Below are 72,089 nucleotides of genomic sequence, written 5' to 3' on the forward strand. Positions count from 1 at the left end.
AAAGTATAGTTTATTTAAAAGAGATCTATAAGTCTTATTACTTAAGAAGTCTCTATATTATTCTTATAGAGAACTATTATAGTTATATTTCTTTATACTAAGTAGTTAGAGATATAAGGAAGTCTTAGAAGTACTATAAACCTCTAAAAAGTAGATTTATAAGCTTAAATAGTGCTCTTAGAGAACTTTTTAGGGTTTATAATATATTATAACTAATAAGAGTAATAAAAAACTTAGACTTAGTTAATTTAAAGGATTTAATCTTTTATACTTTTTAGAAGGATCTTTTTACTATTTAGAGGTATTATTATATATTTATAAGCTATTCTTTTATACTATAAATAGCTTATTAGTATATTAGTTAATATAAATTAGATTATTAATTAATAAATTAACTTAGATATATATTAACTATATATCCCTAAGTATAAGTAAAAACTCTATATATAGTTTTCATAGGGCTTATCGCTCTTATTAAGCGGATTATCTATTTATCTAGGCCGCCCCCTGGCGGCTAAGAAGCGCTATTTTAACCCCTGCAATCTAACACGTACTTTCGTACAACAGCCCAGTTTACTGACCAGACTTCACAGTGTTGCCAGAGTACTTCTTGATTGCGGTGCATCCTCACCTCCTGTTAAGTATCTCGTGTACTGAGATTTTTCCCAGCGGTCAAGTGGGTGGCGCATTCGCCCACAGAAACACGAGTGCTGATGCACCGCAGGAAAACCAGTACCGGACCTGAGGTTCGTCATCCTACGCGGTTGGTGCCATGTTGGTGCCAGCCAGCAGAATGCACAAGTCCGCAAGGCGACCGATGCCATTATTGGCCTTTCTCCAGGATGCTGGCGTGTTCACCACTCCAAACTCACTACTGGTGCAATCAGCCGGCCTGCCGTGGGAGTTTTCGGACTCAGACACTACATTCCCTCCAAATGTTCCCTCCCTCCCACCTCTGAGCGCGTCTCCGTCGACTTGCGACTTGCCTCATCCAACGCCCTCGCTCATTATGATTTGCCCCAGAAGTGCGCATAACGATACAGCTAGCTTGATGGGGGCTGGTGCTAGATTGTCGAGAGAAGGCGGTCGGGAGGAAAGCCCATGGCAGGGGCCAGATGTCTGCGCCGGGCGAGGCGTATCGCTGATGGTGCTAGGGACATCTGACGTAATCAAAAAGTACCCACTGGACTCTTGAGGCAATCAGCCACCGACCTGCTGTGGCCTTAGGTACCTCATAACCACATCTAACCCAAAAGAGGCTGCCCCGCCTCCAGGAAATCGACCTTCGGGAAATCGAGGAAATCGACCTTTGGAAAATCGACCTTCGGGAATTCGTCCTCTTAGAAAACCTAACTCCCAGAGATTCGTCCCCTTTCTAGTGGGTACAGTGTATGTGTCTGCACTTCCCACCCCAAGAGCTCCCAGCCTAGCTCCCACTCAACTCAGCCATCCCATCCCCTGCGAGGTACGTACTTCGCTGAGAACACGGAAAGTCCAGGGGATTTGATCTGAATGTGAAGCCAGGCCCACAGAAAGTTTCCCACAAGCTCCCACTCCTTCCCAAAGATCACTCCTTCCCAAATGTGAAGCTCCCACGCCTGCCCAAAAGGTCCCACTTCAAGGCTGCCACTGGTGCGGGATCTTTTAAGCGCGGCAAAAGAACGCCCTTTCCCACACGCTCCCACAAGCAACTCCACGTCCATGCCTTCCAAAACCTCCCGCTCCGATAGCTCACACCGGCAGAAGCTCCGTCAGCCGCATCGTCCTCCAACGACCTACAGTTTGCCCCTCTGTTACCTTTGAATCCACACACAAGGAATCGAGCGCGGCACGGCTTGCTTCTCGCAAACGCAGGCCGCATTGGACAAACCGTCTTCGATGATTCGGCAGCTTCCTGACTTCTGCGCCCGTACTCAAATGCCGATAGACCCCGGTCTAGCGTTCCAGACGATCACCTACACGAACAAGACGAAGGGTTGGGCTCCAACAGCCAGGACGACAAATACCAACATGCATCAGGTCCAATGATGCCCTCCGTGGAATGCCAACATCAACCAGGCAGGTTGCGCATTGCTGCATGATCCTTGTGTCTGGAGTCCGACAGCGGCAAGGGATACAAGCAAGCCACGAACGAGTTGACCTTGAGCTTGATTTCCGACATCGCCTGGAACCCTGCCATGTGTTGCCATCGCACCGACCCACGGTGACAACAGGACCAACTCTTGAGTGCATGGCTGATAACGGGACGGTGACACATCTGTGACTTCAATCGACTAACACCAGTCTGCCTCCCCAAAGGTGCCCCTGGAAAGAACATCGTCAAACTTGCTGCCAGATTTCGTTCCGACACCTGAAAAGTGTCCAGGTCATACGCACGCGCAGAAACGTGCGTGGCATCCAATAACATGAGCTGTGGCCTCCCCACCGCAATCGCGCATGACTAGCTCCAGCATGTTGGGCTCTTGAGCGAAATGCTCGTCTAGCTGACTGCTACTGACATCATGAGGCTTTGCAATCCCACATAACCCAACCGAAATCGGCCGCAGCAACAATGCCTCGGACTTCTATCTAGCGTCCTCGCCTCCGCCTTTTCACAGCAGAACCTCTTGCTCGACTTTTGCTTCTCCAGCTTTCGGTCCCTGAAAGATGAAGCTACTTTCTCGCATAGCTGTCGGCGCCTGGCTTCTGCCTCCTCGCGAGCTTGCCGCCTCCCCCGCAAGCAGACAAACCGGTATCGCAACTCCCCTGCTGCACTACCCAGCAACACGTCACCTGCCTGCCCCATGTTGCAACCCTTTTTTGCGTCGCTGGTCTCGTGTCACTCACGATGCATCTTGCATGGGACCAACGGCGTGCTTCCCAATATTGGAGAGTTTGGGGCAGGCGTACAACACATTGCGTACGTCGCTGCCATCTTGGCGAATCTCTGCGAGCAACCGCACGAATTGGCCGAGGACTCCGACGTTCAACCACGCTTGCGCGTCAGTGGAGTCTTCAAGTGCGGACCAGAGTAGTATACACTTAAGCCTTTCGCGGTCATCGGAGGTACCACGTTGACAAGATGACGACGAAATCCTCCTGACCTTTTACCACCTCGATTCCATTTCGTGCCTTGATCCATTGATTCACACACCCTTCTTCGAGGTCCATAAGCAGCGACCGACGACCTGACACTGTAGTACCCTAGCCCGCCAAGTCGATCGATTACTTTTGCCCGAGCCCGAACGTCGTCGTCGCCCAATTGCGTAGCCCGAGCCAAGGCGGATGCGCTGCTGTTCTACGAACTATGAATGTGTTCCCTCGAGAAGAACAGAAAGAATGGAACTATTTGCAGGTGTTTCGACGATGGAAATGGAAATGCAGTTCTTCGCTTGGCAGATTATGCCAGGACAATAGGCGGAATGATGAGGAGGCCAGACTGGTATCGTCGACTTGGCTCCCTCCGAAGCTTCGTTGCATTTGCAGCAGACCCATCGCCACTTTCTTCTCTTTGTCTGCGGCGCCTGTCAGGCCCAGGGTCACTAGACCGAGGGAGCCGAGCTTGTCACCCAGGTTCTTAACGTCCGCGGTCGTGACTAAAGACTGAGGCTTGCGACTGCCTCCGGGGATTGCAGATCGTCCGCTCCATCGCCTCGACGATCCGAGCCACCTTTACACCCAATCGGTCGCCAATCTCTTGGCTTCTGCCATTGTCGCGTAGCATTCAGCCTACCACATACTCTCGGATAGAGTCCAGAAGGTCAATCTCGGCTTGGCAGTGTGGGCAGTCTCGCGTCCCCAAAAAGCCTTGGAGTCACTCTCTCTTGTTGTCCCCAGCTCGAAGGTATCTCCCGCTATCTTGATATCAACTAAGCCTCCCCAGAGGCCTTCTCTTCCTTTGCCTCTTGCCTCCCCATCCCTCCTCCTCCCATACCAACGTATCATTGTTTCAAAGAAGAAAAAGAACACCACTCATGAGTCAAACTCCAGCTACACTGAAATGCAATAACCAAGCAAAGGGAATTGCGAACCTTACCGCCGCCGCCCTCCACAAAGCTGTATCTTCTGAGCTTCAAGGAGACCCATCTTACAATAGCTTCCATACACAACTAGCCCTAACACAGCCCGACTTTAGTTTCATTCATGGTGCATTTGCTGTGAATCACATCAAGCTACGCCCGGTTTTCACCATTCCTTCCGTTAAGTTTCCAAACCGGGACAAAACCTCACGTTGCCAGCCTCTGGTCCCAGTCTACCAGATGAGCTTTGAACAGGGACGCTTGAGACACAGCTGGTCAGAGACAGGGCTGTTGGGGGATTTCGGTGCACATCAGCCAATTTCCCTTTGAAGCCTAAGAAGAGCATCGGCCCTGCTGGTGGGTAATGTCTGGATCTCTGGCTGGTTTGTTCGTACCGCATGGGCTTGAATTCACTAGAGACGTCCTTCGGCGGAATCTAACGATCAGTTGAAACTGATCGTTCTGTCCTTGATACTTGCTTCACGTTTCAAGTCTTGACTCGCGTTCTCCCGCTGGATAATGCCAGTTGAGTTGAGGCTTAGGCCTTCCCTCTCTTATCATCCACGGGGAAAACATTAGGCTCTGCCATCACCTCCGTGTTCTCCCTCGGCCCGAAACTCAGATGAGGGCTAGCCGTCTCCAGAACTCACACAGAGATCATGCTTTAGAACATCGAAAGCGGGGTTGCCAGAAGCATATACTGCCGCAGCCGATGTGCTCAGCCGTGTGCTCGCGATCTCCTGTAGGCTACCACAAGTTGGAGGCCACATCCATCGCACCGGGGAGAAGAGCCCTAATATTCGCAAGAGATCCGACAGCCATTTCAAGTGTTAGAAAACTGCAAGCTCGAGTCATCTGTTCCTCTTGTCCATCATCATGATCCTTCGCTGTTGTGCTCTCGTCGACCCCACGGTTCATTCCATGTTTGATCACCCCACAGATACTCAGCGAATACCCTTCGTCTTCGATGCACTGTGGTCGTCATCGGGCGAGTTTTGTCTCCAGCCACTTGCGAGACGCTGCATGTGGCTGCTTCTATGATATGAGCTCGGGTCTGTCCCCCTCTCTCGGAGGTTTGTCGCACCAATCCATGTGCTGGAGCAGCATGCAGCGCAGGTAGACGTTAACCTCAGGGAGGGTCCCTGTCAACTTGGCGGCACAGATGCATGGTGGAGCGCTTGATCCGCCGCGATTGCAATCATCTGCCCACCCCGAGCAGGGCCATGGGCATCGGCCCGAGCTTTTCTACGGCTTGCAAGGTCCACGACACTACCTTTTAATGACATTTATCCAATTGATTCGGATGACAAGGACTTCTTCAAACCTGGTCACAAATACGCCAATGGAATAGGCCATCGCCTGCCAAGACAGCAACCGCAGAAGTCGCACGGGACTTCTCAGCCCTGAACCAGCTCTCTCGAGTCACGGGCTCTGCTCCTCTCTACATTTCGCCCTCTTCTTTGCGGCGTTTAGACGCTCCGAACAACAAAACCATATTAACGTGTGATTGCCAATTTCAGACGTCACGCCTTTGAGGCAAGATCATTGACCGTCAATGATTTACGCAAGGAGGAACTTCAAAGTTAGTAGTTCTGGATCTTCGACTTTGCCATAGGCACATATCCACACGCTCATCTTGCGCCGAGACATCGCCGTGATCTTCCCATGTCTGCCGTTCGGAACAGAAATGAACCCAAGGCGAAAGAAATAAATGCAGAATTGGAAGAAGGAAGACAGCCCAAAGGGGAATCGCCGCCCACGCCCGCAGTATCATGCGACGTTCATGACTCCAATGAAGGACATGCCCACTGGAAGAATCAGCATCAAGCCGCCGAGGTAGACGCTCTGCTGCGGTCATTGGTCGATCGACATCTGCCGAACAAGAACATGAACCCAAACGTATTCGATTTGCGTGCCATCTCTTTACTTGGCGGTATATCACATGCATCTCTTTCCACTCCGCAGTTCCTCAGCAACCTAGCGATCTCACAGAAGTGGATCGCTGTGAAGAACGCTACTGATGGCAGACAGCACCCGTCGGTCGTGTTCGCAACTCCAAGAAGACACACAAGATCTCCTGCACTATGCCGCTGCATCAAGAAACCGCCAAAAGAAACAGTCTGCTTGTGGATGAACAACGATGAAGTATATACTAGTCTGCTCTGTCCCCTCTTGCACAGGCATCCAGAACCTTCGGGCTATTGGGGTCCTCGGAATCTCGAAACAATTGTCCGCGTGCGCCCTTTCCGGTTCCGTGGAACGACTGGGGAACCAGTCAATGAGTCGGTCCCTGAGCGGACCAACTGCTGTCAGAAGCAGCAATGATCTCAAGGACGGCCTGCAGAGCCACGCCTGGAAAAAGGGTCTTTGACCATTGTCGTGACTACCGCAGCCTCCATTAAAGCTTCATGTCCTCCGCCCCAAACAGACGGGACTCCAAAGATGGCCCAGCTGTTCATTATTCGAAGAGGAAGAGCTCACGCTCAAAGAATTGTCGCTCTCTGTATCAAGGGAGCCACAGATCCATCTGCTCCTTTCGCAAATTCAACAAAGACTGCCTCATCCACAGTCACGACATACTTCTGCTTTGTCGCTGCTTGTGTCAGATCACTCACCACGGCTTTTTGCTGACCCCTGAGATATGAAAACCGTTGCCAGCCTTGTCACGGCTCCGCAACCTTTCACCACGCGACATATGTTTGTATCCTCAGCCTGTTCCATCTTTTGCCATTGGACAGCAGGTTTTATGATCCCTATGATACGCCCGAGAATCAAGGTCCACCCAGACGACTGCGCCTTGAGATATCCTTACCCAGGATGCCGTAACCTATAGTTTAATGCATAGCCCTGGATTTATTTTGTGAAGAATTCTTTTGTGAACTTTTATATAACTAGGGATATATAAGAGTGTTATAGTTAGCTATATAATAATAGGGTCTACTAACAGAAGCTAGGGATTAATACGTTCTAATAGTACACTAGGTTATAGTTTAGGTTAAAGGTTATAGGCTATAGTAGATTAGGTTTTTAGAGACTAAGGTGATTAGTCTTAAGCTTAATAAGTAATTTATAGTAAAAGTAAGCTAAGAGTATCTTAAAAATAAATACTAAGTTAATTATTAAAGAGCTATAGGAGTTTAACTTTAAGCTAAGCTTAGGTTATACTATATATAAGTTTTAAATAGTTCTTTTATCTAACTACTAATTTCTAGTTAAATATTAATAAATACTTAGTAATTACTAATAAGTACTTAGTAATCTTTACTAAGTACTTAGTAATTTATACTATTTACTTAGTTTTATCTTATTATTATATAACTTATACTATAGTTCTTCTATACTAAGTAAGTCCCTACTATTCCTATAATCTTATAGTATAAATATCCTATCCTAGCTGCTTAACACTTAAGGTAGGTTGACTAACTATTATCCTTACTTATAGGTTATAATAAAGAGGTCCCCCTTACTCTAACTACTCCCTATATATTTAACTGCTCCTATTAACTACTACTATACTATAATAATTATATATATATCCTTAAATTCTTTTAATAAAACGCTATACTTTAATAATATAAAACGTTTAATTTAATTAATATTATATAGTTTATTTATTTTAAAATTTATTTTAATATATTTAAAATATTTTTATACTTTAACTTAATAATATATTATTTTATTAAAATATATTAATAAAAAGTAGTAATATATTTAATATACTATTAAACTTTATATTAAAAAACTAAGTTATATATATAAAAATCTATATATTTTATTTTAGTTCTTTTAAATAATTATAAAGAAACTATTATTACTTTTAAAATAATAATAAATAGTATTAATATAATATAATAATAATATTTTAATATTAAAAAAGTAATAGATTATAATAGTATAAAAAAAGAGATATTTACTCTTTATAATTAAAGTAATTTATACTCTCTTTATATACTCCTATAAATAACTATAGAAGTTTCTCTATAAACTATCCTAATTTTTAATTATTTCCCTATAAAAGTTATATAGTAGTTAATAAAGTGCGCCTCTAGGTAGCAAACTGCAGAAGAAAAATTAGAAAGGAAGAAAGATAGCCCTAGATTATCTCCTAAGTACGCCAGAGCTCCTCAACCAGGGTTAGAAGGGTTTAGACGGAGCCGTCACATCGCCTCCAGCCACCATCTTCTGGAATCAGTATGTACCCCTTCGTCAGAGCCTTAGAGATCATTGTCGGTCATCGATTCAATGCTCAGCGTTCTGTGTTCCGGGCGAATGAAATCCTCATTACGCCAGACCATCCCGGTCGCAATCTTATCATTCTCCACGAAGCCTTTTGCAGCCGCGGGTCTGCTAACAACGACAGCCACAGTGTCTTTCGGCTATTTGTTGCCTTTCTTCGCTGGGCGGAGGAGGTTTGGCTACATGTCAATGTGGCTTTTTTCCCGCCAACTCGCCTTCTTATCCAAAAGGGCTCCGATAAATCGCTTTTTTATGACATCTACCATAGCATAAGCCCAACGGCACCTAGTAAAATCTTACTAGAATCATCTGAATGAGTTCTCATGTTGGAATACTTTCTAATAAAGTGAAAGTCTCGGCTGTGGATGATAGGTTGCGAAATGGATCCACACGTTGGGCAAGATGAGTTCCAAAACCCAGAGTCTTGTATAAAGGCTACTCAGGATCACCCTCGAGAGGAGGTGGCGAACCGAAGCTAATGTGGTGTCTGAATAATATCGTAAAAGAGTGTTCAGCCGACAAGACAGACCTAGCTGAGCGGAGCGGCAATATCAGAGATATTGGAGGAGGGCGCTGCGACCCACAGAGATTGCGCGCCTTGGTCTGCAAGTTGGCTGTCGCTGGCACAAATTCGACCTCAGTTTCTCTGATACACGGAAAAGTGCTGTGACAAATGATCAAACCTGGCTGGGAAGAATGCGTGAGACTTCGCGAGCGCATAGATCCTGCGTTCTATTACCATCCAGGCGCATTCGACCGTGTCATCGTCGCCATCGCTGAGGCGGGCAGTTCTTTGGCCAAACGTCAGGGGACAAGAATACGGCTGTTCTGCCGAGGCTGCGTCCAATATCTTCGGCCATGGATTTCGAAAGCCTCTCTTGTAAAGCTTCACTGTCCCGCTTGTTTGTAAGCCTCCGTTTTTCATCTATATCGCGAATCCCCGTCCGCCGCAGCGAATATGCCATCACTCAGTCCATCATTACTGCTTACTCCCATCCTCGACGCTCGGTTTTCTCACCTCACAGGCTGACAGGGGTGCCACAGATAGCAGGAATCATTGACCACATGTGACGATGTTGGGCCGCGGCCAATGGCGAAGGGTTTGACTTCTCCCACTGCAGACAAGACCGAGTCGGGGCCAGAATTTCACCTCGCCCCATCAGCTATAACAGATATCCAACGACCTTCTCACATCATCCACATATTCTCTTTTCAACCTGCTGAGAACTCCCACTATCAGCCACATCCTCGCACCCTTCCCGAAAGGGTTTTCTTTTCCCTAACTTCGCACCCCGCCAACATCTCTTCTATCCAAAACCACTGGCCACATCGAGCTTTTCGAGAGGAATGATTTCCGGGGCGTCAGAGATCCAGCCTACGCCACAGCAAAGTGTCAGAAGTTCTCATGTTTCAGCTATGTTAGTCAAGACCGTGGTCGCAATCGAGGAACAACACCGTGCCTTTTCAACACCAGGCCCCTGGTGTATGTCTCCAGTAATTATGGTATTTTCGCCATCTCAGTCATAGTGCGCAATCTATGACAGTCACAGCCAGGACAGAGCAGACTCGGATCCCCTTTTGTTCGCAGCACGCGCCGACACTTCCGCTCCGCATCCTCTCGCAGCACGTGCTTTTCGTCTTTAACGATATGAACCCTGAGCGTTTGATTTTCGATCTATCATCTGTCGCTTTAATCTTCCGAATCTCGCTCGAAATACTCCGAGGAGATTAGCACCGTCATAAAGTCTATCAGCTATTCTAGGACACCTCTGCTGGGCCGTTTGACAAACTGATCCATCGTCACGCTGTCCTTGAAGAGGTCTCCGCCCCGGATGAGATGCATGTTCCCAACAACGCTGCGGAGCTCATCGTCTGGGCCTCCAGCGGTTCCTTTTAGGTTCAGAGCGTCATCAAGGTGTTGTCCTCGCACAGTAATCCAGTCGCCGTATCGTGATGCATCTTGATAGAAACCTTTAGGTCATGTTATACAGAGGTCAGGACCTCAAATCAGGTCGTCTCTTCATATCCAGTCCTTGCTTGTTGTCGACATTGCACTACCTGCACCAGCAATCCACAACCAGGAAAGATGGAGCACGACCAGATGGGTACATTAGCCAGCAACCCTCCCTTGAACGCTCCAGCACACACATATCGGTTGACGCATTCTAGCTGCCCCTCGCCAACTCTGCATCAACAGCCGATTGCAGCCCATCGATACAACATCTCTGTTGATAACTTCAATTCCAAATGCCACGCTTCTACGTCAACTCGGTTTATAAGTCTAGCCAGGGAATACGCGCAATCCGGTCCGCAGCGATGCAGGGTGGGACGTCATTGAAAGAGCACCTCGCTCCGCGTCTGACAGTTGGTCGCCCACGAGTCTCATGCGAGTCAGACTACGATCATGCTTCCGGCTATTGGCGTTGACATCCAGATTTCTTCGAGTACGGAGTCCGAAGGCTACCCTTAAGAAGAACATTTTGCTTGTCTTCCTTGCTGAAGCCTACTGGTAGCAGAGCAAACTTTGGTCGTGGGGCACGGTTCATTGTGAATAACACTGCTACCGTGGTCTGCGTAAACTGAACACATCACGGAAGCTGTGGACCACTTCTTGATGACCGTCGTCTGCCCCTGGTGAGCATCTGGACACAACATCTACCATCCGAGTCAATACGGAGTGCCTCATGGGGCCTTTATCAGGAACCGAATCAATTTGGACATGGGAAAGAACTGCAAAGTCATCGTTTCCCTTCCAGGGCCCGGGCTCCGCTGGGCTACAGACAACCCAAGGCCCCTTGAATTGCTTGACTGTAACCGTGCTGTGCATTCTGCCCTTTGTCGCAGTCATTTTGCGAAAAGCCTCCTCATACGCCAGATCTTACAGTATGTTGACTGAACATGCCTTTTAGTTCACTACTGTGCACACTCGTACTTCAATTGTGTTGTTGTCTACTGTGTGAGTACGTGGCACCTTGCCTCATAGCCGCCACGAAGTCCTCGCGCTGCCTGGTTATCTTTTGGACAGACTGGCCCAGAAGGGTTCCTTCTATCTACGTGTTTGATCGTTCCAGCCGTCTTTCCCCGCCATGATTCTTTCAGACGGAGCCTTTCCGGGCCCGAACATCTCAAACTCGGCTAACTTATTTCTCTCATTGCCTTCTCCAAATCACTCATCCCTCCGGGACTTTCCAGTGAATGACGTCTCTACCGCACATATTAAAGCACTCTCTTCCGTCACAACAGACTCAGAGGAAGAGTCCGATGCACATAAGACAAGGCAGTGCTGCTTGTAAATAAACTTCTGAAGGCTCGGAAGCCATCCAAAAGCCATGTTTGATGCCGCATAACAGAGTGGTCTATTCTAAAACGCAGTCAAGAGCGGGCTGGGATACATTGAAACACATTCCATGAGACCAAAATACCAAAAACGTTTCAACACAAGGCGTGAGCCATAAATTCACCTCTATTCTTTGAGACCTCGCACCTCCTGCGACAAGTCCTGGGAGCGGTCAACAGTGTTAACGCTCGAAGCACTCCGGTTGGTGACAGTTGATGTAGTCTGTCGCACACATGGAGAGGTTCCTTCATGTTTAGAGGAAGTGGACAGTAGCTCCATAAAAACTGCTGGACGCCCCGGCTACTATACTACCTGACAACCTGGTAGTCCGATGGCGTAAAATCACCTTGAAAGATCAGCCTGTCCTCTCGCTACCACAACACTATGCAGGGGGTTTGGCCCAGCAGCCTTGCAGCCTTGCCATGTCCGCTCAAGTTTGTGATCCTGTGGTCATACCTCATCGTCTTTGGCACTTTATCAAGACAGGCGAGACCCTGTGAGCATTGACGCGTTTGTCAGAACCAGGCAAATCGGCAAAATGGTGTCCATGTCACTGAGGTGATTGAGCTCCATCGTACGGCTCCCAGGCAGCCAGGCTTCTCCTGATAAACGTTCAGCTACGATCTGCATGGGATAACTGCCTTTCTCTGCCGTCGGCTCTGACATGAGTACTACGGAGATCTAAAAAAAAAAGAAAAAACGCAGAAGGCTGCTGCGGCATGATAGAGAGCGAGAGTGTGAAGTCTAGGGGTCCTTCAGGCTTTAAGGTGTCAAGGGGGGATTGTGGCAAGCATTAGGCTCAGCCAGACTGAGGTAGAAGCATGTTACAAGCGGAAGTTGAAGTCCCCCCCGGGGGGGGAGGAGCCGGTGTTCAACCCAGATTATTGAGGCAGCGATATCAAAGAACGCCGGAGTCACAAGATTATTATCTGCCATCTAACGATCTGGTGATGAGTGGCTTCGGACTTGATGTAGGCGTTTCATATTGGTTTGCTGAATGAAGGCCCTCCGGCTGTTTAGAAAGAGTGTTGTGGGTTGGTAGGTAGCCTGATATTTGAGTCACATGTTGTCTTCTTACTTCGAGAAAATGGGATTCGACGAACCAAGATTGTGCGTTCGCTTGGTCGTTCCTTCCCCGAACACTTCATTCCTCCTTCCTTCCCCGAACGCTCGATTACCCACGCGTCGCGTCCGCGCGTCTTCGCAAGTCGCCTCCGCGATCTTTTCCACAGACCCGCACAAACTCACGTAGGGTTTCTTCCATCATCAACATTCTCATCACACTTACTTCACATTATTTTACCCGAAACTTCCCTTGCGCCTTCTTCGCGCCACCAAGTCTAACGTCCGCCTTTTGTTTGAAGTTCTGTCTTTCTATCCAAGTATCTCCAACATGGTAAGTAATCACGATCGCCACGCCTGTGCAGAGCATCCCATACTAACAACGTTCAGTCTTCCTCCCAGGCGACGAAGAAGTCAAGCCCAATCAAGACCGTCCCTGTCAGCCTCCTCGAGAGCTTCACATCCCGCGACGAGTCCCCCGATCCGCTCTCCCTGCCCGGCATCACCGAATTCCACCCGTCCAGAAAGTCTTCCATCACAGACGAGCCCCGAGCCGGCCACTGCGACCCTTCCGAACCCTCCGACCCCTACGACCATGATGACAGTGCTAGCGACATGAGCGTGAACTACGACAGAATCTACGCCATATCCGTGTCATCCGATGAAGTAGATCCATCCTGGGTCCCTCGTACGACCCATAAACGCTCACCGGACCCCCCCAAGCGACCGATCCGACCGATCAGCAGAAGACCCTTTGATCCCTTCATCCCCACCAAAACCAGGAAGACTGCATCAAACCGAAGACGAAGAAACAACAAGCCCACTCCGCCAGGCATCCTCCGCACGTCTTCGGCCATCCCTTCTTCGACAGTTCCCTCGGCTCCTGTCCAGCAGAGTGCGTCAGCTCCGAACATCCTCATCACACACGAGTGGCGCCCCGCCGGCCCAGTCATCAGTCGATGCGTCAGCGTCGACTTCGAAAAGCTCGATGATGGCACTCGAGACAGTCTGAGGCAGGTGCATCTGGAAAATATGGAGAGGGTCGCGAAGTGGATTGACGTCACCGAGCATGTGAGAATCAAAGATCTGCGGGAGAAGCGAGCTCAAGAGGAGTTCCAGGGGGAAAAGCTACTTTGGTTTGATTGAGCAGTCACGGGTTTTCTGTATTGTTTCAGGTGTGACCCACTGGTTGTCTTGGGTCTTGTTGGCTTGTGTTCTGGGAGGATGCTTGTGGCTGTTTGAATTGTAGCTTCTGAGAGAGTTGGCATGTCTTGTTTGTTGGCAGTTGTGATCCGATTTCAGACGAATCAGATGATGGATTGTGTTCGAGTTTACTTGCGCCTTGACTCGTCTCGTCTTCAATTTCCATGATGTGAATGATCAAACCATACCACAGAATGTTTACCGCGGCAATGGACTCCCGCGGCAACGGACACATTCATCTCCGCAATCGTACTCCGTTAGGACTTCGATCGTCGCATAACTCGATGAGCCGAAATTGGCGCATCTTGGAGCAATTTCGTCCACATTGACGCACAGGTCCAACCCCGTCGAGAATATGTGATCTTGAAATTCCCCTGAAGACCCGAATAGGTCCGGCGTCCAACTAATATGGGTAGGATGGTTGCGAAGGCTTTATGCGGACTCTGATGCATGTCCTAACTATGATGCAGGTGGATGTCCTTCTTCCCTTCTAACTTTTCCTGTACAGTTTGCTGCCTGTCAGCGCAAATTTTTGAATACCGTATGACTCAAAGGAAAATTGGTGTTCACATCTTCGTAATCACCAGAGGCAAATCAAGGTGAAGATGAGCCTACATTCACAAGGTGCCTGCTTGGAAGACATTTTCAATGACCTGTCAGGAATTGTCTGACACTTACGGGAAGCAGAAGAGGGACAACACGCGTGACTCCGGGGTTGTCTCCGGCAAGATTCGTCGGACATCATCCTGGACCCAAGAGGTACATGAACGTTAGCGCCTGAACCATGGGACCCATGCTCGAAGTGGTGACCTCAGCCAGGGTCCTGGCTCTCTCAACCAGGAGCTGCTCCGGAATAAGTCCATTGTCTGTTGAGAGACTGTCTGTGTGACAAATCTAGTGTTTGTTTCAGCCTAGTGTTAGTCATGTTGACGAGAATATTGTTATTCTTATTGTCAATAGTGATATCCAGCCTTACATTTGTCGCAATCTGCCACCTACTCTACGCACGAAGGCAAAACATTCGACTTGGACCCCGCCAGGTTTGCATCTCACCATGGCTTGCCGAGCGTCATTCAAGATTTCTCGCTTCTGCTCTTTTTCTGCTCTTGGCTCTTTTGCATCATCTTCACCATCAATAATCTCATTTTCATCAATACTATCACAGCATTCCTAAATCCGTCTACTCTATCAAATGAAGCAGATAAGCATATCGACGGCACTACGCACTCCTTTCTTTTGGGAAGGTTTTGTGTCTTCTCAAGTATCCGAATCACATCATTCCCGCGAAACTTCCTAGCCTCCTGTTCCCGGTTAGATTGTTCTCGCTGAAGCATCCAAATTGCCTCGTCTTTGCATTCCCTTTGCGACGCAGCCGCGCAGCCTGTATATTCTTTATTGTCGGCGGGGGGTCTGTTATGGTACTCCAGTAAGACCTTTTTCTTGCCTACTTCAATTCCATCTACTAGCATAAGTATTTCAGAATCCCATGCTAATCTGTCAATGGTGCACCCAGTCGTTTAGCCCAAGCTGATTTCTCCTCACACTCAGGCTTCTCAACTCCACTAGGACAAGATACCAATGCCCCAGTTCTTTTGCGCCCTCCATCATCGAAGTTCCGATGTTCTAACCTCAGAATAACCTCCGACCATGACGAGCAACGCAACGACTCACATCCGTGTTATAACCACGAAGACCGGGCTCAACGTGTCAGTCCGCATCACCGACACAGCACCTATCTCCAGCACTGGAAGACCACCATCCAGCAGGCATCTGAGGGAGGGGAGGTCACGGTGATGGATGTTCAGCGACAACGATACATCTCACTGTCCACGCGAGACATAGACCCACGGTTCTCATTCCGACATGGTTTATACACATGAGTAAGAAGCGTTGTAAACCATGATTTCCTAAGGGAGTATGTTGCCCTTTTCGAAGACACGATGGACACCTATCAGCAGATAGAAAGGCAGAAGGGTAAACGTCACTTGCTTCGCGAGTCACGTTGTCATATCAGGTTCACGATCCCACTAGTAGCAGAAGTATCGGTTGAGGAAGATGCATACCTGGCGGGCTCGTTCAGCATATGCTTTATTTTCAAGAAAACAATTGGCTTCTTGTGAATCGGTTTCGAGGGGATGGAATGGTTTCAGAGACGAGGAGGCCCCACTCTGAAGTGATAGTACAAGCAGAAAAAAAGGCAAATTCGGAGTGACTGCTGAACAGCCAATCCGTTGTGCTGTAAACGGACAGACAGGACCAGCGTCAAGGACGAGATCTTCCAGCATGACACTATCTGGCCGGCGATGCCGCTGATGACAGACCGTCTGCCTATCAGAAGGTCAGAGGAGTATGAGTGGAGAAAAGTAGTACAACTCAAGGATCAGGCATACGATAAGTGTCATCTGTTCCGCGTAGTAAATGGTAAGGAACGGCAGATATTCCTATGGAGGGTTGAGCGTCTATCCTTCAGAGCCAATTCGTTTCCCGCTTCAGGTTTTAAGTGCAGCGGTTCACGAAGATTGAAGATAGTGCTCTCAGTCCATCTTTTCCCCATTTCTGTGCTCCAATTCTTTCAATTCGCTCCCTTTTAATACCCAACCCAGCGCCAGCCTCTGGCAAAACCGGAGAGAGACCTCACCCGTCCTGCAAACTCATGGCAAGAAAGATCAATTCACGCCTCAATCCAAAAAATTCTCAAGTTGTTAACTCATATTTTGTGTACAATTTCCTCTTATTTGATGCCGTTGCTCTTCGTATGGTATGTTGAATACCCACGGCGCCTTTGGTTCTGCCTGGTAATATTTCACACGATGAGTCTGCTCTCACAATCTGTCGCTACGTTCCTCTTGTTGTGAGCGATGGCAAGTCTTTCGCAGACGCCCTCACAAAAGCGCACTTCCCAACAGCTCATAAAGAGTGTATTCCTTCCCCCGGAATCATCCAAAGTAGCGCGTATCTCCGTCAGTCCCTGTCACCCATCAGTCAAGATCAAGGACCATGTCCCCCAGAAGCGCAACCGGCTGGCCAAGTGAGTCTGGAACACCACAGCTGAAAGAGGCTGGCAGAATGGAGTGGTTCCTCGTTTCAGTTCTTACCGTCGCCGCAATTTGCTGCTCGGGACCATTTTCCATGCAGGCTCCCGCTGTCTCCCGCCCTCGAAGCAGGTCTTTTGCACCAGTAACCCCTTACAACATTGGACTGTGTCAGTTGTATTCAAAAGTGACCGACTCTGTGTACGTGGAGAGCCGCCGCTAGGCGCAGAAGACACACAGGAACTCAATGTCGGAAGAAGGCTAGTTGAGGCATCGTGAGCTACAGCTTAGATTGGCATATAATCCTGTTTTTGAAATTTATATCAATCAAGAATGTTGTGTGTACAGCGTTCTATCATGCCACGTTGGTCAAGTTATCTTTCGCTATTTCCAGGTGAGCTCACAAGAACCTTGCCATCGCCAACTTTCTCGGGGTCAAAGATCGGCGTCCCTGATCGATTTGATCTGCCTTTGCTGCGTTTATCTCCGAGATTGCAACGTACGTCCTCGTCCCCTCGAAGACCCAACTTTTCTCCGCATTCTTAGTCCGCAAATATGTCTTCTTCTAAACTAATCCGGTGATCCTAGCTAAGTAGGTCTGTCTACATGACCAGCGCCTATGACGTTGCCTTCTGTTGCATCGCGGCATGCCATTTCAAGGTTGGAAGGCTGCTTTTTGCATTGGATTACCAAATCTGACATGTGAGGGAGGACCTATATGTTTGTTTCGATGTATCCAGACTACATCCAAGGGACTTGTGTCAAAGAAGATCAATCAAACACTCTGACAAATGTTTAGAATGGGTTGTAATCTCTAGGCTATTGATGACCACAAGTCTCTGTTGAATAGATTCTTTTGTCGCACAGAAGCCAAAAACGTCTTGGAATTCTCAATTACCACGCGGTATGTGAATCACACTGGGAGTCTTGCTTCGGCATTTTGGTGTAATGGGTTGTGGCAGCGTGAAGAGGGAGATGCCTGCCCCTGGCGATTCGCGCTCTCTTCATATACCCCCATAGGTGGCTATAGAGGTTTCTCTGTGAAGCCTAAGCTATCCTAGCCCTCGATTATTCCCCGTAAGAGTTATATAGTAGTTAATAAAGTACGCCTCTAAGCAGTAAACTACAGAAGAAAAGTTAGAAGGGAAGAAAGATATGAATCACACTAATCCGAAAAACTTCGTCTCCTTGGCCCTCTGTCTCATCAGAAGCGTTTCTTTACCGTGATCATCCAATCCTCGTAAAGGATTCTCGGAGGTGAACCATTGAGGATATTCCGCTCCCGGCTACTTCTCACGCGGTTACAACCTCTGGTGACTTGAACGTGGATAGTTCCAGTATTTTGTTCTCATATTGGGGTGATCCCTCGCTTTTCCAAGCCTCTGGTGAGCCCAGCTATTCATACCTCGACGACAATCTTTGGTTGGCCGATGACATCACAGACCAAAGGAAACAGGGCACGGAAACAATATTGTTGGTAGCCGGAGGAGGAAATATATGGGCCAAAAGAGTCAGCATACGGAACGCGTCGCAACACTGAGGGGAGCCAAGAGGGAAGATGATACAAAACGGGTGCAGTGAGCAAGATTATCGATGGTGAGGATAAAACGCGTTGAGGATCAGGTCGGGTCGGAACACAAGGAGGCGAAAGCCCCAAGGTGACGTCGTCCCGACCCGAGCCCCGTCATTTACCTTTGTTTTAATGGACTGGTCGACATTTAGCTTTTCACGGAGACCCTTGACAGATGCAACAGATGCAAGGAGCCAGTGAATGGCGGCTCAGGCTGGAGGCTTGATCAATTGGGTAGACAGATTGAACGCAGGGCAACGCCAACAGTCTGTCAATGCTCCCACACGTCGAGGTTGAAAAGCAGGGGCTGTAGGCAGAGAGACGAACCTTGAGCCCGATGAAACCAGAGATCTTACTTTCTTCCTTTGTATTGCAAACCCATCCATTCCGTGAGAGACTCTACATATCGACTCATGTGGTCTCGTTACCGCCCACCCGCTTCCATGTGAGCGCAAGGTTGGTGACTTAATCCAGCACGCCCCCGCCTCCGAAGTTGCTGGGGTCTTCTCTGGGATCTGACTGTCTATGATGTGAAAAGAAACTGTGGTGAGGAGAGTTATTTGCAATCTGCACCAGATGGTAATGGTCAGGGTGTATGTGTCCACCGCGCGGCCAATCAGAGAATGTGTGACCACGCGTCTTGGGGCTTCAATATTAGGGAGTGTGTGAGGAAAGACACCAAGGCGAAGACGTCCAGGTTTCGGCGATAGCTCAGGAGATTGTTCTCAAGATTGAAGACATCATGAGATGTGAGGAACGATGCTATCCTGTCTCTAAACAACACCGAGAAAAGCATCATCTCTGCAGCGTAAATGCCACATGCCATTGTTTGTGAGGGGTCCTGGGGCATAAGAAGTTAGAACATCGGGGCTTTCCTGGCATATCGGGCCATTCGGCAAACACACCATCCCCTCCGCTCAGATGTGTTGCATCCCGTCCAAGAGATTCAACTTCTGCTGCACAGCCTCCAAGATTAGCAAGTACGCGTAATTCAAGGTCTTCTAGATAACCCGGCTGTATTTGTCTATCATGAGGCACTTCTTCTTTTTTCCTTTCTAACTTTTTCTTCGCAGTTTACCGCCTAGAGGCGTACTTTGTTAACTACTATATAACTCTTATAGGGAAATATTCGAGGGCTAGGATAACCTAGGCTTCACAGAGAAACCTCTATAGCAAGCTATGGGGGTATATGAAGAGAGCGCGAATCGCCTCGATTACAGGGGGCAGGCATCTCCCTCTTCACACTGCCAATCGACACTGCAAGAGTCACTCGGGCCGAAGAGGGCGTGGGAAGCGATGAAACAGGAAAAAGTGACACTGACAACAGACACGTTTGTCCGAACTTACTGATCGTACCGTATTTGGTCGATACGGCATGTCTGGTGACCTGAGTCTTGGAGAAAACACGACAGATACGGCGAGTAGAGACCATCCTCCCAGAGACACCTGAGGTTTCCAGCATGACGCTCGATCTATATTGTGGGAGCCTGGGAATTTTATACCGCCATACGTAATGCGAAACATGCCTACAGGCATCTGCTGTTAACATGCTGCTCTGAGCCAAGCGTCGTCGTTCTCCACCAGCCACCACATTTCGCAACCTCGTCCACAGTTTTGTGAGTCAGCAACAACACCCCGGGGTAGGCCTCCTTAGATCTCACAGGCGTGCAGCTCTATGCATAGCGCCCTGAGATATTGCGTCGTCCTCCGCGACACCTGAGCCATTGTATGCGGGCCGATGGCAAGGCTCATGCTTTGATTTGTACAGGGCAACCTCTGTTGCTGTGACTAGCCCGGGTCACAATTCGATGTCTGCCTTTGTCGTGGCGCAGATTCTCAAGCGTCCGTACCTGTATCTATGAGGACGAAGCACTCGGATGCATTGCTCAGCACGCAAGTTGGTACTTTGCAAAGGTCAAGACGAGTCGGTAGACCCCCATGAGAGGACCTGAGTATTGCAACATGGCATCTCGACATCGGAACAAATTGACCTCTTGGTAGAGCATGACGGACGCTCTCATCGCTGCTGCCGCCCCCCAATGCCAGTACTGATGGTTGAATGGTTGCAGACATGGTCGATGGAAACGCTGGGGCGCAAGCCGCTGAAATGTCTTGCTGATGCGTCAGGCGAGACCAGAAGCTGACCGACGCGTGTTTTTGCCAGCCGCATCCGAGGTCAGCCCCAAACCAGCGGCAAGCATAGGCCAATTGTTTCAAATACCAGGCGTTGTCCGCAGCATGCTGAATGTATGGTGTGGTCGTCGATGTCGCGATTGAGGAGGAGGTCGCCCCGGAGACCGAAGTCGAGGCGGAGGGTAGACCCTCAGAGCTTCGGAGGAGAAGAAGGCTCCTCAGCACAATCCCGAGCGATATCGCGGGCGGAAGAACATCCGTTGCGCTTTTGATGGAGTGGACGTATGCTTGCGATCGAGGCATGCATCATGGAGAGAGATGGGTCATCGTGGCGACAAGGCAATTGATCTTTGAGGCTTCGCAAGGCATTATCCTTGTTGCAGACCACCGCACTGCTGGTCATTCCTCGACGGCGGTGGATGCAGGTTTCGCATATACTCCCCTCCTCGTCGCAGTCGATCATCGTTTTTGGCTGTGTTCTGCCTTCATTAGATATCTTGTCTTGGGATCGATGCCGAAAGCGCAGTCCCACATTTCAGGCAAATCCAGGCTACCATCAGATCATGGTGGAGTGGGACTTGTACGGGGAAGGAGAAAGGCAAAGAGATGTTGGCGTGGTGAGATCGCAAGGAAGGTTGCGTTGGTTGGCTTTGGTTGTGGCCAAAATGACCGTGAGTCCGTGACAACCGTTCGGTCGAGATTGGAGGTCTGAACACCAGAAGAAAAGAGGTAGGGAGATGGCATGGTGAACGAGAGGGAAGCCGACCGCGAGGATTGGAAGGCGACAAAGGTACAGGCACGATGTGGAAAGAGCCCGCGCTTTCGGGTGCCTTCCTGTTGATCTTTCTCCCAATTGAGAACCTTGATGGTAGGGAAGGCGACCGACTGGTGTCCTCTACCTTCCTGGCCCAAGGTAAGGAACCTTGGGGTGTGATCTTCTCCCCAGTACTAGCACCAGTACTAGAGATTTCTAGTACTAGCACATTCTCTGATATAACGGAAGCCTAGAAAAACCTCTTTTTAATATGTTTAACCTTTCTAAATACTAATAAATTACTACTAGTAAAAGGACCTTATTATAAAATCTTAGTAATATAGTTATATAAAAAATAACTATATACCCCCTCTCTCTAGTATTAATACTAAAGTTTTCTATTATTTAACTTCTTCTTACTATATAAAAAACTTAATATATAGAGAGGGTAGTTTCTAACTTTCTCTATATATTAGAGTTAATATTAGGAGTAGTTAGACCTTTTAAATAGTAGAATTAACCTCTCTATAATAGACTCTTCTAATAATAAAGCTATAAGTAAAGCTATAGAGTTAGTAATATAGAGTACTTATATTACTTTAACTTAATAAGAGTAATTATTAAGTAATTACTATATAGCTATTAATAAAGGTAGCTTTATAGTAGTATATATATATACTAGAGAGCTATTAGTAAAGTTATTTTATTACTTCTTTAAAATATTTTAGATAACTAAGAGGTAGTTTAATATACTTATTAGATAGCTTAGTAAATATATTAGCTTAATAGATTTTTAATATATAAATACTAAGTAGAAATTAATAATATTCCTATATATCTTAAACTAAAGCTACTCTTAGTATATTATTACTTATATTTTTAAAATTAGCTAAAATATAGTTTTATAATATATTAACTTCTTACTTACTACTTATATTAAACTATATAAAGTATATATTTAACTTATAATAGAGAGAGAGATCTCTTTAGAGATTAAAAAAAACTTTAAAAAAGAAGTCTTTTTAGGTTATATAGGTACTATTAATAGTATTTTAATCTATACTTTTATATTAGAAAAAAAGTAGAAGATATAGTAGTATTATAAGGGTTTTATTAGCTAGAACGTCTTTATAGTAGTAAGGTTTAATAGTAGCTTTTTATATATACTTATTAATATAGAGAGGTTAATCTATAACTTAAAACTAATAATATTTATATATAACTAAGGATTTACTATACTAAAAAGTAGATATTTCTTTACTAATACTAAGTTTAGAGGTAAGAGTAGCTTTAATATTTTATATTATAAAACTTATTACTATTTATAGGATTAGAGAGATATAAACTTACTATTAGTAACTACCTAAGAGCTATATAATCTAAAGTATAGCTATCTTTAAGTTATTATAAAGTAGGGTTTTAGTTATTTTAAGAAAAAGTTCTATATTATTTAAAATCTAGCGTTAGAGTATAGCTTAAAATAATAGACTACTATAATATATATAGTAATAGCGCTCTATAACTTTCTAATAATCTATTTATTAATAAAGATAAAATAGGTAAAAAAAGAGAGTTAAGATAATATTAATATTAATATACTATAGTAATAAGTAGATAATTGCTATATAGGTAAGTTAGTAAGTAAAATTTATCATATTATAGTAGTAGAGATATAGTTAAAGTAATATTAAAAAAGAGGTAATAAGTAAGGTAATAAGTAAGTTAATATTAATATTAATAGAGGTAAGTAAATATAGTTATATATAGTAAAAACACTCTTTTTTTTAATACTAACGCTATAAGGTATCTATATAAAAAAAACACTAAAAAAAAGCTTTCTTTTTATTTCTCTAATATCTAGTTAATATATAATCTCTTAAGCTTATTATTACCTTCTATTTTATTCTAAAAAACTACTAGTAATATTATAAAGTTCTAAAGCTTTAATAATAGCTCTCTTATAACTATAATATACTATACTACTATTAACTTACTTTAAAAATTAGCTTTAAGGTTAATAAGAGCTATATTAATTACTAACTTACTTTCTACTATCTCTTCTAACTTTAACTTCCTCCTTAAGTATACTAGTTAAATATTTTAGCCTATATATATCTAACTCTTAGTATTTATAATTATCTTACTATATTTTTATAGTTTTAATATATTAAAAGAGAGGAGTAATATTTATAATACTAAATGTTAAAATAAGAGTATATATAATAGTATACTTAATATAAAGTAGTTACTTTATAGGGTTAATAAAATAAGTAAACTAAGTATATTATTAATAATATTATCTTCTTTCTTAATAAAGTTATTAATTTCTTCTTTATAACTACTTTTACTACTCTTAATATTAGCTTCTATATTAGAGTCCTTTATTTATATAAAGTCTTCTATAATATATATATTATTACTAATACTTAGGCCTCTATTTTATATCTCTAAGTAAAGCTAAAGCTAACTTAACTTTTTATTCTAGATCTATAATACTTTTAGATTATTAATTAAAAAAGCTATTTTTTTATCTTTATTAATATATATTACGCTAGTAATCTTATTAAAGGTATTATTAAATTTTAGTACTATTTATACCTATAGAGAGAACTTCTTCTTCTTAATATAAAACTTATTATATATATAGTTTAGTATTATAATATAGTTAAAAACCTTTATATTATTAAAGCTTTTTATAATCTCTATTTATACTAACTTTAAAGCTTATAGTTTATTAATATTTAGCTTCTTTTCTTAAAAAATATATAGAAGATCCTATATAAATACTACTATTTAATAAGTTAATTAGTATATCTATAAACTTTTATTTTTAGTACTTCTAGCTTTAATTATAAGTAAGAAGGTGTTATTATTTAGTAGAGATATTCTCTTTTATTTCTTTAATTTTAGATTTACTAATTTAATAAGTAGTAGCTTAATCTATTTAATTTTATTATTATTAAAGTTAGAACTCTCTTCTATAATAAATATAATAATAATAATACTTTCTTAGATATCTAAGCTTTTATTAGCTTATTAGTTATATATAGAAGTACTTAAAGTTATTATAAGAAAGTATAACTTTAGTATTTTTATTATAGTATATAGGAAGCTATAATATAAATAAAGTTTATATAAACTAATAAAGTACGCTAGTTAGCTAGCTAAGGACCTTAGCTATAAAAGTAGTAAGTATATTCTTTACTAAATTTAGTTAAAATACTAACTTAGTAGTAAAATAAGTACTTCTATTATAAATCTGAAATTATATAAGGGATATAGAGCATCGTTAGAGGTCACTTTTGCCGTTAAATCTCTAGTACTGGTGCTAGTACTAGGGAGAAGATCACACCCTTGGAAGGTACTTTCATTCAGCAGGTAAGGCACGCGCCGACGACTCGGCCAATGACTGCAGACCACTCGATCTCAATTATAGGGCTTATGCGAAATTTCCCATGGGAATGCTGACTACAATTTCTGCCCCGGAAGCAACTTCTAGATCGTACCTTCTTCATGCCTGCCAACGCACCAACTCCATCCCCTCGTGCCTCAAGACCCGCCTCTCAAGGTAGTGTCGTCCATCCCTTAAGATCCTTCGAGGTCGCCTTTTGTTCTCCGCCACGCAACCATGCCTTGTCGCATTGCCCTGACGGCTTTTTCCAGCAAAGAAAACAGCCGCAGACTGGACCGACCCGTGGGATTGAGCCAGCAACTGCAGAGATACAGTGGTACTCTGCTGGAAAGCAGCCACCCCGCGCAGGCAGATCATCTGCCCGGGTGGGATATGTAAGGCACGTACGTGGGTCCCTTTTGGGCTTGTCGCCTGTCACCCCGGCCTGTCACCCCGGCTTTTGAGGATCTAAGGGTGCTGGGCTGCCCTTGACAGATTGGCCAGCAACACGGAGCGAGCCATGAAAATTCGACACCGCCATGCAGCAGCCTGTCCTCTGCAATGTGTGTGACATAAAGTAAGGCAGCAGCAATACCATTATCGGCATGTGCGTCCATCGATGCAGGAACCCGGGCCATAAGGGCTTGCCAATGGAGCCAGGCCAGTCTTGCTTGACCTTGCTTCTCCTGGCCCATACCTTTGATGATGCATGAATGTGCCTCCTTGACGGTGTGTTCCCATAGATCAGTGGCAGGCAGCGACGGCGAGCCTGCCTGTCCGACCTTGCTGTCCTGCCATTGCTGCCTTCCACATCACCTTCATCCGGGTGCATGAACCCGACCTGACTTGTCTGTCCCTCGCCATTCCTCGTCCCCCCGTTCCCCATTCGCATCCATGTCGTCGCCAACTTCCAACGTCAATTCTGCACCAAAGCCGCCAACTTCTTTTCGGTACAAGACTTCAACAACGCCATCTCGAATTGCCCTATGATTATTCCCAAATACAAACTATCCGACATTCTTAACGGCATCTCCAGATTCCATTCCTACCCGGTGTGCGTATGGGTACGTTGCTGAACTTGGGCCTCCTTCATTTCGAACGTGTCGACTAACACAACCACAGGCCACACGGCTACCTTGTACCAAGGCGACAAAACTGCTTGCGTCTGACGGCGAAGACAAGAACCAAGCCCGCCACGTGGACCCGATTATGTTCGACTTGAAGACGGCACATTGGACACAACCCAGCCTCGCGCGCCTCGGTCCGAAAGGACGAGCGTTGGTTCCCGCTGTCCGCCACCACGGATAGCCCCATCCTTATCATCAAACACCAATTACAGTGGTTCTCACCAACATCCAATATTCAACATCATTTCCCCAGTCTTATCCATCATCACCATGGACCACAGAAATAGCAGTGTGTGGCTCGTCTTGCCATTGACGCCGGCATGGCGGAGGGAAACCCCGCAGCTCGCTCAGTCCAGCCAGCCCAACCAAGACGGTCGTCCCTAGACCTACCAGATTGCCTCGGAAGTGCAGGGCGAAGGCTGACTCGGCGAGCCCACGCCCGCTCTCTGCCACACCGGAGCTGGAGTCAACAGGGTCATCAGCGAGGACAAGAACGCAGAGGCTGAGGTCGAGACCATCATCAAGACTGTCGAGGCAGAGCCCGCGGTCGTCCTCGACGTGAGAGAGGAGGAGCCCACGGGAAACGGTGGACAGGAGGTAGACACTAACGGCCATGCAGGTTCTGGGTCCGTACTTCTAAATAGGCCAACCTCTTGAAGCAATGCATCAACTTTCTGACGATCCAGAGCATCTTCGATCTGCTTTCTGTTGTGATTGTCATGGGCGTCTTCCTTGTCCGCAACCCTACTGCCATTCGCCGTCGCCACTGTCTTCTTTTTCACGTTTTTACTGTATGTATTTCTTATCATGCCCCGCCGCACAGCCAGTCAGAAATCTTCAAATCTCTGTCATTACCGATGGCAATTGTCGGCTGGCCGTCCAGGTACTCAAGCAGCAGTACTTACTTTCCCAAAGGTGTGCAACATGGTTATTTCTTCTGCCGTGCACCCACCTTGACGGAGGAGAAATGTATGTATGTCGACTTTCTGGGATTCTCGACTGTCTTTCTAACGCCCGAGACTTTTAGGAGCAGCCATTCTCGCGGGCGCGGACTTTCACTCACATTCACGTAGTGTTGTCATAATCAGCAAGTGTTACCAGCTTCCTGAGAGACTTGTTGAGCTAGGATTCCCCAACAGGGAAGTATATGCCAACCTGTTATCAGGAATGAGGAGCAAAACGCCGACCTCGAGCAATGCAGCCTTGAAAACACACGAGAAACCAAGCCAGGTGTTATTTTCCTGTCTTCTTGCTGGGTGGACGAAAGGCCCCCATACGGAGGGCAACACAACAGCAAGAACGCAAGCCAGCGGAGGAAATGCAATCATGGAAATGCAATTGCCCTGGGCTTCCGGTGCGTCGTTAAACTCTCCTCATATGCTGATAGTTGTATCCGTTCAGCTTCAACCTGAAGCGGAGAGGCTTCGACACGAGGCAATGTCTTGGTGGGTTCATGGCGCCCATCATCATCTCATTCTTGGAGAAACATCTCCCGCGCTAATTCAATTGATGGAAGCGCAGGTTTCGGCACGAGGATTGTGCTGTGCTTTCAGCTAAATATGATCATGACCGTTCTGTGGCTTTTGACACGTCAACCACACGACTCGGCGCCAAACGCAGCACGCTGGCGATTTGCGATGGGCCACAAAGAATTCAATTCTCTTCAACGGCTCGGTGTGAGATAGCTGTTTTCATTCACACGGACTCAGAACCCAAGCGCCAGCTCCAGCAAAACTGCATCACGATACGTCATTGATTTCCAATCCTCTACCGGCAGCCATGAGGACGGAGTGTTCCTGTTGCCAAGACATTAGGCGTATTTGTTGCAAGTCAACCTTTGCTACGTCGGGCAAGCGCCGTGAAAGAGTTATGACAGAAAGCTAAGGTAGGCCTTAAGGCTATTTATACTAGCTCGTAGCGGCAGCTAGATGCAGCAAATACTAGTGCAGGCATCCTTTAAAGGCGTAAACGAGCAGTCGGCCGTGGAATCAGCAGCGCCGGGCTGTTGTAAAGATGAGCTTTGCCGAAATTGTCTTGGACACAATGATTTGGAAGCAGCGATGTTTGGCCCGAAGATCCGTTGCAGGGGAGGCTGGTTGAGTCTCATTCATCTTGTAAATAACTTGGCCATCATCTGAGGATAATATCTTTCACGCAAGATTAACGCCATAGCAGGCATTTTCACAGTCGCCAAGCGTCGGGCAAATCCCCACACACATCAGACATGAGGGAATATTACTCCCATCAACCGAGGTTATTGTCGGACTCGTAACGGCCAAACGAAAACGAAGGCTCTGGAGCAGCCACTGTTATTCAACACGTGAATCGTGGCTCTCATTTACGCACCGTGTCTAGGTGAGCAATGAGTCCAGGCGCCTCATCCATCAGTGCGACTCTGGCAGCCAAACAACCCTGTCCCCCCCGCCCACAAGCAGAAGCAAAACGTTCTGCACCATCTTCAACCACCGACCGTAGCAGTGCTCGCAGCAGAATTGCCTCCGAACACAGTCTGAAGCGATCGTCCACTGACGCAATCTCTCAGAACGTTGGACCTCACAGCCAGCCAAAACAGGACATTCTTCCCGCTGGCGTGATCGAACAGGATCAGTTTCCGCCGATAAGACTGGTTGGCGAGAAAAGATGCGAGGAGAAAGAACCGGGAAAAGCTAATTGAGTCTGCAGGTTGGCTTGGTTGAAAGATAGTATGGGTCAAGCCGGATTGCCAGGTCAAGCACAGTCGGCTAGGCAGGCAAGACTGCCGCCGAATCAGCTGAGTGGGACACCGGAGGAGAGATAATGACGACTCGTACTATGCCGCATATTGCAACCTTCCCCAGTTTGCAGGACCTGTAGGCATCCATCTCGTTCTCCCTGTCTTTCATGGTCGATGTAAAATTGCCAACCGAGTCAACCATTTCTCGATGCAATGACACAGGCCTTCAGGGCACTAGACAACGCCATCAACGGCGACTTTGTAAAGCATTAAGCACTATTTGACCCTTTGAGCCTCGATGATTGATCTTCTTCAAAGCCATGGAAAGCATTATCTCCCTAAAAATTGTCATATGATTCCTGACGAGCAGATTGAATGGCCCATGAGGCTGGAAGGAGATGAGATGCTTCGCTTCAAGATTCGATGGATTTGACGGCGTGGAAGTGCTGCTGATGTACGATATGTAATGGCCAGTAAAGGTTGCGACCGTGATGTAGAATTCATCCCGGTTCAGCGAAAGCATAAACCGATGATGTGTTTTGTCGAGGGCTTCTTGCTCGTCAGACGGTGGACTTTTTCGCCGTTAGTGAAAACGCACACAGCCAGCCATCCACGGAAAACATCCCCGGGCACTCACTGTTGGTTGTCCATTACAAATTCCTCGTAGATGATGGCAGCCATCTCAGCCGTCTCCTCTCGGCATGTGGCGTCAAGCTTTTCAGCCCGACAATATGGCTTTAACTCAAAGGGCAGGAAGCCCCTTTTGTTCCGAGAACCGTCATCGCCGACTTCGTAGAAGGCCCCGTCGGTGCGGGCGATGAAGATGGGGGGAGGAGATGGAGCGGTGCCAGAGGTAACCGGATGTTTGCCGCCGAAGCGATAACTGGCTTCCTCGGTCACGACTTCCAGGTACCGGGTCCACACGAAGGTAAGATAGTGTGGAAAGAAGGCATAGAAGAAGCTGGAAAAGAAGTTGGACGTTTGTACTTCGTACTTTGTGCGGGGTTTCCGAAGAGATATTGTTGACGATGATTCCGGACGACCGGCCACCTGCGCAATGGGCTCAGACTCACTCTCCCCGCCAGAAGAAAAGGCCGGGGATTCAGGAGGCGAACGAGTCGGGGAGGCGCTCGCACCGTCTGCTTGTGAATCTTCAAGCGGCATTGCGGGACTCTCCTTGACGCGGACCTTCGAGGGCGTTTCGAGTTTCTGCGACATGACCAAGCTGGTGATGTCTACAACACCTAGGTCCAGCTCTCTCGAGAATGAAGGCGGGAGTGGAGGTTTATCATAGTCGAGCGGCAGGGCGCTTTTGTTTTTGATGGCGTTACGAGGCGGCGTGATTGCCACCACCCGTTGCGGCGCAGCAGGCTTAAGCAGCTTCCACTGGCCCAAGGGTACGACGAAGCTACTGAACTTCGGCTCGATTGCAGGGGCATTCACAAGGGATTCATCGGATTGCGGGGCTGGGGTTGTGTTGCTCGAGCCACAGATGTCGTCGAGAAAGTTATGAAACGTGTCCGCTTGACTGAACCCGTGTGTTACAACTGTATTGATCAATTCCGTGAAGTCTCCGATCAGGCCGGTCTCATAGAGGTTCTTGGTCGCTTCCGAGGCGAGCTTGTCGGGCAGCCAAACAGCACGCAGTTGGAGAAACGCGCTGTGGGGTATCTTGGAGCCTGATGTACGCTGAATTTCGCCGAGTGTCTTGTTGCCAATGCCCTGCTGAATTACCTGGGCTTTCCATGCTGTCAAGTCACGAGGAACCGGAGCCATGAAGCGTGATCAGCTTCGGAGAAGTTGAGGACTGAATAGGACTGAATTGATCCACCACCGTTTGAGGGGATCGCGACCTCACTTTGGACTCAATCGGGACGAGCGCACGGACTACGAACAGCAGAAACCTGGTTACATAAGGCAGGAGGAGCCTCTGACTCAGCTGCTGTGGCTGGAGTGCATTCCTCCTTCAGATGACTAAGGCGGGTCGGGAGGCACTCACAGTCACGTGACTAGGTGACATTGGTTACCTGGTGTGATGCTGCCAGGTCTGTGCTTTTGGTTCCAAGTAAACAAAGCGCGTCTGTGCCACTCTCAAAGCAAAGCCTACAAACCACTTGCTACCACCCTAATCAGTCAATCACCAAGCATCAATCTTGCGCCCTCCCTTTCACATCCATCTTCCTCAACTCCTGCCTGCAGTCAGGCACAGCCGTTCACCATGAGCATTGTTTCCGCCAGCGACAGCGACAGCAGCAGCACTTCAACTGATGTCTCTGCCAGCAACCGCTGTGCTAGCAAGGTCTGCGCAGCACTTGTCGCCATTCAACGCTACGACGACTCCATCTTCACCAATCCCATGCTAGAGAAACTCGGAGTCTACACGACAAAGAATCGGGACCATCCACGGTGGCTACCAGATGCATCCTCCGTTCCATCTCCCCATCTCGACCGCAGCACTGCCGACCGCAATCCAGCCCTGCGTCCCCCCCAGAAGCTGCCTTGGGACGCAAACCGCACCGCCCTCGAATGGGCCACGCATTTCTCCGAGATGGCAACCCTCCTGGCGCGACCAACTGCCGACGACCCCCAGCCGGCTGCAAAACCTCCCCCAGACTCGTCCGCCCGTCCAAGCCCCCTCAATTGGGATAACCCGATGGAGCGTTTGCTCGCCAAGGGAGAGGCGTATCCAGATTACCAGACTTGGCGTTGGAAGGCGACGGCCTTGCTTCAGGCGAAAGGTGAAGGCCCCAACGGCTGCAGATCCGTCGGCTGCATTGCCTTCGACGACTCCTGCGATCCGCTTCCCGCGCATCTTCCATACAGACGAAGCGAGCTTCTTTGCCTGGTCACCCTTGTCTGCCACGCAATGAGCGGCAAGCCTCTCAATACACCCATCGCGGTAAGTTCGTCTCCGCAGGACTCTCTCTACCCTCTACTCCCTGGATTCCTCAGTGTTTCTGTTTGAGCGCGTGCTGACTTGCTCTTTCCCCACGTCGTAGGCCACCCTCCTCATGTTCACAACCACCACGCTCCGAGTTCTCCAGATGCGAATCGATCCAAACGATCACGACGGTCCCAACAGTCCCAATTTGTACATCACGACGAGAGACACTCTTTCTCTGGACAAGATCACATCCGAAGCTGGCTACGGCGATTGGCTGCAAGTGATTTCGTGGCTTCGCTTCCGCTTCGCCTCCCACCAAGCTACGCCGTCGGAGGAGCTTTTCCCCAAGGATGAGGGTTCGGAGACAGCAAGCGACTGTGGAGATGACGGTGGGTCTCCGTCTTCTTCGCGGTCTGGGTAGGTCACGAAGAGTTCGTCCAGGTGCCAGGCTGGTTCAGGCCGTCGAGCGGACCTGACTCTCTGGCTGTGGTTCGGTGTTTCCGTTTGTATTTTGGTTTTTCTTTGGAGCAGCCAAGGTCTTCTGGCAGCAATGTGGCGTTGTTGGTTCATGGACATGTGGATGATACCCCTGTAGGCATTACTTGGCGTCATGGAATTCGAATCTGGTTTGAAACAGACATTGATCTCACTGTGATTCTCCACTCGATCTTGCTCTTGTCTCTGTGCGACGGCCCTGTTCAGTTGAGCAAAGGGTCCTTTCTCGGTTTGGAATCGCTTTGTCGCCATCCGCACCGCCGCTTCAAACCACCGCTGTCAAGATCGAAGGCGCCTCATTCAGCAATCCCCTGAGCGAAGCATGGCAGCGAGGCAGGCGACGATGTCGCTCTCCCCGAGCCAAAGCTCGTCCGTCAGCCAGATGGACAGCGCAGCGTCTTCCTGGTCCTTGACGTAGACGCTCTTGACTCGTCTCTTTCCAGCTGACATGGCCTTGGCTCCGGGCCAATTCTCATGGCAAGCGACTGTTGTATACACTTCAGAGCCGTAGTTTCAGCCCAGCCCAGCTGTCTGTCTCAGCTGGATTACTACTATTTGCCCTCAGCGTGGCGGAGACGCAAGCCGGAGTGTTGCGGTTTCCTGTCGCCATGCGGGACAACGATGACTTGTTGCTATTGGCAATACGATCTCCAGCCAAGCTGTGGCCAGCTGACAGCTACACCCACGAGGAGCTTCACGTTGCCGGTGCTGCTAGACGACGTGGTTCCCACCGTTTTGCTGATTTCACATCAACTTGAGGAATATATAAGATGCTTTCTATTTGCTTGATTTTCAGCATTCAGTCGCTCTGCGTTGAGCAATCTCATCCAAGACCTCAAATCCCAAACCACGTTGATCGAAGCCGGAGACGGGTGAGAAGGAATACCCGAGCATGTGGATGAAATGTGGCTGGATCTGTGTCACTGAAATTGCCTAGAGTTAGAAGCGGGATTCGCAGTTGGCGACAACGTATCCTGGGATGCACCCAGGTCATCGTCTGATGAAAGTAGATGGATAGGGCGGGGCCGATGTTGGCGGAGGATACGTCTTGGACCGCATGCGCTGCCAGATGAATATGTCGCCGCGCTGGATCTGTTCGCCTGCGATGCTGAAGATCTGGTGCTCAGCCGTTCTGGGTGGCATGCGGTGGTTCCTGAACGTATTTGTCGAAATGCCGCGGTGTGTTGCTCAGGCTGAGCAGCCGGCTTGTCCGCACACTTTAAGCGCATGAACTGCTCAGTTGGTGGCCTTTAAGTCCACGAGGTTTGGGTGTTGCGAATCTGTGGGATGCAGTCAACATGGACATCTGAGTCAGCACATGTCCATGAAGGTGTCAGGCACATTAGGTCTTGCTGTGAAGCCTCTGGGGAGGAAGAGGAGACGACCAGAGCATCACTGAATCCGGCGCCCAAATGCCGGCCCGAATCCCCAGTCTCCAGCCAGGTGCGCCCGGCCCTCGCAGCTACAGAAATCAAGCCACTTCACGCAGCTTCAATCCCTCCGCCTCCACCTCTAATTGCATCTGCATCTGGATACAGAAAACTGACCGAGGCATAAAAATCATTTCCTTTCACCAGTGATTTCAACCCCCATGGAAAGGTTCATGGAGACTGGGCTGGGCATTGGGATTACTTGAACACGAAGAAGATCCCGCCTCCAAGCGGAGCGTGCAATATCGACGCGTTTGGGAGGGGACCGACAACCGTGAAAAAAATTCAAGCGACGGCATTCCTCTCCACAACGCTCGTAGTGCGACCGGCCAGACGGTGAAGGCCCCAAACCCTGACAGAACATTTTGACCAGCGGGCTACGCCAACGCGTCAATTCGCTGTCGGGTCAGGAGTGGCTAAGAGTCCTCCAGAGAAGATTGAAGAGAGCAATGTGGACGACCAAGGGCTGATGACAAGAGATTTGCTGCCCGGGCAGTGCCTGCTACACGCATGTAATCCGTAAATCCTACCAAGATCCCCTTGATTTCCTGTATTCAGGCAACTGATCTTTTTGTCTGCCTGCTATCGTCGCCCTTGTCGTCGTCCTTGTCCCTGTCGCCGTCCTCGTCCCTGTCGTTTTCATCACTATCGTTGTCACTATTATTGTCATCGTTGTCTATCATCAGACCGAAATATGGAATGCGCTACAATTGAAGTTATGGGGGGCACTGCCCGGGTAGCAAAACTCGATGACAACGCGAAGAACAAATGAAATAAATCAGCAATCACAAGAAAGAGCACATTTGACAAATAAATGATTGTTCCACGCTATTTACTACTCCGTATGCTTGGCCAAAAGGATGCGCGAAACCTGTCATGCGAGCTAGTCTCTACCTCTATTCTCTCCCCTCCCTTGCCTCTTCCTGATAGGATCTGTGGCGGAATGCGCCGACGCATTCCGCGTGCTTGTTACACGGTGCGATCAGACGGGTGAACGCGGGGGATACCGAGCGGATTCCCAGAGGCAACCGGGCTACCATGGAAGGAGATTTCCTAACAGGATCCATGCCGAGCTGTACCGGTGTGTTGCGCGTGCCTGTTACACGGTGCGTCCAGAATGGTGAACCTGGGGGATGGTGAGGAAGTTCCGAGCCCACACACTAGAGGTTCTCACAGCAAGAGAAGAAGCAGCAAAAGCACCTCATTCAGTGCCCAGTCCAGTAGCTTCGCAGTGTATGGTGAACCTGGGGGATACCGAGCGGACTCCCAGAGGCTGCTATCCATCTGGGCGCCGTCAATGTTGCCGACCGGTGCTTAGTCACCAATTACCATATGGTAATCTGGTAATTTCACCCACCCAGCCATGCCCAGCCCACTTGTCCATCCTGTTGGGTCTTGCCAGCAAGATCTGAGGAATCCGCGAAGACAGGCAATCTAACCTTCTTCTCTACCAGGGCCTCCAACCGCTCGGCGGAGATTGACAGCTTCTGCTGAGCTGGCTGAGCCGATGAGGCAGGACGAGCCAGCTTGGAGACCTCAGGCGCCGCCTCCTTCTCCACAACGATAGCGGCTCGCAATTTGGGTAGTGTTTGCAGTAGGGCGGGCGGGGTATTCTTCTTCCCTTCTAAATTTTCCTTCGCAGTTTGCCGCCTGGAGGCGCACCTTGTTGACTGGGCGTGATGACATCTCCCACCACACCGACAATGCGACGCAGGAAGTTCAGGGTCAACGACTCAAGAGATGGTGTCGAGTGTCCGATACTTCGTGGAGAGCAGCGGTATGCCTTGCTCGTCCTTTCGGACCGGGACCCGTCACCTTCGGCTGTGCGCGTATGCGGTCCCAATTCGAAAATGATCAGGTCTGAAAGATACGCCCAATGCTCGTTCTCTCCGCCAAATGCAGCCCATCACCTGCGGCTGGGTCCAATGTGCCGTCTTCAAGTCGAACATTATCAGGCCTGAAAGATACATTCGATGGTCGTCCTGGAACAGGGCCCGTCACCTGCGGTTGTATTCGAAGTCGCTGCTGTCGAATCAAACAGAGCCAGGTCTGAAAGGCACGTCATATGCTCCTCAAGGCTCGCTCTCGCCGCTAAACGCGAGTGGTTTGTCGCCTTGGTACAAGGTAGCCGTGTGGCCTGTTTTTGGTTCTTAGACGACAAAGAGGCAGTGGAATCAACGCTGCAGCCACGTACCCATTGGAAGAATTTCATGGCACCTGTTGCATGGGAAATTGAAAAATAAAGCTGACATTCGCTGCCGAACAATGGTGGTGTGGGAGAGGGAGCTGCCCCCCGCAAGCGTACTGTCTTCGCTGAAGATGAAGTTCGACTTGGGGACCAGGTCAGCAGTAATCAGAGCGACGAAGCAGTCGTGTGAGGTGACGAGGTTGAGATTGGGAGCTCTGAGATTGCGGCTGCACGGATCCTGCGAGGAAAATGTCGTGTGCGCGGACTGTCTTCGCTGACGACGAAGATGGACTTGGGGACCAGGTCAGCGGCAATACCCCAAAGGTTGGCCATAGAGGTTTCTCTGCGAGCCATCCTGGGCCTCACATGTTTCCCCGTCAGGGTCATGCGGCAGTCAAAAGGGTGTGCCAGTAGGCGGCGACATGGAGTTGGATGGACAAGAATTGATGGAAACCTATTCGGATGGTTGGACAAGAATGGATGGAAATCAGGGTGGATGGATGGGAGATGGATGGGGGGATGGAAAGGCAGACGTGGTTCGCAGCACCGGCCGATACTCATGTTGAGGGGTCAGGTCCGCCGCGTTGCTGCCTTCCGCTGGCAGATGCAGACATGGTGTCGAGCAGTCACATGCAGAAATCGTAAGCGACATTGGGAAGGAGAGCAGTGGCCTGCGGGAATCATAAGCGACATTGGGCAGGAGAAGCAGGGCGCAGGGCAGGTCCCAATCCGCAGTTGAAGTTGGGACGGCAAGCATTCAGGGGTGCACATGCGTCCAGGAGCGGCCCACCTTTTCCGGCCTGTGAAGCTTCGAAGAGGCGATCCGAAGTGGACCTTAGGAAGACCGACTGGACTTGGACGATGCTTTGGCATGAAGGATCGGGCTTGGAATGATCCTCGGGCTTTCTCTGTGTAGCTGCGGCAAAGTCACGAAATGATGGGCGTTGGTGATGATGTTCGCCAGGACGAAAGGCGACGTGAAGTCTGTGCACTGTGTCCCTTGCTTAGTGCCCCTGACAGCAATCATCAAGTGCTGGCCTCCGTCAGACCACCAAGGTAATGGCGACTTTTCGCCAGAACACTACGTCACTGGAGCGTTCTGGCATTCTTTTTCGCCAGACCACCAAGGTGCTGGTATTCTGGCTTTTTTTCCGCCAGTGGGTACTTTCCGCTACGGTCCCTCTGATTGGCCTGCCCTTACGATACCAGCGGTATCCTAAGGATGGCCAGTCACATCACTGGTATCAGTGAACCAGACCACCAAGGTCCCACAAATACCGCCTGGGAATTTGTGCCCCGCCATCGGCATCCCACTAGTGTGATGCAGAGATTCTGCCCAGGTGGCATGCCCCCCGGAAGTCTACCCCACCCACCCACGTCGACAACCCAGTACCTCAGACACCACCCAGCCAAGTGCTAGAGATTGAAGACCGATAAGACGACTCCCTCTGTGGCAATGGAATTTTGGATGGTTAGATGCGGTGCAAAATTGGTAGTAACACCAATCCTGTTGGTGTCTGAGATTCCGAGGCCAGCCCGGACTGACACGAACGCTTGGAAAACCTCAAGGTTGGGAGAATACGAGTGGCAATCTTGGAATTCTGCGATTTGTATAGGGATAATCGAACGACAAACTACACGTCCAAGAGAAGGCTGCAAACTTCTAATGATTCATGCGCCAAGACAGAAAAACGTCCAACACCGAACGCGCTCGTCTCACTTCATGCTGCAAGCGCGCCTCGAAGTTTCTTGTAGTCTTGATAGTTCCTGAGCGACAACTCGGCGTTGCCAAGTAGCGTCTCCGCGTCGATAACACCTTGCTCCGCCCTGACGACCACCTGACGCTGCTCAGCGACAGCATCCTCAGCCTCTTGGACCTTTTTATTCGCTGCATCAACCTCCATCTTTGCGCGGCATATGGAATTTTCGACGAAGAGCTGGTGTGCTTCTTTGGTCTTTTGGAACGCGTCTTGGCATGAAGTGGTGTTGCTGTGCTCGGCACCTCGCTGCGTTATCTGAGAGGAGGCCTGTAGGACATTTTCCGCCCACTTCGCCATCTGTTCGTAGCTTGACTCGGACTCCGCCTGCGACGTGCGTTCATTGCTTAGTGCCTTGGTCAGGGCCCCGAGAGCCTCTGCAGCTCCCACCGACCGTGCCCTCGCTGCTTCCAAGTCAACTCTACACCTATGGATGTCCTTCTCGCTCTCTTGCTCCGACGGCGAGGGTTCTTCCAAAGCTGCTATTTCTTTCATGAGAGCGTCCAATTTTGCGCGTCGGTCAAGAGCGGGTGCAGTGCGGACGAAAGTAGCTAAGTTGGGCGGATACTCGTTTCCTTTGCTTCTGCAGCGTTTCCTGAGGGGACTGCTTTCCTCGTCTCCGCTGCCGCTGTGTTGGGATCGCCTGCGTCGAAGACTGATCTTCAGAGTCGGTGTCGTCGCCGCCCCAGATTCAGCATCTAATCTCCGGCCCAAATATTCAGTCGGCACCGACTTCAGGCATTGATTCGGATTTGCAAGCGTGTCGGAGTCACGTTGTGGAGGGCGAGGCACTGTGGCGGGCGATTGTGTCTGCGAAGGCGAGAGACCGGTGCTGACTTGTACACGCCAATGAGGGACTTTAGAGTGAATCGGCGGCTTTGCTAAAGCTGTCCGGAGAAGGATCTCGCGAGCGTGCTTTCCACTTTTGACATCGAGATCCGCCAAGGTGAGGTTGCCCGCAAGGAGGTGTTGCATCCCCAGCAGAGCAAAAGCGCCGCAGCTGGTATCGTCATCCTGTTGAGGGCATCTCTGTCGCATTGTTAGCTACGAAAACCGATAATAAGCGACAAGCACTCACTGGTGTTGAAAAGGAAAAGTCAGGTCCTGGGACGTGTAGCGACAGCCAGGGAACAACCGCCTCTTTGACATCCGGCGAGGCGCCCGACGATGAGATGGAATCGTAGCTGCGGACGTAACGGTCGGCGAAGCAAATGTCGAGGAGAGTCCAGTGCTGCAAGCGTCTTTGGTGAACCACAGTCACGATTCGGTCTTTGCGTCTGCTCTGGAGAGTCGACGGTAGACGTGCGGGAAGTCTACCTGCGGGTTGCAAGTAGAGAGGGTCAACGACGAGGATTCTCGGTTCCGGGACCATCGAGTTTAGTAGGACGAGTTGGAGCACTTGTATGCTGTCGTCAGTCAACCGATCCCTATGACTCAGTTGATTGACTGCTTTTGGGAGAGCCTTGAATGCGATGGGCAGATTTTCCAGTATCGGGATGTAAGCTTCCTCCGATGGATTTCCGACGGGGGAGTCGCCGACAACGTGGTTGGCTTCTGCCGCTGACTCGGCATCGTCGTCTTGGACAGCATCAGCGACTTCCATGACGGATTCTACGCCGTCCCCGTCGTTTCCGATGTTGGTGAAGAGGGGCTCATCGTCGTCGGTGTCAAAGTTGCTGAAATCGTCGTCGTAGTCGCGATCTTGCATGGGGCTGACGGTGGATGCGCGGATATACTCGTGATGAATCACGGAAACCTGGTTCGGCCCGTACAAAGGAGAACAGTAGACTTGGCGCAACGGAGTTGTCGCTAAATTCATGCTTGTGCTTCCAAGACTCTCGTCGTCGCTGCTGTGGTCTGCTGCTGCTGCTGCTGCATGCCGAGCGACCTCGTCGTTGGCCGTAGACTCGCGGTTTTGATCTTGAGAAGCGGAAGAGGTCGCCCCACCCCGCTCGCGGAGAAGTTGTACGGCGCGTTTTGGGACTGCTTTCGTCCACCGAATTGGCTGGCCATGACAGAGCACGGCGGCCTCGCGGAGGAGTCCGCCCTCGTCGTACCACGTGCGCACATCGATGTCGGCTTCGCGGCACAGACGGACCAGAGTGGCCATGTAACTGAGTGAATTGATTGACAGCTTGGTCTCAGCCCGGCCAACTTTTCCAGAGCGGATGCGGCTGAACAATGGCGGCGGCAGCCAGGCTCTGCCACCCCAGGCGGTATCTAGGGTCTCCTCGTAGCGGCGGGCCTTTCCCAAGTTCTGGGTCGGGACCGCACTCTCGGGCCTGCTGTCGGCAACAGCGCGAGTAGCCCTTTTTATCAAAGGAAGGTTTGCGATGGTCTTCTCGGCAACGAGAGTGCGGTCAGGTGTTGTTATGGCTGCCAGCTGTTCGTTGACAAGCTTGGACGTCTTACGACCGGGCCTGGGGTTTGTGTCGGTCACCTCAGCGAAAAATCTGTGGTATGGTAAATTCGGATTGGGCTCCTTTGCGGCGTCCAAACTCGCCCTGGCGTCATCATCTGTGGCGATCTCGGCGCTGTCTTTCGAGGATTCTGGCGATCCAGAGCCAATGGATGGGATTGTCTGTCGTAGTGGTGGTGGTGGTGGTCGAGGTCGCAGAGTTCGGAGCACCGTCCCTTCGGGAGCCATTCTGTAAGTAAGTCGCGATAGCGGTGATTCCGATAGTCGAACGGGCCTGTATGGATGGAAGATGAACGAGAGACGTTTGGAGTACAAAGAGTGATGCTATGGCACGTTGCACGCGAGGGCGGAAAGAGATGGTGATGGGTTGAAGGTTGAGATCACGAGCAGTAGTAGCGGGGAGACATTTTCCGTCAAATGTGATAACGAAATGTGACGGTACCTTAAGGAGTGGAGGAGGTCTACTTCCGATTGTCGTGTCTTCCTGCCATCCACGTCCATCCACGGGCCTGCACATGTCCCTTCCGTCCGGCGCCTGCCATGGGGGACGGCGAGTGAAAGAGGAAAGAAGGAGGAAAGGGCACACGGCCAGCCGCATAACGCGATTGGCCAGCCTTAGGATACCAGCGTTATCGTTAGGATACCAGCGTTATCGTTAGGATACCGTTGTTATCATAAGGCTTGGCCAATTAGAGAGCTCTAGTGGCTGGGCCACTTGCTGAGGGAGGCGACGTACTGAGTAGCCCTGGCAGCCACGGTCTTGATCGATCACCTGCGCAACTGAGATGCACGGTATCCGCGTTCAACAGTATCGACGGAAGTCATCGAATGGATTGTAATAGAACGCAAAATCCGATCGGGGAAATATCCTGCTTAACGTGTGTTGTGATGCCCTTAAGCATCTAAGGCAGCCTTGCGCCTAGAGGAAGGTACGAGGTAACCTACTTCTAACCTACTTATTTAGACTAATAATATTTTAGCGTATTAGGATCTGCTTTTTAAAAGACTTTTTATATTAAACTCTAAATTAAAAAGAATTAAACTATTTTATTTATATAAATACTATATATATATTATAATTAGTTTATAATAATTATAAACTTAGCTTATATTATACTTCTAAACTATTATCTATAAAGTAAACTATAACTTTATTTAATCTATTTTATATCTATTATATTTTATTTTAATTTTAAAACTTTATCTTTATAATTACTTTTAATTTATAATATACTCTTAATATAATAATAACTACTAACTTAAGTATTTCTTATAAATTTACTTCTTATTATAATTTCTTAATTTAATATATTACTTTTTAAGTAGAAGTAAAAACTAAAAATATTTAGAAATATACTAACCTAAATAATACTTCTAATATCTCTTTTAACTTAAGTAAAGTTAAAAGTATATTTTTATTTAATAACTAAATTTAAAAAGAAAATAAGAAGTAATATAAGTATTATAAAGTAGAATAAGAAGTTTATAATAAAATTATTATTTTATATACTCCTACTACTTTAAACGCTTAAGAAGTTATTATAGAAAGTAATATTATTAAAGATAAAAACTCTAGAGAAGAAGAGTTTAAAGAAGCTATTAATAATTTATTATTATTAATACTAATTATACTTATTTTTCTTATTAAGAGATTTATAAAAGTTTTTAAGTTTTATACTTTATACTTTACTATATATATAGTTTATAAAGTAAAATATATATAGAAGGAGTAAGTATATAAAGCTTTAAATAAATAGGTTAAAGATATTATTTTAGAAGAGATCTTTATATTTATTTAAATAAAGCTCTTTAAAAAAGGAGATTATACTTTTTATACTTTAATATATATTCTAAAGTAATATTATACTTTAAGTAACTTAAATAACTTTACTATAATCTATAAAGAATATATTATAGTTCTAAATTAAGTAGCTTCTATTATTAACTTTAATACTTAGATTAAAGATTTCTAAAGTATATTTCTTAAAACTTCTTAATATAAGTTACTAGAAATATAAAGAACTTTTATATTAAAAACTTTTTTCTAAATAATTTAATACTACTTTACTCTATTTTAAGCTAATTTAAAGCTTATTAATATTATTAAGTAAGAGCGCTTTAATACTAAGATCTAAAGTATAAGTTAGTATATTAATATATTTAAAAACCTTCTCTATAAAAATATAATAAGTATTTATTTAAAAGGTTATATTAATAAAATCTTTATAATATTAGCTAGATAATCTAATAGTATAATTTCTAATAACCTTATTTTAGAAAAACTCTTATAAAGTAAGTTAGTTTTATACTATATATATAGAAGAAACTATAAGTAGACCTTATTTACTTATAATTACTTTAAGTTTACTTTTATAAATAAAGAAGCTTATATAAGTTTTAAAGAAGTAATTTAGGTTTACTTTAGAATTAATAAGCTAGAATACTTTAAGCTTTATACTAAAATAGTTTATAAGAGGTAGTTTACTATAAAGAACTTTAGTACTCTTAAATTTAAAAATAATAAGAATTAGAATAAAAAGAGGCTACTTAAGAATAATTCTAATAAATTAAAAAAGTTAATTATTATTTTTATTTTTAAAGTAAACCTCTTATCCTATATAGTAGCTTATATTATTACTAAGGATATTATTATAGAGATTATAGTAGAGAAAATAAGAGCTTTTATATTAGAATCTAAACCTAATAAGATCTATATAACTTATACTTAAAACTTAAAAATCCTCTCTAATAGTATAGTATTAAATAACTATAGTACTCTCTACTTAGTTAATAATATCTCTCTTTTTAAAAAAAGCTTTATTATCTATAAAATAAAAAAGTAAGTTAAAATAAGTATAACTTTATACTTTATTATAATAAGAGGTATAAAGGTTCTTTATAATATCTTAAATAGAGTAAATAAACTCTAAGACTTAATATTTTAGAATATTGCTTTTATAAATAACTTCTATATTAATATTATCTTAAAATACTTACTATAAAAGATAAATATTTAGTATTTAGGATTTAATAATACTTTTTATATTAGAAACTATAAGAATAGTATAAAAATAAAAAAGCTTTTAAAAAAAAGTAATGTTACTTTTATAGATTACTAACCTTATTTCTTATACTTTAGTTTTAGGTATATCCCTTTTAGTAATGCTTTAATTATAAGTTTACTAGCCTTTATAATAACTTATATAAAGTAATATTCTTAGGAACTTATCTAAATTTATATTAATACTATAGAAATATAATACTTTTATTTTAGTTATCTTAGCTAAAGAGCGCTTAAGAAATTTATTCTTAATACTTAAGGAGTAAAAATCTAAAATATATTATACTTTAAATACTAATATTATATAATAATATATATAAAGTAAGTTATATTATAATATATTTTAGAATAAAAAGTAATATAACTTTTCTATAAAGTATTATAAGACTTATTTAACTATCTAATAAGTTTTAATATAAATAAATAGTTCTTAGTTATTAAAGATAAGTATATAAGTTAACTCTTTATATTCCTATATATAGATAAAACTTAATACTTAGTTTTTATTATTATTTAAATTTTTAAGCGCTAAGTATAAAGATAATATAGCTTTACGTTATATAAGATTAAATAAGATACTAAGTATACTATAATTATAATTAATAAACTATTAGAATTTTAGATCTAAGTGTTAGAAATAAGGATTAAAGTTAAATAAGCTTTTTTATATACTAAGGAACTAAATAGAGGTATAAAGTAAGTAGGTTAAGAACTAATTATAAAGGCTATTATAATATTTTAAGTAATAAACTTTCTATCTAACTTATAAATTAAAGTAGTATAAACTATAACGTTTTTTATAATATAAGTCTTTACTAATATTATAGCTAGTTTTTATTAATTTAAGTTAAAGAAGATTAGTTAAGAAACTATATTAAGTATTATAAACCTATTTATAAAATAAACCTCTTAGTTAATTCTTACTCTTAATAAGGAGAGGTCTATATATATAGCTATAAAATATACCTCTTTAAGAAAGAATATAAAGTAAATAAGAATAAATATAACTTTAAAGTTATAATATAAAGGTATATTAAATATTTAGTAAGTTATATAGTAAACTTATATAACTTCTATAAAGTCTAAATATCTTTACTTTAAGAAGTTATTATTATATAAAATATAACCTTTAATAAGAAGATATTCTATTTAAAAGATAATATAAAGATAATAATCTAAAGTAAAGAAGTTTACTTAGTTACTAATAAAATATAGGAACTAATATCCTTTATACTTTTAGAACTCTAAATTCTAAGAGTATAAAGTAAAGCTAATCTTATATTAATAATAAATAATAAAGTATTATTACTATACTTTTCTTTATTAAGAAAACCTTAAATAGTTAATAATAAGTAAAAGAGATAGATATTAACCTTTAAGTTAAATTTAGACTTTACTAAGATATATAAAGTACTAAATTTAATATTACTATTAAACCTTATTTAGGATAATAATATAATAGAAGAGACTTAAGATATTAATAAAGATATAACCTTTATTAAAGATATAATCTTAGATAAGATATATATTTAGATAAATATACTTTTTCTATAAAATCTAAATATAGAGGATATTAATATATAACTACTCTTATAAAGTAACTTTCTTATTTAGCTAGTATAGCTATACTTAAGAATTAAAGAAAAGAGTATTATTAAAGAGGAGTTAGAGTAAGTATATAACTATATTAACTTAAGCTAACTTAAAATTATAAAACTAAAGTAATCTCTCTACTTTAGAATATACTTTATATTCTTCTAAATAGAATAAAACTAAAATATTTTCTTTAAAATATATATATTAGAGTAGTAGAAAATACTTAAAGAAGTAAACTAAAGATATTACTTATTTTATTATTTTATTTTTACTTTAGTTTACTAAATAAAATTAGATTATATATCTATAATATTAAGTAGAAAAATCTATATTAATTAGTTTATAAAACTATTTAAAACTTAGAAAAATATCTAATATATACTAAAGCTACTTTATTCTTATTTTATTAAAATATATAACGTTAAAATTAATAAACTTAAAGAAATAAGTATTTAAAACGTTATAGATAAATTAAAAATAAAGAATAAGCTAATACCCCTTAAATAAGTATTTATATATAAGCTAGATTAATATAGATATCTTAACTACTATAAAGCTAGAATTTATATCTAAAGTAACCTCTAAAAAAAGTACCCTTTAGAATAAACTTATATTATAACCTTTATTATAAAAACATTTAGGGTTATAATAGCTTTAATAGTATAATTTAACTTTAAAATTCACTAGTTTAATATTATTAATATATTTCTAAATACTATATATAAACTAAATAACCCCCTTATTACTTACTACTTATTAGATAGCTTTAAGAAAGATAAGAAAGTTATTAAACTTTAATACACTTTATATAACCTTTATAATACTTTTTTATTATAGTATAAAGAGTTCTTAAGTATCCTTTTTTACTTTAAATTATACTTAATAAATAAAAACTTATATCTTTTTTAATTTTATAATAATAAAGTCTTTATACTCTTTTATATTAATAATATCCTTATCTTATATTATAAGGATTATATAAAAAAAGTAGAAAAAGTTATAAAGGAGATTAAAGAGAAGTATAAGCTAAAAAACTAAAAACTAGCTAAATAATACCTAGGAATTAAGATTATTTATAATTAAATAATATAAAGAATCTATTTTTTATATAATTAGTATATTAAGTAAATTATAAAAAAGTTTAATTTTATTAACTTTAGAGTACTAATTATATTTCTTTCCCTTACTTTACTTAAGAAGTTTAATAGAGAAATAAATTTATAGTAAATCCTCTTATATTAAGAGAAAATTAAGTTAATCCTCTATACTTTAATTATAATATAGCTAGATATTATATTTACTTATATTTTACTATTATAATTCTTAATAAACTTATCTCTAAGATACTATTAAGCTATAAACTAAGTAATTTAATATTTATATTATACTTAATATTTTATAATTTATTTTAGTATTTTAAGAAGTAGAGTAATTTAGGTATTATTAATTATAAGTAATATATTATTTACTAATAATAAAGAAATATAAAGGTTATTTTAAGGTTTTATAATATCTCTCTTTAGAAACTTAATCTAATAAAAAGCTATATATTAAAGTATAGTAATTATATTAATAATAGAAGTAGAGCTTCTAAGCTTAAAGTATACTATAAAAGAAATTATAGCTTTTAAGTAGCTTTTTAGAGATCTTAAACTTAGTTTTAGAAATATATAGAAGATTTATTATAATAATTAGTAAATAATATAATTTATAATAAGTAAAAAGGAATATATCTTAACTTACTTCTACTATATAGATATCTAAAATATATAACTTTACTAAAAATATACTAAGTAATTATTCTAAGTTATATATCTTCTTATTAATAAGATATTAACTAATAGCTTTATAAAAACACTTTCTTATATAAAGTTTAAATAGTTTAAAGTATTTTTAAACCTTTAAAATATATTATAAATAATAGAGTAAAGTAAAAAAGAAAAGATAAGTAGTAAGTAAAACTTATAAGCTAAATATTTAATTAAAAATAGCCTAATAACTAAGAAGTATATAGCTTTTTTAAAAGCTTAAAATACTTATACTTTATAAAGTACTTAGTAATATAACTATTATACTTTATTTATATCTCTAGAGAGTAAATATATAGTTATCTATAAAGATATTATATATAGGTTTTATCTTCTTAAGAAAATATCTACTAATAAAGCTATTAATAGTGTTATAAATACTAGCTACTTTAGAAATAGAGGGAATTACTTTAGAAAATAAACTAATATATAAAATACTAGAGATTAATATATCCTCTATAATAAGCTTAACTAATAAAATAATAACTAATACTAAAAGAAAAGCTATAGTTTTAATAGCTATTTTACTACTATTTTTACTTTCTACCTTAGCTTTAGCCTTTACTTTAGCTTTTACTTTAGCTTTATTATAAGTTTTAAAAGCCTCTTAAAGTATAATTCTCTTAAGAATAAGGATATTTTAGTAAATAGTTAGCTAAGTAATTAATAATATAAATATTATAATATAAAATATATAGTTTTATTTATATTTTTATATATAACTTTAAAGAATTAAAGCTTTAGTATAGAAATAAGTAGTAATATAAAGATATATAGTTTCTTCTTCTCTTTATAAAAAGTATATTTATTTCCTTACTTTATATTAAGTATATATATACTAAGTAATATACTTTATTAAATATTTTATAAATAAAATAAGTAAATCTTATTACTTAATAATAATAGCTACTCCTCTTCTTAACTTTTAGCTTTTAAAGCTTCTATTTTTACTTAAAAGTTAATAAATAATATAATAACTTAATTAGAACTATAGATTAGAGATATACTTTATTTATACTTTTAGTATAGTTTATAAGTAAATAGAAGAGTAAAAATTATAAATTATAAATTATATACTTTTTTAGCTCTTCTACTCTTTATAAACTTTTTACTCTTCTTAAACTTATTAGTTTTAACTTCTATAAAATAACCTAAATTAATAATTAATTTATAAGAATAATAAAATAAAGTAAAAAGTTTATAATAATAAAAGAACTTTAAAATAATAGAATAGAAATAAAGTAACTTATTTTTAAATATAAAGTTTTTAAATTCTAAGAAAGCTAAAAAAGTATTATTACTTTTTTCTTCCTCTCTTTTTCTCTCTTTCTACTTCTTATTAGTAAAAATAGCTTTTACTTTAGCTATTATAGCTATATATTTAGCTTTAGTCTTCTTAAGAAGTATTTAAATAATATAATTAATATTAAAAATAGAATTATAATTAAATAATAAGTATTATAATTACTATATAACTATATACTTATATATAAGTATAAAGTAAGTAATATATATATTAATTATAATATAAATAAAGAAAGAAAATTAAAAAATAGAAGTAATATAAGAGATATTATTATTATTACTACTTTACTATTTTAATAACTATTTTAACTTTTTTATTTAAATTAATAAGAAGCCTCTATTTCTATTAAGTAAAATAATAATATTAATTACTACTTTAATACTTATAATTTTAACTATAATAGAAAATATATAAAAAGAAAAACTTTTTTCTTTTTTATAATTTAATAATAAAGCTATAAAGTTATCTTTTTTATTAATTTCTTTTATTAATTACCTCTCTTTATATCTATTTATAATATTTTATATATATATTTAGATTTTATAATATTAGTTATATAAAATTAAAGTTTTTAAGTTTTTTTAAACTTAAAGAAGTATATTATAATACTTTTAAGTATTTAAAGTAACTTTATACTTAGAAGAAAGTATAAAATAACTTACTTCTAACTTATTTATTTAGATTAATAATATTCTAACACGTTAGGATTTACTTTTTAAAAGACCTTTTGCGTTAGACTCTAAGTTAGAAGGAATCAAGCCGTTTTATTCACACAGATGCTATACGTACGTTATAGTTAGTTTACGACAACGTGCATTTTTCCCGACGAGCATGGATGGCGGTGCGTTTCTTGTAGCGCGGGACAGCAACCCAGACTCAGTGCACCAACCGTCCTGGCCGGGTGTTGCCACTTCAGCAGGCAGTGAACACTTCGCTGGCAATCGGCGGTGCGCGAGGCCAGCCGGTCGAGCCCGCTCACCGGCGTCCTGTCCGGTCTGAGTGCACCGTAGCCTGAATGGAGCTACCCTGCCGGACGGGACGCCGGTGCGGGATGAATCCAACTTTCATCATCAGAGTTGCAGCGTGCGTCAGGGCAAGTTTGACATTGCAGTTACCGCCGTACGCTCGCAGGAGAAAATAAGTTGTGGACATCCTTCGAATATGGGGGAATGAGACCTAGACGGTGGGCAATGAACTCGTCGGCAAGTACACAGGTGTTGGCTTCGATTTTAAGTCGGTCGAGAGCGATTATCAGGACCTAAGCCCGGATGACGCGCCGCAGCGAGTTAGCAAGTATGAGGTCGCAGCTATTGCACCTCCCTGCGCGACGTGCCCACACAACTTCGCTTGTGACAATCAATCGCGCGCGTAGTCATTGATTGTGCGCGAAGTGTTCAGTTGACTTGCGCGTCCCTGCGCGACGCAGTGAGTCTGCTTCTGGTGATTAGCGTGGGCGACGGGGGCCCACTGATGCCACTGAGATGATTGGCTACCCTTACGATACCGTCGGTATCATAAGGATGGGCCAATCAGAGAGACGGTACGTACCCTTAGGATACCGCCAGTATCATAAGGGCAGACAATAAACTAGCAGCCGTCCAACGACGCCCGACAAAGTTGCTAGCGGATGTTGGTGCGGCTCGGCGAGGATGAGACATTGTCGTCAATTATGCCTTTGGGACGCCTAGCAGGTTGGGCAAGGGGGGTCTCAAGAGATGTATTGGAGCTGTCGCTGGTCTCCGATACCTTCTTACCAGCTGGCACGGAGCCCTTGTAGCGAAATTCTCAAGCACATGGAAGCACAGCGTTTCTCTGAAACCCTTAACTTGCGGCAGTTACAAGGCTGGGTCCACTGAGAAATCCGTCTAAGTGAACCTCCCGAACGGCGGTGCCATGGATTACAGGCGGCCCTGACTTTGGCTCCCGGCGGTGCGGTGCCGACACTGACTTGACCTCGGGTTAGAGCACACAGTGCCACTACTGGCCTGCTCTTATGATACCGACGGTATCCTAAGGGTGAACTGTCTCTCTGATTGGCCTGCCCTTACGATACTGGTATCCTAAAGGTGAACCGTCTCTCTGATTGGCCTGCCCTTACGATACTAGCGGTATCCTAAGGCTGGCCAGTCACATCACTGGTATCAGTCTGTGCAGTCCACCTGCACCGCAGCACCGCTCTCGCTGATACCCCACGGGACACAGTCCACACTGCAGTGTGCATGCTCGTTCATGCCCCACTGAATGGCTTCACCTGATTAGCCTGACGCAGCATTCCTGTGCGAAATTTCGCACGATCCCCACAATTCTCTCCAGTAGAAATGCTGGACAGCCTTCCTCAGTCCTCTCGCGGGACACTCACCTCAGCTGCACCAAGACCAGCGCCGCAGCAAAGGCGAACTACTCGTCGTCGCCCCCGTCGTTGTTGCAGCGGCGCGGCGCGTCAAGCTGTCCCTGGGTAACGCACCAGGCGAAAGCGACAGATGACACCACCCACCGCAAGCAGGAAATCTGCTCCCTAGAGTGGAAATAGCAGACGCTGATGCAGAAGCATGAGAAGATGCTGACTTCTAGATCAGGACCGCAACTGGTGTAAGTCGCTGTCGCGCAGCAGGCTTGGTTGAGCGTTGTTGAAATAAGGAAAGCACTAGGGAAGGCAGCTTGGCTGACGGTTGTGGTGTCTGTGACAAATTGACTTGGATGTGTACAGAGTATTGTCTACGTATCCCTGGGCCCGGGCAAAACTCTGCGCGCGGTTTTCGCAGGGCCCGCCGTTCTCGCCGGGCGGGTTATCTATTTATCCGGGCTGCCCCTGGCGGCCAAGAAGCGCCATTTTAACCCCTGCAATCTGACAGTCTGGTTGGGCGCGGCAGGTGGCGCACCTGTGTACCTAACTTGTGGTCTGGCTTAAAAAAAGCCAGAACGCCCTGTTATGTAAGCATCACGGAACAGACACAAGTGGGGTTTGTGCGAAATTCTCTGATATCATTGGATGCAGTGCCCACCCCCACGAAATTTCCCCGTCGCAGCCCAAAAAGAAAAAAAGAAGAGACGAACACCCCGCCAAAATCACAACCACCACTGAGATCCCCGCAGTGACAGATCAAAATCACAACCACCGCCAAGCGCCGCCGCCGCAAGGAAGCCTGCCTCCCCTTCCCCTCCTCCGTTCCGGTCGCGCCCGCCACGATGGTCTACTCCTTCAGCTTCACGGTCGTCGACCCCTCTAACTTCATCTACGTCGGCAAGGACAAGCTCGAGGGTACTGCCAGGGACCTTTGAGGATTGTGAAGCATGTGCCTTGATGACTCTACGACGCGTATCTTCCACACGAGGCAGCTCAGAAGCCAGGACTCGGACATCGCCATGCATCACGACGCAGGCTATCCATACGCCAAGTAGAGACCACTTTCGAATACCGTACATTGAGTCCACCAACAGCAGTTCCACTAGCAGCTCACCGCATACCTACCACGCCATCCCCGTCACTGAACTTCGCCGCCGCCCTGCTTGCTTTCGTCCAAAATAGCCTTCCGCCGCTCGGGGGTCAGCTGCTTCCACCACCGGTCGAAACGCCGAACCTGCGCGTCCCGGTCGCCTTCTTTGCAGAGTTCGCTGAGGCCGAGGACCGCTGGCTCTCGATCCACTCGTCTCGGCCTAGGTTCAAGTGGTACTTGGTTAGACACGGCCAGAATCGTCGCACCGCCGCTACCGTACCCTCCTGCTGCATTTTCCGAGTCAGCCCCATGCAGGAGTCCTTGGGGCCCGAGGGAAAAGTCAGGGCGCTTGCGATTCTGGGTGTCGATGGAATTGACGATGCGGTTCTGGTCAGCGGAGCTGCTAGCAACGCTCTCTTTGCCGAAGGCGCTGCCGGTGTGAGAGGCGTTGTGCTTGAGGTAATAATCAAATGGGTCCTCGTTGTTGGAGTTGACGCGGTTCTGGTCAGCGTAGCTGACAGCAGGGCCCTCTTTGCCGGAGGCGCTGCCGTTGTTGGGGTTGACAACGTCGGCCTGGTCTGCATCGCTATTGGAGAGGCCCTCTTCGCTGACGCCACCCTCCTTGTCGACACCATCTTTGCCGTTGCTGGGGCCGTTGTCGATGGGGCCGTCCCTAGCCGGAGGGGGGTCTATGCCGTTCCGCTTCAACGCCTCCTTCCAGGAATGGTGCGCCAGCTTGCGCTTTAGCGGGGCCGCATCCGTCTCCCAGGCCTTCGGCCACGGCAATTCATTCTCCTGGAGATCCGAATAGAACGGTGCGATACGGGCAGCGGTTGCCATGTCGGCTGGCGTGAGTAGGTTCCTGGCGGCGTATTTCGCCGGGTCGTGGTAGAAGCGCTGGAAATGTCGCGAGTTCTGCACCTGAGACTCGTGCCAGACGATGTTTTTGGATGGGACGGCCTCCTTGGGTGGGACGGCACTCTTGGATGAGGCGGCCTCCTTGGGTGGAACGGCCTTCTCGGATGGAATCGGCGGCAGTGGGCGCTCCGGTGGGTTACCGGCCTCTTGAGTCTGGGGCAGAGGGCGCTCCCGCGGGCTTTGGGCATCTTGAGCCTGCGGCTCAAACTCGGAGTGCAGTTGCGACATGGTAGGCGTTTGTCGTGGTTGGTATGGTGGCAGAGAGTGGAAAGAGAAGATGAGGAAGAGAAATGGGCCAGCAGACGCGAGGAGATCAGTATTTTAGAAAAACAACAGCCACTGTGCTGCTGTCCACGAAAAAGATTCTTTTCAAAAGAGACAACCGCCTCGTCTTTTCTCTTGTCTACCTGAACAAAGAAGGCCCTGGCTGCAGGCGTGGCCGAGGCATCGCGAGCTTTCTGTTGTTGACCAACGTGTTCCAAAGCGGGCACAAAGAAGGCTGTAGCCGCAGGTCGAGGCATCGCGGGCTCTCCATCGTTGACCAATATGTTCCAAGCCAGGCACAAAGGATAGTTAGCTGCCCCATCGCCTGATACCGTTCCAAACGCCCCCAGCAGCTCCATACAGACACTTCCATCATTTTGATCTGCCCATCCTGCGTTGTACCCGCAGACGGCTCTCAGCCCGGCCGCCGCTCTCGCCGCGGTGCGCGCAGGGCCGCCATGAAAACGTAGACGCTGCGCTCTCGTTTCGTCATGAGCACATTCGTGCGGGACCGGCACCGTTGTCAAGGCGGCAAGCGAGATGTCCACGTTCATGCCGTCCGCCGCGCGGATGCCTAAGTGCTCGTCGAGCGAGGCAGGCGGCCCCGTTTCGGGCTTGACGTCGAGGAAGGCGAGGTGGATTGCCCAGGCTTTCTGGCTGGTCGCTGGTGGTTGATTGTCAGCTCGGCGATTGCGAGGGGAGAGAAGGGGAGGGAGAAAGGGGGATGCGAACCTTGAACATCGTTGAAATTCGGTCGGTCCATTCGATGGGGTCGCGGCGCATCGCAGTCGCCTGTGGGAGCAATTGAAGGAATTTTGGTTGATAGTGCCAGTGCAGCGCTACGACAACCGCGCGAGAAAAACACCTTGCGATACATGTCGTCGTCGTCGTGCGTCAGGCCTCGAGCCTGGGGAGGTTTGAACATGGGTGCGTTTGAGTTTGCGAAAAGGCACTTGCTCTGGATGGTCTTCTGGGATGAGGTCGTTCGTCTTTGAAGATCCGAAGCAGGACGCTTTGGCTGCTTTTGGAAGAGTTTGGGGAGTGTGGGAACGCGGCCTGGTGGCCGGATCGTGAAACGGACAAACAAACGGAGGGCGCACTCCTTATTTCTCGCGCAATCTCTCTGTCTACTTCTTGTCCTCCAGGGCATCCCACATGCGACGGCTTTGTGTCCTGCTGGCCGGGATCGTATCCGCGTTCGCGCGCTTGGTTGAGGCTCGACAGCTGGGATGCTGGGCTGGTGTGGCCGATTGTAGGCGCGGCTGCTGCGGCGCCGAGAACGAACCGATTGCCTGGCCGTCGCTGTCTGGGGCTAATTTGGCGAGGAGGGGCCGTAGTTTTGGGTCGTGATTCTGTGGGGGTGTGCGAGGGCCCGAATTCTGGAGCGTCGATGGGGGCGCGGCGCCTTGGTCGTGCCTGCGCAGTCTTGAGGAGCTGGTGTTTGAAACGTGGTCTGCAAGCACCGAGAAGTTAGCTATACGTCTGCAGGTGGAGGTTACGAGTAAGAGGGCTCGCCAGATTGGTTGTACTCAGCGCGATGCTTGCGTTTGATGTAGTCTACCTGCGGTGATGCAACTCGCGGAGGGAAGGCGATGGACGTCTGCGGCTGGGAGACGGTTGCTGGTGTGGTGGCTTCTGACGAGTCTACGGACCGCTTGCGTGAGTTCCGGGGCATAAAGGCGTGGGAAGAAAAAGCTGACGGATCTGAGGGTGATGGTATGTTGGAGTGCTGGTGGTGTGTGTTGAGATTGAAGAAGGGGCAGCAAATGGACACGAGGGGCATGTCTTTGGCCAGCTTCCATTACGTACCCTGGCCTGACCGTTTGCTCGACATCGATGCCGAACGGTGTCTCGCTTCTCAAGCTTGACTGTCCGCTTCATTGCAGTCCATGCTTCTTTTTCCACCCACGCCAGGCCGTCCTTTCTAAACTCGCTCGCTACTGGCTAAACACCATCACTATGTGTCTGACGAATAAATCCAAGGTCCCGCATCACCATGGGCTTCCCATTTCACGTGTGCATCTTGGCTGGTCAAATCCTGTGGACGGCCCCTTGCCAAGTTCAAGACGGATAGACTGCCGCCGTTCCGGTTCGGCTCCGACTGCTCGCGGGCAATGGAGCTGCGCATTGTTCGGTACTCCCTTCAACCCGGCCAGGTCCGGACGAATGCTGAGAGACTCATGTTCACCTCAGCGTCATTTCAACACAAGTGCGATGTAATATTGACATGGACGCACAATGATCCACAACTACCAACTCTGCGGTGAGGCAAGAGATTGGAAAGAACACGCATCACTCCTGTCGTCTTGGAGAACTAAGCTCTGCGCCCGTACAAGGCATATTGACACCAGGCCCAACGAGCAGATCCCACGGGCGGCAGATGCAAGGGTCAAGAAGGGCGTATGTTCGGCCATGTGGGTTCGAATACGCTTCTTCCCAAGTCTACATCTCTGCTGACCAGACTGCCTGGAACAGGCAGAAGCGGAAATTGAGGTGGTTAAGGAACCCTCCCCATTGCGAAAGCTTTCTGTTCATCCCCCCTTCCTCGTCACTAATCTTCTCAGACATATCCATGACTTCGATACCATTGAATTTGCTACGATCGTGGTATACTGGCACGAAGTTTGGAATCTGTATAGCCCACATACGAGGAAGCTCCTCGCCAAGAAAGACTCAACATGTCTTGAATTCGGAAACCGCCGACTGTGGCCCTCGCGCCCCGTCGCAAGCAATGTTTCGGTAGAAGCGGGAAAGTCGTCAGGCCACGATAGGAGATGGCAGAGGTTTCTCCAGTTTCCTTCTCTTTGGTGGTGACGCAAGTGACATGGGTAGCATTGTGGCAACCGCATGCGTGTCGCGTGTGAGAAAGAGTGTTGGATTGGAGATTGCCTAGCTGGTCAGTGTGCATATGACTCGCAATATCCTATGACGTCCATCAGTTGGATGACGGTCTACGATGTATGCTGCTAATTACTTGATCCCAGCAAGGATTTCATCACAGTCCTCGTTCACAAGGTTCCTATCAATCTCTTACTGATCTGCGGGCCTCCGCCTTCTCAGTTCGTCCGCCGAAACTTCTTTGCGACACCTCATTAATGGGTAGAGCACACTGAAGTTGGCACGAATGAGCAGAGGATCACTGAATGATACCATCTTCTGAGGAGATTCATGACAAAACCACGCTAGAAATACCACAGAAATGATCAAAGCGTGAAAAAAGGGCCAGAGGACGACAAACAGAGAATCGAATTTCCTGTTATCACAGATGCGTCATGGCGGACACTGCTTGTCAGGTGGGACGCATTGAATATCGCCGCCGGAAATAGGCTCTCACCATTATCAGACGCAAGGAGTCGGGGTTAAGCTGGAATATACCGGAGGAAGGCATCGCCACATCATACAATGGCGACTCAGGGGTATACGGCGAAGATGGCTTCATACTATCTTGTGTGGAAGCAACGACCGGCTCAGGAGTCGGCACGTACTCCGTCCGAAAGTGTCGGAGCTGACAGAGCCTACGCGACGACAAGACAATCCCGTATGGAATACGGAGACGGTGGACGGAAGTGAATCCTCGCGGAGCAAGATAAGATGTGAGGTTGAAAAAGAGAAGAAGGACGAGAAGGAGTCGGGTTGGTGTAGAAGAGTGCTTTTAAGCCTGCCATTGAGAGCTCGCACGGGAACGGGGGTGAGTAACTCACCGAGGGAGGCGTCTTGTCTCTGGGTTTCCCAGAAAGAGCAGAGTACCTGACGCCACAACGCGATCACCGGTGAGATGATGTAGGAGCACATATCGGGAGCTGCATTTGGTCCAGTATCTTGGAAAATCGTTGTTCCTCACCCTCCCATTCCACATATAGACTACTAGCGACAGCTTTTGTGTGCCTCTCTTTCGAAAATTCCTTCGCCAAATGCGTTCATCACACAACATTTAAGCGGCTGGCGAGCAGGCGTCTGATAAGTTAAACTTGTGCTTCAGGGGTTCGAAAAGCGAATTTGATCAAAATCTGCTCGGTTGGCTTGGCCGCGGAGTCTTGACGCCGCTGTAAGCTCTTGTGCCTCTAATCACTTCCAGCATCGAAATCAAAGACCCGTTGCCGCCGAGCCAACAAGATGTAAGATAGCCTACCGCATTACTTGAAATTGTTGCCTAATAACACCTGCGAGAGGCCCCGGGTACGAAACCCGATTAGGTCCGTTTTAAGAGTTTCTCAGTCAGAGGCGAAGGAGTTCGACAAGATAGGTCAATCCGCAAACGGCGGCATGGTACGGACGACCAGGAAGAGGACAACGACCGAACTAATTAGTCAATGCTGGAGCGACAGTGTGGGGGATGGGATACCTCCATCCTTCTAGATTACGTCTCGTCAGTTCATTTCCTGAACTGATTTTTGCGGTCTGAAGGAACGGACATGCTGAGCGGCAGTCTCTAGTACAATTGCAGCCATGGGGATCCTTCGTGCTGGACACGTGGCATTGCCCAGGGGGGCTCCATCGACCTAAGTCTCGTCGCAAGGTGTCTCCCTTCTTGCCTTTGACCCGACAATTCCGTCCACCTTTGGCCTCGCCACGAAAGCCGATTCCACCCAGGCTGCTTGGGACGGAACGGGAGGTTATTTCTCGACGTGATGGGATGGGAGCTGGCCTCGCAGTAATAAGGTTCTCTCATGCCGATTCTTTCTTCTTTTCTTTACCCTTTTGGGCCTCTTCTTTCTACGCTCGATCTCAGTGACACACCCGCCTGAAAGTACTGATCACTCTCATTAGACACAGATTCGGCCAAGGTCAACCTGGCGAGATTTTGCAGCATCGTCGTTGGACTTGTAAGCGAGCAAGAAAAGATGCTGTTCTGTTGGAAGGTTTGCCGCTGAGTGGCGGAGATGAGTCGCTATATTGCAGAAAGGAACCCAAACGGGCATGTGCAAGTATCCTTGTAGGTATTTTGAATGGTGAAAACCAGGCTAGCGGTTGGGATGATCGGGAAAGCGATCCAGCCCATGCAACTCGACCGGGCATTCATGCGCTTGGGGCGCGTCAACGATGAACATTAGACATAATCGCGGAAATAGACACTGCGGAATTTTCCGAGACTACCATGTTCCGTAACCGCGGCAGCCTATTCCCATATCCTCCGCCTGGTTGACGCAAATCTCGCGACATCGCCGGGATGACTCCCACCCGACATGGTTGAGTAAAACCTTGGACCAGATGCTCATGCCGCGACGGCGGAGTTTGAAGATGAACACTCTTGACTACAACGGATGCAGATCTACAGACTTATGGAGTCTTCTTTTCCACCTGGCTCAACTCGAACTCTCAGGCAGGTCCAGCCTATGACATAGGCGGCCGGAGTCAAGGAGCATCGGGTATTTGTGCCAATGTATTTCCCCAGAATATACTAAGCTGTCCATCAGTTGCCATCACACTCTGACTTTGATGTTGATCATTTCCCCGAACTAGCCTGACCGACAACGTTGAGTGTTGTCAACTGCTACATCTGAAGGCCATTGCTATCCCCACACACGCTCCGCAAGAGGACGAGTCTAGCATATGGAAAAAGGCATCGGCGACTCGAGACTTTTCCTTGACAGCTCAGCATTTGAAAAGCCAGCGAGATCGCAGGAGAGGAAGCGTGAGAATTCGCCTGGATCTGCAGGCGACGACACATGACTTTTGCTCAATTTACACTCGCAGCGGGGGGCGAGCAGTCAGTGAATGCCATTATTTGCGTTCCACGAATGCAAGACTCCATGCTTGACTAGAGATTTTCTCGTCATTTTTGAGCAACATTAGTTGCCGGATGCCGCCGCAACACTGGGCAAAGAATGAGCCCTCGGCCTGCCAAATCGACTCGCAACATTTCAAATTGTTACAGCCGTATTGCTTCATGTGACTCGATAGAAGGAGCTGACACCGTGAAAGTTCGCCGATGCACCTGACTATTGAAGAACGCGTGTCGAAGCCTCCAGACGGCAATCCGCAGAGGACTTGCTGGCCGTATAATCTGTCCACGAGTACACACACTCTCTCAAGTCCCTTTGGCGTCAACAGCAAGTAGTGCTTCTGCTGCTCAGAGTCTGCCAGTACTTGGGCTACGCAGCCGCGCTGACCTTTCTGTGATGTTCGTCCTTTCTGTGACACTCTCCCATGATACCCGAAATAACTTATCGACCCTTGCGCCTGCTCTCTGTCGCTATGGCATTCAACTTCTGTGACCCTCGAGAAGACCATCGCTAAGGTCAGTTTGCGCTCTATGCCCTCCGCCACACATGGCGACTCATACATTCAACTGCATAGAGTCCCTTTCGCTTACATGGTGTACATCCATGATGAGCGCCGGCTTTCAGTCATGGGCGTCTTCCCGGCTCCTGCGGGACCTGGAACAGCGACCAGCAGTGACCACCGCTTGATACGGAGCCGCAATAGGCAGCGCATCACCCAGAGATTTATCGAGAGGTACTTCGTTCAAAACCCGAAGGATCGCAAGGCATCGTTCCAGAAGCACTGCAATGATACGATCGTCCAAGTGGGCGCTGATAAATTGCGCGATCATCCGGTGTACCAGAATTTCGACATTCCGTCTCGGACAATCAACGGATGCCATGCCGCGGTGGGATGCCTCTTTGGGCTCTCAACTTTCTTGCGTGGGATCTGATAGAGTGTTCAGAGACTCGACGAAAGAATCGAGCCGTGCTTCGTCTTTGAGACGCCAGATGACTGGCAATTCTTGCCAATATGGACGGGCACCATCACATCAAACAACTCCGCCAAAGCGACGGCACTGCATCTGGAAGACAAAGAACCCCAAACTCAACAGAAAAGGTGAAAACTGGCAATGCTGTCCACAAGCGAAATCCTTAAGACCATGTGGCTAGCCTCTCTCATCGCTACTGGTAACGATAGAGGCGCCCGAAACTGAGTTTGCTGGTAGGCTTACGCGTCCTGAGGTTCAGGGCGCCGAGATCGAGTAAAGTTTGCGGGGAGTTACGGATATTTTTCCCTCAGTCGAGCCAACTATCTCAAACCTACCCGGGTGTTTGTGTTGGTGAAGAATCTTCCAGCGAAACCCCATTTGCAGAGATTGCCACCGAACACCCTCAGGGTTCGCAGTAAAATATTGAATACAACCCACCCAAGCCATCCTCAGGTCAGATCTGCTCAACTATCTTTGACTGCCTCAGTTGCATACAACTACTCAATTATCATCCCCTGATCATCAAATACTACTCAATATCTTAAAATGGAGAACAGGCTCGCTAAACTCGGCTTGAAGTTACTCAACTATCCCAAATTCTTCGAAAAGCTGAGATGTAATCCGTCAACATGCGCGATATGCTGAGACTGTGATTCAGCGTTTAGATATTCTCTCACTGTGAGTCTCATATGGTAAGTCTCCTCAAGGTTTCAATCACCGGTTTCAATCACACCGAATCTCCTCTCTTGCCACTCGTATCTTAATGACAATTTCAATCGCAATGTGAAAAGATGAAAGCCGATGAATTCTTTCTGAAACAAAGAGATAGATTTCCCGACACTTTCAATGCGTGTGAGGAATGGTATCCGTGGCACATGTAGAAGACAAGAATCCCACAGCATGAGCTTTATCGGCGCTTCTACGGGTGGCAGTCAGCCCTGCACCGCTGTCAATACTGCCGGCGATCGATAAACAGTCAGTTACGCGACGTGGTGGACATTGTATTCCACAGGCGGGCGAGCTTGAAGACGGTGGCAATGAGAGGCATGTTTTCCGGGGCTTGTGTGCGCGCGAGCTGCGATGTGTGGTACGCTACCAGGTGCGTGAGCGTTTTCACTGATTATCTCCTTATTTCTATGGATATTGCCGACTGGTATTAAAAGTTTCTAGAGCGACGAGGATGTAAATGTGGTCTTGGTCCTCTATATGGCCTGACTTTCAGCCTTGAAAGCCCTTTCTGTGATTTGAAGAAATTCTCAGGAGCAGCTCGCATAAAGACTCAATCCTCTTGCTGTGCCGACCAACGCTGGAAGACTTGACGGTCTTGATGAGCTGGGAGCCATGTATCAGAGCGGGATTGTGCGCCGACTCGGATTTATTCTACTTATTTCTCGTCTGCGCGGCCTCGGTTGCAAAACCTTTTAAGTTCCAAGTTTGCAAGAGCGGTGTGCAGGCAAATATCGGCGGCCGGGGAATATTCAAGATGAGTCAGTCATTCCAGTGTTTCAAGTCGGGTGCGATGCGGTCTTTACAGCCTCAGATTGTTGCTGCTGGTAAGATTGTGTTGCACTTGGTGTGTTGTGTGGCGCGACGACGGCGACGACCGCGCCCTGGGCTGCGATACTGGCAAGATTCTGGCTCCCTTCTTGAAATTCGGCCATTGATCTCCATACACGGAGTCAGCGTTGTGAACGGGGTTACTGGAAGCCATTTTGAAGCGTGTGAAGAGCCAACCAATACATACCCATTTACACGATTCACCCCTCAACAAACACCACTAGAACGCATTGCATGAGAAGCAATGACGCAAAAGAGACTTCTCCCCAAACCAGATTCCGCAATTCTTCCGTCATGGCGCCGAGCTGCCTTCCCACGGTCCATGTGAAGAACATTGCTCGCAGCAGAAAGCTTGTGGTTGTGCGCGATGGCCTTTCGCCAATTCAATGATTCAGAGGTTGACCAGAAAGCTGGACTCAGGCTGAATGATGATGCGATATTGTAGACCTTGATCCACACCGGTGGATCAACGTTTCGACGAAGAACGTGGGCGCGATGGCAAGTTTCTGTCTTGCTCAACTTGGGCAAACTTAGGGGGGCCACTCTTTAAACCCTGGAAATCAACGACCAACACATGCTTCTGTCCTTGTGGAGCTAATGCGCCTAGATACGTTCAGTCCGACTCATACGATTTCAACAGCTGGAGGCGGAGGTGACGGCAAAGGCGGAATTCTGTGCACCGGAAGACGACGAAGTTTGGTCATGTTGACATTTTCATCTTTGCTCGAGCCATAATCGTCAGGATTCAGAAGTTTGCCTGACTTTTATTTTACATACTCCATCATATATTACGTCGAAATGTTCATCAATGATTGTGCGGCTGTGCAAGCGATAATTCGATGTGCATGCTCATCCCTTGAGAGATCTCACAGGGAAAGCGTATCTGCCGAACAAAAGTTGTGTGTTTTGCACGTCTGCATTGAGAAGGGAACATTACTGAGAATCGACGTACTGCTGTGATATGCTGAAGTAGTATAGTAGGCCGTCAGAAGGATGAAGTCTACGATGTTGCGCATGCTTTTACATGCCGTGATGGGAGAAAGTGGGACACAGGTGCCAAATCTATTTTCCTTTCTCGGTTTGTCACTTTTTAGCCAGCTCAAAAAGCCTCTCCAGTGCCTGAACCTCGTAGCGAAGAAAAAGTAAAGCGACAAACAGGCTGCTTTACGAATTGTGCTGATCCATCCCGACGATGCCATGGGATGAAGCATTTCCCGGTTGAACTTGGCATATTTAACACCTGGCACAACTGATTTTCAAGTTATCATAAGATGCAGAGGCGGGATCATACTAGCTGGGTAGTTTTGCAGGAACTTGGGCATAATACTAATTCCGGGGTGACAGCTCGAGACGGACAGGTTAGTCTTTGCCCAATGACTGCATTACCAAATCGAGAAACTGAACTCAACTTTTAGAACTTACGAATCCCCACCTGCACGGAAAATGGGAGAATCTCGCCAGTGCACCCAGATATGGAAGGGTTCATAAGATGATACGGACTGCTAAGTCCGACACGTTTTCAGTGGCGCACTGGCTGGTATGAGGGACAAAAAGGTCTTTTGCTGACCAAGAAAGTATTTCAAGATCGGTTGCTTCTTAGTACCAAACCCCTCGTGGTATTTTCTCACTAGTTGGGACTCGAAGCTGCGAATTTGACACTTCGAAAGCGCGACCAAGATTTAATTCGGTACTGTACAGCCGAATGCAATCGTTCCATTGCTCTGTCGAGTCCGAAGGGGGGGGGAAATGTCTGAGGTACTCTCAGAATTATAGCTAATTTGATTCTCTGCAATGCCAGATTCCTACTCATACTCTGGTGGGCATACAAGGCTGCGAAACCAAAGAGAACAGGTGGGGTGGCGGGTGCAATTCTTCTGATAGTTCTGGGAGACAAGCTGTTGTGAAACAGAGAAGGCGATAGCCTGAACACCTGGCCATAACGTATCGAGACCATTGCCGAATACGTAAAAATGGGAGACGAACTTGCCAAACAATGCGACGAAGAGTTGGGAAAAGAAATCCGGAATCGTTTTGTGACTCATCCACTGACGATGGACACCAAGCAGACACCTCTTCAAGTCAGGGTGACTGACGGACTGGTTATCAAGGACCTTGTGGATGACAATGGACTGTGCTAGTCTGATGCTGGGTATGATACTGTACATGACATGCTGATCTCGGCGACTGTGATCTCTGGACGTGACGACATGCATTTGTGGATGAGCATGTAGGCACTGAGCAGGGAGATTCGAATGATTCTCAATAGCAGTCGACGACGACCAACGGCGGCTGGCTGGGGCAGAACTGTTGGAAGCCCAATACGGGAGATGGTCAATGTAGGTCATCACAAGGTGGGGGTAACTGAAGAACGCACTCTGGTGGTGAAAACTGTGGCAGCAGTTCGTCATGGTCGAGGGGTGTAACTTACTGGAATTGTGAAGATGTTGGCTATGCCCTGCGTACATATGTCCAATCAATTCAGCCGTGGGCAGTGCAGGACGAGATCAAATACCCGTCGAAACGGAAAGGGGATTCCAGACAGATTTAGTGTCGCAGACAGCCCGAGATGAGACAGGCGGTCTCCAATGCGGAATGTTCGAGTGTACTGCAACATCGGCGGCATGCATGATCAGCACTGAGAATGAATCATGGTTGGATTGGTCTGAAGTACCAGAGACTGCACAAATGTTGACCAATTGGAGGTGCGCTTAGCCACGATGATTGTTTACGGTACCAAAATGACCCCGCGCCGTAATTCATACTCATGCCCTGAAGGCCAACAGTCCGGAGACGCCCGATAAATCTGCAGCGATTGATTTGGTTGAGAATGATGGAGGACATGGTCCTTTAGATGGGCATGCATGCGAGCACATTGAATCACTCCACCCCAACAAGCTTAAGATGGATCGGTAGAAAATAGCCAAAGACGGCCTCCTCCCGACTGAGAATCATAATGCAGATTCAGTTCGATGGTGCGAATGAGGGCTCGCTCACGGAAGAAGACCGACACTGTATCGATTCGAGTCATGGCAGAACGCCCTAATGACCGTTTCGTGACCAATGACTTATTGCATGACCGAACGGTGACGATGAAATGGGCAGAGTTGTTCGATTAGATCCCATACTTGAGAAGTCAGATGGGCGCAATGCTGTGATTGATGCCCATTGGTAGCCGTGGGCGAATGTCGGCCGCGAAGCAGTCTGTGAGACGCCCAGAATCCATGAACATGATACTGACGGCGATAGAAAGGGCCATGAACTCGACTGGACTTTTTGAAACGGGTCTTATTGAAGGCACTGAAATCATCCCGGATTGCCTGGTCAACTGTGGCTTCTTGATTGATTTAATCAGTCCAGCGACAGGGGCACATCTTTTACTAAAGCCTACGGTGACAACTGTGTACCACTGACCTTGATGATGGCGGACGACAGCAACGTCATTGTGACCAATTATGTCATCTTTCGCTTGTGGTATCGGGCCTCATTTCGATGGTAGGGGCCTGGATCATGGGAAACAACGAGGCGTATGACCTCTTGATGAGTAAGTGTTAGTTGAAGCTTCACAAGGCGGTGGTCGACTACCGCTACAACACGCTGACTGGTGATGGTATCTGTGCAGCTCGGGTGGTGCTGAAGATGCGGGGATTTAAGTGCTATCGTGTCTGATCCCGGCCTACTCTCAGAATCCAATTTCAGTGCCACATCGGGTTGAAGTTGCGCCGACAATGTCAACCTCGGCCACGGATGGTGACGGCTGGTCCAGTGTAAATGAGGACTGGATCTAGGAAGACAGAATTGAATCGTCATGACTCTGAATAAAATGGTGAATATATAACGGAGTATGCCCTTGACCATAAGATTACTTATTCCCCAAACGCCTACCTCGGTGGGTGTGTGGAGGGGGGGGATAGAGGATTCCTCAACAGCGATGATAATCCTAGCCTACTCCCTTTCAGCGCTGCCGCAAGTGTAATTAAGTTAATTTTGCCCCCCATACTTATCAACTTAGTGATCTTTTTCCTAGGCTTTAATTATTAGCTAACTTATAAGTATAGTAAGTTAAACACTATAGTAAATAATATTATTACTACTTCCTAATTAGGTAATAAGTAAATAAAGTTATAATACTCTTAGTAGCCTGAAATAATTCTAAGGTATTATTACCCCCCTCTTTAGTTAGTTCTTACTTAATTAGAAGGTCTCTATAATATTTAGTATTATTAAGAACCTTTATAATAAAAAACTTAACTTAGTAATACTAAAAGCCCTCTTATAATTAGCTATTATTACTAATATAGTAAAGATATTAATAGTAAACTAAGAGAGCTCTAAGAAGGTCTCTATATAGTCTATCTACTACTATATTAGGTTAGAAGTAGTTTCTAGAAGTTAATAGAGGTAGAGATTAAGCTTATCTATCTAAAGTAGTATCTAATAGCGTTAGCTATTAATTTATTATTAATAGTAAATATCCTCTATATTTTTAGTACTAAGATTAATAAGAAGTATATTAGCTTATTAGCTTAATAGTAAGATCTTATTAAGCTAATAATACTACTAGTTAAAGTACTCTATAAGGGTATTTAAAGCCTTTTTAATCTATCCTTTTTAGTAATCCTCACTTTATATATCTCTTAAGTATAAAATACTATATAATAAGTATAGAATAATTATACTAGAGAATAGTAGTAACTCTCTAAGAAATTTATAGTAGTTAAAAAGCTTTTATTATACCTATTTAATACTACTATAGAAGAAGGTCTACTACTCCTTATTAAGAGTTTTAAATTATAAAGTAGATTATAAAGCTAGTAATACTTAATCTTTCTATATATAGGTAAATAAGGCTTAAATATTATACTAATAATATTAAGCTTAGCTAGTATACTTTTAAGATAGCTATAATAGCTAAGAGGTACCCTTATTATTATTATTAACTTTAAGATTAATATTAGCGTTATAATATATCTTCTAGTTAATAAGATATAAGAGAAGGTATTTAATACTTATTATAACCTCTTAGAATTAGCTATACTTATTATTAATACTTTAGCCTTTATACTGCTTTATTTAGTAATAGAAAAGTTTAAAGATTATTAAGATCTTAATAAAGACCTTCTAATTATTAGTAGAGAATAGGTCTAACTTTAGTATATACTACTTAATATTATTATTATTATTATTAACTAATAGGAAAGCTTAAATCTCTATTTTCTTCTTTATAGCCCTCTTAATTATTAGATATATACTATTCTAATAGGTATTATTATTTAGTATAAGCTAGGCTTCCTAGTATAACTTAGAGAAGATCTAGAAGTTAGAGCTATTATTAATCTTTACTACTACCTTCTAATATTATTCTATTTATTATAGAGAAGCCTATATAAACTTAATAATATTCTAAAGCTAGCTAATAAACTTAAAATACTACTATACTTTTAGATCTTTATTATACTACTCTATAAACTAATAGTAATCTAATTTAACCTTAAAAGTCCTTTAATCCTCACTAAATAAGAAAGCTTAAGCTATAAAATTAAAGATATAGCTATAGCACTATATATACTAAACTTAGATATCTATCTCTATTATCTCTAAGTTAATCTACTAATGAAAAAGCCTAAAAGTAAGTGTTATTATTTATAATATTATTAGTAACTATTACTCTAATATAGTCTTAAATCTAATATTAGTTAATAATACTAATAAGGGTCTCTATAAAGCTTTTACTACTATAGTTTCTATAATATTAAGGGAAAGCTAAAAAATATAACTATAAGGTACCTTTATTATTAATAAAATAACTAATAACTACTATAAAAGTATAAATATTAAGTAAGGACTATAGATTAAATAATAGATATATCTTTAATATTACTAAATAGAGTTTAGCTATTATAAGAGCTTTACTATATTAGAAGAAGTCTTAAAACTAATCCTAAATAAAGCTCTAACTTTATAGGACCTTATTAATAACCTCTATATTATAGTACTAAAAGATCTACTAGAGGAAGATATTCTTAAAGTAAGTAAATAGTAGATCAGTAGAGATAATAGAGGTAATATAGAGGTCTTTAAGAGTTATAATCTTAGCTTTTAGGATATTAATATTAGTAAAATAAAGTTTTTTATATAGAGATAGCGTTAATATAAGAAGTAAAGGGATAAAAGTAATACTATTAGAGTCCTTATTTAATAGAAAAGAGATCTTATAAATATTATAGCTACTTTAGTATTATTAGAGTGTAATTTATATAGTCTAAAAGCTTAAAGTAATATACTAAAGTAAGTGCTCTTACTTAGTAGTAGTAGTAAGAGCGCTAAATAGCTATAAAGCTCCTTTTATATTATATTATTAATAACTCTAGAAAGAGGTGCTAGCTTAGCTCTATATAACCTTAATAAGGAAGTAGCTATAATATTAAATCTAGCTTAATTAACCCCTACCTCACCTCTATAATAACTACTCTTTAACTATATACCTTTAGTTACCTATAATAATATAAAGTAGGTTATTAATTATAGGATTTAGAGAAGTACTAATAGTAAGAGTAGCTATAACTTAAGTTAAGATTTAAGCATAAAGGGTGCTTAAAAGTATATATATATTAGTAGTAGATAAAAAAGTAGTAATAATAATTAATATTATAAGAAGTATAAATATATAAGTATAAATAATAAAGAAGATATAAGATAATAAATATTTTTTATAAAAGATAGCTAATTATAATACTCTTTATACTATTTAAACTATTATAATAACTTCTACCCCCTCAGAAAGTTTTAAAAGGATTACTTAAAATCTAATATTTTAAAGGTAGTTTATAAAGTATTAATTAGATATAGAGATATTATAATATTAGTAATAGTATTATATTTTAGTAACTATATATATTAGAATAAATAAAGTACTAACTAATCTATAGCCTCCTATTAGTTAGATCTATTTATAAATAAGATATTAAGTCTAATAATTTAATTGAGGGGTAATAAATTACTTACTTAGGTGGTAGTAATAGCGTTAACTTAGCTGATTAGCTTGTATTACTTGCTAAGTGACTTGCACTTGCGGCAGCGCTGCTCCCTTTAGTTAAAGGCGTTTGTTTGGACAAGAGTGTTCGCATGCCCTCACATCAGTTCATCAGCAATGGCATCGAATCAGACCACAGTCTACGGTCGCCTGAGCGTGTTTGGACCATGACGCCTTCAACGGCGAGGAACAGGTCGGACGGAGATGGCTTTGTTGGGATGACTTTGAAGCCACAGAATGTGGCGATTATGAAACAGTTGTTATCATTTTCTGGGCGTGAGGAGGTACGAAGATGTAAGATTGAGGTGTGCCTTGTCTCGAATATTCTCAACTGTTTTATGACCCTCATCTGCATCATTGTCTACTCGGAGTTGGGATGGTCGGGCGAATTCAGCTTTGGATGGTCAGGATCATACAGTTTTGGCATTGAGGGCACTCATGGCCGAGAAAAGAAGGAACACTTTTGTTCTGTCGATTATGTCCACCTCGAGAAAGCAGTTCGTGGATGACGGCTACCGCCAACTGCAGCCGCCACTGACGCATGGCAGAATGATGGGCCGTCAAATTGAGAGACGCCCAGTGAAATAAGAAGTGGGTGACGCCCCTTAGGATGCTGTTCATGCGTGGGTTGCTGCGAGTGGAATCGGCATCGATGACGCATGCGAGAGATATGAGCAAAAGATGAGGCTGAGACGACTTGGTTACACATTGGAGCATCTGTTTGCGTTTAGCCTGAAAGATATCTGGTCGATGGACTCGGCCACTCATTCAATCCATCTTAAGCCAGGCACAGAGCACTTTGGGCCCAAGCAACCGCGTCATTCATCCGACGAGGTGGAGTCTGCTGAGCGACTCTGTCCTGCAACAAAGGCAGTGGATTTGTTGGCTCCCGGTATTTCGGGCTGGGGTGCATATTCCCGGTATCCGTCAAGGAGGAATAGCAATTATTGGTCTGTGTGCAGCTACATTCCAATCAGCAGCTGTACAATCAAATCTCAGTAGCCAACTAGTTCAAGGAGAAGGTGCTTGATATGCTCCCTCAAGCCTCAAGGACAGCATGATGTCTTCTTTCAGGGATGCTGCCATTGGATATTGGACAGTACCCATTGCACCAGGAGATGAATTCAAGACTGGCCTGATCTCACCAAATGCTCAGTACTCCATCCTTCGAATGCCACAGGAAATAGTAGGCGGTGCGCATACCTGTTGTGCGCTCGGAGAAACGGTCTTTGGAGAATGGCTGATGGCCGCGATCATGGAGGCTTTAGATGGTGTTGTGGTTGCTGACGGCGTTCAACGATCATCATGTGGCCTAGAACTGCCTGCACTAATGGGATATATTTGTTGGAGAGGCGTTGCCTTCGATTTGTATATTTATGACCACAATTCCCTTGGCTAACTTCATTAAGACTGTTTCCCGGGAGTCGAGTTTAGCTGTCTTGCGCTGGTGGCGCGTAAGACAGTGCCATTTGGGTTGTGAACTCGCTGCTCTCTGACCTGCTGGAGGGGCAGGTGCGGCTGTCAGAGAAGTACAAAAAGACGTTTGTTCATTGAGCTTGTCTTGAGAATCATCAGAAGACACGGGCATAGTTGGAGGAGTTATTGTGGCTGCTGCCATCCCTCGGGCAATCCAATTCTGGGCAGGCTGCGTGCGTGCAGGTCCTAGAGGACTCCTCTTATGACGAGGATGGCGAAGGTGTCTCCAACCGGCCAGCAGTCCAAATTTACACAGTGAGTGGACACATCTGAGTTCAAGTGGAGGTCCAAGCATGCCGATATATTTGTTGAGATGTGCGAGGAAGTGTAACCCAGGTCACCAAATCGAAGGTACGGTATCACTTGGCGACGGATGTTTCTGACGTTGCGGTGGATGGGGTTCTCTTCCAGCTGGAGGGATATGAGACGGACACCCAAGTAAACGACAAACTAATGAAGCACGTGAGAATCCCTGTCGGTCAAAGTTGGAGAATGCCGAAACGTGGCATGCAATCGGCGAGCAAGAAGCTTTCAAGGTGGTGAGAGGTATGCGGCAATGCTACCATCACTGATCGAATCGCCCAGGCTGATATTGGTGTACACTGATCACCTGAACCTCAATTCCACTGTGAATGCGCCCACGATTGCTTTCAGCGAGCCGCGTCGCTGCGTGACTGGATGAGCTCAATAAGTTATGGTTCGAAATCATCTATCGACTAAATAAGACTTAGAATATCTAGATACGACGTCGCAATTGAGGGGCCCGGCTGGAGATGTACTTGAGGGTCCTGTGTTGATGGTCGGAGCATTCCATGTTACCGTTGACGATAACCGACGGCAGCTGAGGGTGCCGGCATGCTTGTAGCGCCCGAAACAAAGAAAGCCCACTCCGATGTCTGTTCTTCCATTGACAGGAGTACACTCCGAAGGACAGGCGTGAGCGTGGCTGGACCGTACGCAGACCAGAACGAACCGACCGCAAGGCAATTCACAACAGACCGGTTGATGAGAGTCTGCTCTGGGGAGACGAATGGGCATTTTTCAAACTGCGTGACCAGAGGGGAGGTGCCCAGCACGCTGAATAGGCTCATGACTACTATGAACACTCCACAGTGGCCTCGAACTTGCACTGGCTAATCATGTAGTGGCCGACGAGATATCGTGATGCGAAAGACTACGTCAATATGTAGCCATTCTTCATGATCGTGTCCGCCTACCGGCCAATCAAGACCTTGGATTCAATACCCCAGGCCCTGAGACCTCTTAACATTGTGAGGATAAACCTCCCGGGATTAATCCATCCTGGTGGCCGGAACGGAGAGACGCACTTCTTTTTGGTGGGCGTTTATTTCAGTCGCTTCCGACTTGGCAAGACGACGGGGGTGGTGGTAGTCGACACTTGGGACGAGATGGTCTCTGCCGGAGGTTTTCCTGATGAGCTGCCGAGCGACAGCGCCGAGTACTTCAAGAGTCCAAACACCACATAACTCTTTACTCGAGAACAGACTAAGATGTCGGATGCTCTGGTGTACAGTCCGAGGACTGTGGGCTTCGTCGAGAGAATGATACGTATCCTAAAACAACGCTTGAAGAAGTGGGCTCACGACCGTTGCTATGTGGACCTTGGCGAGTGACCCCAAGCGGCGAGGAAGATCGTGGTAAATGTCAACAATCTCTGGTGTGTGGCATGACGTACACATCGGCTGGGTGTATCCATGGGTGGCCCATGAGTGTGTCTGCCGACCACTATCGAGGGCCACGGACGACGGACAACAGAAAACAGCTGACGCTGGTAATGGACTGTGAGGCGGTTGAGTCTGCATTTACTGCAGCACATTTTCCAGGTAGATGAGAAGGGACTTGAAAGACCACTGGTTTTGACAATATGTAGATTCGATGCAGGATAATCGCCAGCTCTTGCTGGTGGGCGACTTGGTATGTGAGCTGGTTCTGAGGACGAGGGATATCAAGGCCAGAAGTTTCCTGGCTCTGAGAGCGCGGCAATTACCGTGGCCCAGCGGTGGAAGAGTACTTTCAACCCCCACAGGATCATTCCGTAGAAGGTCGAGTCTTTGACATTGAATGTCACTGTGTGGATATGTGACCCAATCACGAGAAGCCGAAGGAGAAAGGCACATGTAATGAACCTCGCGCATTAATTGATCAGACGCTGCGAGTTGAACGAGAGTGAACGATGTGAGTGAACAGTGAGAGTGAGTGATGATAGTGAGCGATGAGAGTAAACGGTGAGAGTGAGCGATGAGAGTAAACAGTGAGAGTGAGCGATGAGAGTAAACCAGTGGTTATCCCAGAGAAGGTTATTTAGGTAGGAAGGAGTGAAAAAGAGGGGGAAGAGGAAGACGAGGGCTTCTCCCTTCATCCAAGTCTTGAAATGAGGCGTATTGACTGACATCTTTGAGGTGGTTTGCGTAGGACTGTGAATGGAGTGTGCGGAGAAGTTGGGGCTCACTGCCGCCTGCTGACGGCGGAATGCGATATCACTAGTTAGCGTCCCTACCGGATGGGAATTTGAAGTCATTCTGGTATCCTCAAGACTGCCAAGGGATACAAAGGATCACAGTCAACTTTGAAAACATTACTTGGCTATCACACCTTTTTTGAATAGCTTCAACTTCGCCTGCACCTTTTCTTATTATTATTCTTTTTTTTTTAAAAAAAAATCTTCTTCATAACTATAAACACATCTTTGTTTGACGTTAGTTGAAAGTGCCCGTACATTCATCGTCAACATGCCAGACGACAACACGGCCGACACGGATAATTCGAGCAGCAGCAGCAGCAGTTTGAGGAGAGAGGAGCTGGACCATAGCAATGGTTGGAGGATATTGGCGACGATGACCTCGAGCTCTTAGATGAATAGCATTAGCAGCGTCGGAGACGGATGGCTGGAGTTTACGTGTCGCGCATATTTGACAGACGTCATGTCACTGGCCAGGCTCTTGGCCGCCACTGGTCTACCGTAGGATAACTCGTCGACGATGGACATAGGGACGAGGACGATTTGGACAAGTTGTTTTAAATCCCCAAGTGGTACGCAATCAAGCACTTGTTGGTCGACAGAATCCGAGGGTCAAAGTTAGAGGAGATGCTCATGCTACCTGCCCGAAACTAGACCAGACGCGTGATGCGAAAGATTCAATCGATCATCCAATCCTTTCTCAACAGCTCTAGTGTGGTAAGACACGCAGTCCGTGC

At 45.2% G+C, this 72,089-nt stretch overlaps 4 protein-coding genes across 4 annotated transcripts; 1 reads left to right on the forward strand and 3 right to left on the reverse strand.

Moving 5' to 3' along the window:
* Positions 1 to 28,803: 28,803 nt before the first annotated feature.
* On the reverse strand, positions 28,804 to 30,332 carry CGCS363_v015078 (uncharacterized protein; the record flags this gene model as incomplete). Its single annotated transcript, XM_036646927.1, has 2 exons — positions 28,804 to 29,128; positions 29,194 to 30,332. 2 exons carry the CDS (start codon positions 30,330 to 30,332, stop codon positions 28,804 to 28,806), a joined length of 1,464 nt encoding a protein of 487 aa, XP_036487854.1.
* A 442-nt stretch (positions 30,333 to 30,774) lies between these two features.
* Positions 30,775 to 31,861, forward strand: CGCS363_v015079 (uncharacterized protein; the record flags this gene model as incomplete). Its single annotated transcript, XM_036646928.1, has 2 exons — positions 30,775 to 31,455; positions 31,556 to 31,861. The coding sequence occupies 2 exons, from the start codon at positions 30,775 to 30,777 to the stop codon at positions 31,859 to 31,861; spliced, it is 987 nt and encodes a 328-aa protein (XP_036487853.1).
* A 5,413-nt stretch (positions 31,862 to 37,274) lies between these two features.
* CGCS363_v015080 (uncharacterized protein) lies at positions 37,275 to 39,957 on the reverse strand (the record flags this gene model as incomplete). The annotated part of the gene is made up of 2 exons (XM_036646929.1): positions 37,275 to 38,339; positions 38,389 to 39,957. 2 exons carry the CDS (start codon positions 39,955 to 39,957, stop codon positions 37,275 to 37,277), a joined length of 2,634 nt encoding a protein of 877 aa, XP_036487857.1.
* Positions 39,958 to 50,982: 11,025 nt separating this feature from the next.
* Positions 50,983 to 52,080, reverse strand: CGCS363_v015081 (uncharacterized protein; the record flags this gene model as incomplete). Its single annotated transcript, XM_036646930.1, has 1 exon — positions 50,983 to 52,080. The coding sequence occupies one exon, from the start codon at positions 52,078 to 52,080 to the stop codon at positions 50,983 to 50,985; it is 1,098 nt and encodes a 365-aa protein (XP_036487858.1).
* Positions 52,081 to 72,089: the final 20,009 nt, after the last annotated feature.

This window comes from Colletotrichum siamense, assembly GCF_013390195.1.
Source record: "Colletotrichum siamense strain Cg363 chromosome Unknown KSG_Cg363_contig15, whole genome shotgun sequence".
NCBI classification, from domain to species: Eukaryota; Fungi; Ascomycota; class Sordariomycetes; order Glomerellales; family Glomerellaceae; genus Colletotrichum; species Colletotrichum siamense.